This window comes from Berghia stephanieae, chromosome 7 (assembly GCF_034508935.2).
Source record: "Berghia stephanieae isolate SIO BIC M18660-M18661 chromosome 7, UCSD_Bste_1.3, whole genome shotgun sequence".
In the NCBI taxonomy this organism is placed as follows: Eukaryota; Metazoa; Mollusca; class Gastropoda; order Nudibranchia; family Aeolidiidae; genus Berghia; species Berghia stephanieae.
The window spans coordinates 7,207,652-7,279,740 of record NC_088366.1 but is presented as its reverse complement, the minus strand read 5'-3'; the positions used below and the strand labels follow the sequence as shown (position 1 = coordinate 7,279,740).

The 72,089-nt window shown below is 37.4% G+C and overlaps 3 protein-coding genes across 5 annotated transcripts in view; 2 read left to right on the top strand and 1 right to left on the bottom strand.

Moving 5' to 3' along the window:
* LOC144976455 (phosphatidylinositol-3-phosphatase SAC1-like) overlaps positions 1-9,583 on the bottom strand; it is a 41,500-nt gene extending 31,917 nt beyond the window's left edge. For 2 of the 3 annotated variants that reach the window (XM_078920746.1, XM_078920747.1), the window contains exons 1-4: positions 9,537-9,579; positions 5,013-5,110; positions 2,871-2,948; positions 1,018-1,145 (exon numbers count right to left, since the gene is read on the bottom strand). In XM_078920746.1, coding sequence (XP_078776872.1) covers positions 1,018-1,145; positions 2,871-2,948; positions 5,013-5,110; positions 9,537-9,562 — 330 coding nt within the window. In that variant the 5' untranslated portion in view covers positions 9,563-9,579. Of the gene's footprint in view, positions 1-1,017; positions 1,146-2,870; positions 2,949-5,012; positions 5,111-9,536 lie in introns of all 3 variants that reach the window. The other variant, XR_013646109.1, reaches the window with a different exon arrangement.
* A 4,105-nt stretch (positions 9,584-13,688) lies between these two features.
* On the top strand, positions 13,689-31,562 carry LOC144976435 (MTOR-associated protein MEAK7-like). Its single transcript, XM_078920725.1, has 8 exons — positions 13,689-14,032; positions 15,453-15,713; positions 16,752-16,890; positions 18,156-18,313; positions 19,346-19,649; positions 23,712-23,830; positions 24,536-24,751; positions 28,907-31,562. Exons 1-8 carry the CDS (start codon positions 13,892-13,894, stop codon positions 29,051-29,053), a joined length of 1,485 nt encoding a protein of 494 aa, XP_078776851.1. The 5' UTR covers positions 13,689-13,891; the 3' UTR covers positions 29,054-31,562.
* A 22,621-nt stretch (positions 31,563-54,183) lies between these two features.
* On the top strand, positions 54,184-63,489 carry LOC144976620 (uncharacterized). The gene is made up of 4 exons (XM_078920917.1): positions 54,184-54,275; positions 58,005-58,196; positions 61,260-61,427; positions 63,179-63,489. The coding sequence occupies exons 2-4, from the start codon at positions 58,034-58,036 to the stop codon at positions 63,427-63,429; spliced, it is 582 nt and encodes a 193-aa protein (XP_078777043.1). The 5' UTR covers positions 54,184-54,275; positions 58,005-58,033; the 3' UTR covers positions 63,430-63,489.
* The last annotated feature ends 8,600 nt before the right edge of the window (positions 63,490-72,089 follow it).

The window sequence follows — 72,089 nt, the reverse complement described above, 5'->3', positions numbered from 1 at the left end:
TCGCGGCACTCGATGTGCCAAAATGAAACAAATGCAAAATGAAACAAACAAACAACAACAAAATATAAGCCCAGCATTAGGCAAAACCTCGTAAATTTACAACATGGTGATCCTAATATTGTTTTGTGTTCTTTTTTTTGTTTTTTTTTCAAAAAGGTGCCCCTGGTACAATAATAATAATAATAATACATGACATTTATAACGCACATTTTCATCATTGGGTGATGCCAGACAATGCAGAATTAACTTAAAAATAAAAGCCCATCTCAAGTGTGGATTAAACCTCAGACCTTCTGGAGTTGGGATCCAATCCACAGCCGAGTAAAACTGATGAGTTGATTTATTTGCTTGTTTTCTTTTCAACTTTCTGCTCTGTTGGTTTGTTTTTTGTTTTTAAGGGCTTTACGACGCATACAACAGATTAAGGTCATATCAGTGCCAGTTAAAAGGAAGAAAATGGGATAGTAAAAAGTTGTAGAATTACAATTAAAGCACGCAAGGAAAGGTAAGACAAAGGGGAATTGGATCAAATAGAAAACAGATGTCCATTCCAAGAGCACACTATCAAAGTACTAAGTTTGAGATCATCTAAAAGTCTCATCCAGACACAAGCAACAGGTCCCCACTAAGAGGAATACATTCAAATATTTACAAATCGTATATAATACGTAAACAAAACATACTACAGTGTATAACAGAGAGATGATTTACAATGAAAAAAATATCATCTCCCAAAACTAACTCTACATTTGACTGTTTCCCTCTCAGCTAGGGTACCCGGCCAGGATCAGGTAAAAAACAAGAAATCTCATTTTCCAAGACAAAGACAGAAAGTATTTTGGAAAACAGATACAGGGGGATAGAAGACACATCAATTGCCTACCTGCCCATTATGGGAGGTCAGGAACCCCACCGAGAACTTTCTGTTTTGTCTAGCACTGTCTCACACAAACCAACTCACAACTTTCGTCTAGCACCGATGACATACCCACTCCCAAAAAATTTTTCTCCACAAACCTGTTTTTCCGTGAGGTGGTTTAGGGTTCTGGGATAGGGCAACACCTCGGTCTTGGTCACCTTCCATATATTGTGACCTAGAACACTGCCGACGATTTGTCGCTCTGTTATAACAACCAAATATGAGCCTATGAGAAAACAAAAATATGAATAACCATTAACTCTTTAGCAAAAAGATGGAATTTATCTTAAAGCACAGCTTATCCAATTATTTGCCTCTCTAAAAACTGCAAACTTGGCCTTTTTTTTCATCAGAGTAATAACGACACAATAATGAATTCATACCCTCTTCAAAAAAGACAAAATACTTAACTCAGAGCATTTTGGGTTCAAATCCCTCCTTCTGCCAACAACAAAACCAATTAAATGGCTAAACTCCATGTAAAATGTAGATATGCGGCTATGTGGTCTTGTGATATGACACTCGCTTTCGGATCAGAAGGTCCTGGGTTCAAGCCTCACTCCACGCATAGTTGAGTCCTTGGAAAAGGCTCTTTACTCACATTCTCTCACTGTACTCAGGTGAAAAATGAGTACATGGCCGTTAACAGCGTTGTCTCTGTTCGAAATTTTAAAATGTATATATCGCCTAACAGGGGCCATGTCCCGTCCTAAATGTTAAATGTTCTCCCACTTTCATTCTCTCTCTCTCTCTCTCTCTCTCTCTCTCTCTCTCTTTGTGTCTGTCTCTCTCTCTCTCTCCTTTTTTTTTTCTATCTATCTATCTCTCTCCCTCTCTCTTCCATTGCACACACACATGCACACACACACACACACACACACATTTACAAATTTTCGCCTATATTATTACGACAATCTAATATTAATACATATGCATTTTGTGTTTACTTGAAAAAGGCCAAAGGCTGAAACGTCGTTTGTTTTGTGTTGTTCAATCATGAGTCAGATTTACTCCCTTTATCTTTATCTCCGTTAAATGTTGCTGTTGGCCAGGGACCCCTTGTAAAGCGCTTTGAGCACGTTTAGTGGATATTGCACCATATAAAAGCTTAAGTTTTTTGGGTTTTTAAAAAAAAGTTTGAGTGCCAGAAAACAATAATAAAAACTTTGCAGCGATACGGCTCCATTCACTTTTCTGAATTAACATTCACACCCAACAACAGAGCTTACTCAATGTCTCAATCGTCTCTAAGTTATATTATGTTTATGTTGAAAATATTATGATTATGTCTATTAAGCTTAACTGCTGGCTAACAAACTATGCAGCATTTGTATGTTGAACCCATGACTTCAAGAAGTCGGGAGAGCGGTTCAAGAGAAACTTGATACCACTTTCTTTTTCTTTTATTTTTGGAATGGTGGATGGTGTCGATTGTAGAACTACCCTCTCGCAGCCAGGCAGAGTTGTTGCAACAGTAAGGTCGTGGGTTTGAGCCCCCAGTGCTGTGGCTTTTATTCTCTATTGTCTTCTGGCACTTATCTATTCACTTCATTTCTTGTTATCATCAACATAAGTGCCTGTTCCATTCATTTTTCTGAATGGGTGATTGGGCTTTTTTTCTTTCTCTCGGGAAAGGAGAGACATCATCATCATCATCATCATTGCCTTTTTCACCCTGGGTCAGGGTATAGGCCACAGACAAACAAGTTTCCATCCTTCTCTATCCCGAGCTAACTTTTTGATCTCATTCCAGGTCTTACCACTTCTCTGTATATCAGCTTCTTTAATTCTTAGTCCTTTCGGCTTTGTCTGTTGTCATTCATAAATTCTGTCATTCCAGAAACTCTTCGGTCGCCCAAGCTAAAAAAAGGATTTGGTTTGTCTGTCTGCGTTTCTATAACTCTTAGGTCAAATTCTTTTGTTTCTAAATGTTTTATTCAACTAAGCTTACCTGCAATCAACTTGATGATTCCCACAATCCCATAGGCCGTCTTAGTTATGGCCGATGCTGGAATCTGCCCTTTGTTTGCTACAATAAAAAGCAACGAAAAGAAATATATACATGTAAATATATATATATAATATATATATATATATATATATATATATATATATATATATATATATATATATATATAATATATATATATATATTATATATATAATATTTGAAGTATAATTATAATCAACTTCTACAATATTGTTTCAGGCATTCGCTCTCATCATATATTTCATGGTTTTTTAATTTTATAATTTTATATTTCATTGATTTTTGTTCTTATAATTTTATATTTCATGGTTATTGTTTTTATAATTTTAAACATACATATATAAGATAAAATATGTACCATTTAGTGTGTACTATAAAGAGCAAGGTTTTTAAGGGTTGGCAACATTAAGAAAATAAAGAACTTGTGACAATTGCCTCACTATAACACTAACGAAAGATTGAAAATGGAAAGGCTTTGTATAGGAACAGTACAGACAATGGACGTTTCGGGTACAAACCCTTCATCAGCCTGTGGTCATACTCTAACCACCACTGAGTACAGACAATACAAGTTACTTAGTATTTTAGTTTATTTATTTTCCATGTTAATTTGTGTATTGTTGGGCTGACGAAGGGCTTGTACCCGAAACATCCATTGCCTGTATTGTTCCCATATATAGCTTCTCCATTTTCACTCTTTCTTTAGTATTTTCATGATCACAGGCTTCAGGCAGCCCCTACTGTTTTCTGCCTCACTATAACAGCATTCTGAATATCATATGACAATATGGGTGCTGAAATGAGTGGCTTTACAAAATTACTTTAGGGTATTAAAAAAATAATAATAATAATAAAGGATGAAGATTGGATTTCTTTAAAAGAAATGCAATGCCTTGCAGCAAGTCACAACCACCGTCTACAACAACAAAAGGCATCAAATGTTCCATGTCTAGGCAGAAGTGAAACTTTTCCTCATTGTTTATCCTGCCTGGATGTGCGAAGACCTTTACTCCCCTGTATTGTGCGGCTATGTGGTCTTGTGGTATGACACTCGCTTTCGGATCGGAAGGACCAGGGTTCGAGCCTCGCACTCGGCGCATAGTTGAGTCCTTGGAGAAGGCTCTTTACTCACATTCTCTCACCGTACTCAGGTGTACAATGAGTACCTGGCCATTAACAGCGTTGTCTGTGTCCGAAAAATTGTAATATCGCCTAACAGGCATCATGTCCCATCCTACATGTTAAATGTTGCTGTTGACCAGGGACCTCTTGGAAAGCGCTTTGAGCAAATTTACTGGATATTGCGCTATATATATAGCTCAATTTTAATTTTTATTTGGATTTGAGATGAAGCAATGCTTCTGTTTTAATTCAGGAGGCAAAAATTTACTGAACGTTTATGCAAACACATTGAACGACCGAGTGCTGAACTCCCGTAAAGAGACAGGATGTACTTACGCATTTATGTTTAGCAGGTGATTTCAAAATATACTTTGTGTCTACAACATACACTGAATCCAGTAAATATACAGAAAATTGGCAACCTTGTTTAATCTTTACTCTTTTTTTTTTTTTTTTTTTTTTTGGGGGGGGGGGGGGGGGGGGGGGGGTATCCAGAGAACGTTTTTTGCCTGAAACGTTTCATTCAAATTTTTTGATCTTTTTAAAAAATGTTTTTACTATTCAAATAAATGTGAATGATGGAAGTACAGGCACTGGTTTTAGACGAAGATTTGAAAAGGTTTTTATGATACAATGTCAGACAATACAAAATCATTCTTCCACAACGGGTGATCACACCTCATCACATTCTGACACCCCCTCCCCTTCCTCTTTGCCATAGTCTATGAAAGAAAAGAAAAACCCTGCTCAATTTCAATGAATTAATCATGCAATTGTGGATATGAGGGTTTAATCTTTTATTTGAATTTAAATTTGTTTGTTTTTTTTTTTCCAACCACAACAACACGATTATACAGAGAAGATTCAAAAGAAAAACAAATCCACCTGTCACACATAATTCTGCCTCCTTATCAAATAATTTTAAACTAACATACTGTTATTATTTGTTGACCAAATAAATGAAGCTATGTCACCCCTTACCTTGTAGAAAAATATCTCTGGTAACTCGATCAATCACCAGCAGAGGCTTGTCTCGATCAGAGTTGGGCTCCAAAATGAATTTCTCTGAAGTCACATGACTGTAAAAAAAATTTTTAATGATAAAAATAGATAAAACATGGTGGATGTAATCATTATGAATGTCAGTCAAAATTGGCTCTTTACCTCTCGGCTATTGCACTGATTTAGGATAGGCAATTAAAGGATTTACTTCAACTTCAATTACCTAAGGCTAAGATAGGAGATATGATCTAAATGATATGATGAGAAGGCGGACAAAAGTCTTGATTGATTTACAATGTTTTACTTCTACTTCCTCTTCAAGCTGAAATTTGCTTTACTGGGAGCGATCCAAGTTGTTCCACAGTCTTACAGTCGAGGGCAGAAACGGGGCAAGATGGCACATCACTCTAGATTGTGGCAACATAAATTTGCCAGGTTTACTTTTTATCTCAATAATTCTGTACTGGCAATGGACAGTGTTTGTTCTCAAACCAGATGTTTGAAAAAACAAAAAAACAAAAGAAACTTGAGCATTTATATAGCAGCACAATATCCACTAAACATGCTCAAGGTGTTTTACAAGGGGTCCTTAGCTAGTAGCACTTAACATGGAAGGACAAAACGTGACGTGAGTTAGGAGACATTACATTTGGGGGGGAGGGGGGGGGGGGTAAACAGAGACAACGCTGCTGTTAATAGCCAGGTACCCATTTTACACCCGACTATGGTGAGAGACTGTGAATATAGATAGAGCCTTTTCTAAGGACTCAACTATGCACTGCTCAAAACAGGACTGGAACTGTGGATCTTCCGATCCTAAGGTGAGTGCATAATACAAGACCACATTATAGCACTCACATTCTTTAGAAAACTATTTTTGGTGACACAACATGGCAGACTTGGACAAGTACAGCAAAATGCGGCTATGTGGTCTAGTGGTATGACACTCGCTTTCGGATCGGAAGGTCCTGGGTTCGAGCCTCGTGCTCGGCGCATAGTTGAGTCCTTGGAAAAGGCTTTTTACTCACATTCTCTCACCGTACTCAGGTGTAAAATGAATACCTGGTCGTTAACAGCGTTGTCTTTGTCCGAAAAATTGTAATATCGCCTAACAGGCGTCATGTCCCGTACTACATGTTAAATGTTGCTGTTGACCAGGGACCCCTTGTAAAGCGCTTTGAGCACATTTAGTGGATATTGCGCTATATATAAAGCTCATTTTATTTTTTTTAAATAATATGAATTGTGTAGGAAAGGTGGTTTAACCGACTCGCCTTTCTATCCAAAGACTTCTGCATAACTTAAAAGTTCATACTGTACTAAATAGGGGGCAGCGTGAATCAGCCGTAAGGGTCTTTGCTTCGTACCCGAAAGGTATCGAGCTTGATCACCAGCCTCTGGCTGTGTGGCCTTGAGCTAGTCACCTCGCCCTAGCTCAATTTGTGGCGCTGCACTGCGGCTGACACATCGTTTATTCCAGTCTTCTCTTGGAATAGACCCTAGAGACAAATTTCCCCATTGGAATGAACAAAGGGAATTTAATTTTTTTTTAAATTCAAATTCAGATCATTTTCCCTCAATTCTAGAGAAGAATTTTCGCTTCATTGTTTTGATAACAGGCTTGCGAACCAATTTCAACCAATTGAACAGATTTATCATATATTTTCCCAAAATTTATGCTAATTTACTAACATTATTTTCAAGAAAAAATCGTATTTTCAACATGTGCAACCATCCAAAATTTCAAATATAACTTTTGCTGAATTTATGGAGACTTATCAAGCTAGTAGAGGGAAGAAAAAACCTGCTATTCCTATGACAATCATCTCGGTGAGAGACAATATTTAATGACCAACTATTCCACTTTTTATTTACCCTTTCCGTTACAAACTGTTGACTTTTTGCATTTAAAATAATTTAATGAACATTTAAAAATAGAGCATTTATATAGTGCAATATCCACTAAACATGCTCAAAGCGTTATACAAGGGGTCCCTAGCCAACAGCAACACTTAACATGTAGGACAGGACATGATGCCTGTGAGGCGATATTACAATTTTTTTTGGACAGAGACAACACTGTTAATGGCCAGGTACTCAGCTTACATCTGAGTACAGTGAAAGAAAGTGAGTAAAGGGCCTTTTCCAATGGCTCAACTATGCGCCAGGCAAGGCTCGAACCCAGGACCTTCCGGTCTGAAAGCGAGTGTTATACTACTAGACCACATTGCTTTATTTCAATATTGGACCCCAAAGCGTATTAAAATATGAGAAATCATTTTGGTTGGCAAGCTTGTGATAGCTATTTTATCTCTGATTAGGATATGATGTTGTTGGATATAGTTTTCTAGAAGAAAGAAATAAGATATAGTAGGTTAGCTTTCGGTCGAGAGACAGAAAACACCTAGAATTCATTCACGAAATAATCAAAACCCCGTCCATCATCAACTACCCCGAAATAGTGGTCAGAATGAACAAATTATAGAAACAAAAGAAGACAAATAAAGTTAACAGGTGGTAGTGACATTTTTAATGGTGGATGGACTATGGACCGATTTCCTGATTTAACTAAATTGCTTCTAACATATTTTCTCTATTTCTTACTAATTGAAAAAAAAAAGGTGGAAATGCAAGTTTGACGCATTGAAGTTTGAGTCCGAATAGCCATAGAAGGCTATTCAGACGAGTCCCAATAGCCACAGCCAGCCAGTTCAAAATGTCAAAAACTTGCAGTTTATTGATATTGATGCCACTTGGCTGGAAAAAAGAACAAGAGTTGGCATCTAAGCACTGTTTACTTTCTTTTTGTGTTAAATATTACTTGATATTTACTGTTTTGAGACAAACATTACCCCTGGCACTTTTACAGACTATTTGGCTTTTCCAGTTTAGCATTTTCATTTGGCTGCCTCTATTCTCACCCCCGGGATGAGAATAGAAAAGCGATCGAGCTCTCACCCCCGGGATGAGAATAGAGGTAGTTGCCCCTTCTCGCTATTCTCACCCCTGTAACCAACAGGTAGGGAGGGTAGCCTAGCCTAGCCGCCGTCCCTTCTCGCTATTCTCACCCCTGTGTAGGGTCAGCTTAACACCCCCCCCCCTCCTCACTACTACTCTCACCTGATCATCATCATCTCTCTCGTGACTACTTTTAGTGGTACTGGACGTAAGGAGGGTGAACATGCAGCCCCACCCCTTCTCACTATTCTCATCCCTGTGTAGGGTCAGCTTAGTACCCCCCCCCCCCATCCTCTCGCTATTCTCATCCCTGTTAACCAACAGGTAGGGAGGGTAGCCTCGCCTAGCCGCCGTCCCTTCTCGCTATTCTCATCCCTATGTAGGGTCAGCTTAGCACCACCCCCCCCCCCCCCCCCTTCCTCGCCACTCTCACCTGATCATCAAATCTCTCGTGGTACTGGACGTAAGGAGGGTGAACTTATATGTCGTGCATTTAAAATGTAGACTGGCTGGCTTGAGATATGGGAATCATTGTTGGAAATCTGTCTACGGGATTCTCTCTCTCTCTCTCTCTCTAAGCGAACTGGATTCGCCCAATTTCTAAGAATTGGACTTTTCCTTTTATGGGCATATTATTATTTTGTGTTGACTTAGCTGTCTCAATTTCTCCCTATGTTAGGTATTTTAACTTGTTTATATTTTCTCGCTCTCTCCCTCCCCCTACCCCAAACTTTATTTCTCTACATCTTTTATATTGTTTGTATTTCCTTTCTCTCATCCACTCAATATTTCATATCTCTCTCGCCCTCTCCCCTCTTTCTCTATTTTAATTTGTTGGTATTTTCTTCTTCTCTTTCTCCTCCACATTCTATTTTGTCTCTCCCCCCCCCCTCTCTCTCTCTCTCTCTCTTTCTTTCTCTCCCCTGCCTCAATTTATATCTGGCTGTTGGTTAGGTAATAGTAATACGGGATGAGAATAGCGAGAACGGGTGGCGGCTAGGCTAGGCTACCTACCCTCCCTACGTGGTGGTTAACAAGGGTGAGAATAGCGAGAAGTGGCGAGGACCTCTACTCTCATCCCGGGGGTGAGAGCTCGATCGATTTTTTATTCTCATCCCGGGGGTGAGAATCGTCACTCAGTTTTCAATTTGCATTTTAAAAATTATTATCTGCCACGCGGCTGTGAATAATCAGTGGTCGGGCCTTGATTATTCCCCCTCACCACCTGTCTGTGTATAATCACCGGCGATTAAAGATAGAAGCGCATGTGAATAGCAACAGCCTTCGTATTCATATTATTTTTACGTACAGTACTACAGTCAGTTTTGTCTTCCTACTTTTTACTCCTGAACTTTTTAACCGGGTCATTAATTATTGATCATTTGCATTTGCTATTTACGAGTTTGATCATATTTGTATCACCAATGTGAACAAACTAATTGAGTCTATTCATAGACATTTAAAGTTTGGCTATCAAAGTTCGCGCAGTTATTTATCTCATCATTCAACAAGAATGACAACGCCCACAGCCACAGCAGAACTTACAGTTTCATCGAATCGTGAACCTCCATGTTGGCAACATAAAAGAAGTGAACATCGAAATAGGAAGGACGAGAACTTGGGCTCCCGCAGTAAAGAGTTCCGAAAAAGGGGCTCTCGTATGGTACCTGGCACAGCCGCGATGAAGAGGTTAGAAAGTAGGGGGCGTACCTAGTAATTACCTACGCGTCCAATAGAGCGCAATAAGAATTTAAGTAATTAGTCCGTGTTTGGCTTTATTTATGGGTCATTCTCAGTGTAATTGCCAGAGCAGATGGATTCTCTATATAAAACCCAATGTGGAATCTTTACAATTTACAATTAATAAATTAAAATTACTATAATGATTAATGTAGATGTGCCCGTTTGGAATTGCTGAAAACTTTGCACTTTACACACACTACCCAATTCGAATGTTTTTCTTCTTTTGAATTTTCAGAATTTTAATCAACCAAATTCGACTCAGCTGTAAATGTGTACTTAGCAAAACATATTGACAATTATTCTAAGAGTGTTACATGATATGTTACAAGAAAGGTGTTGGACGAGAAACCTGTACTATTTATACGTCTGCATATCTGTCTTATCTATTCATCCATTTATCCACCCACCCATCTATCTATCTATCTATCTATCTATCTATCTATCTATCTATCTGTCTGTCTATCTATCTATCTATCTATCTATCTATCTATCTATCTATCTATCTATCTATCTATCTATCTATCTATCTATCTATCTATCTATCTATCTATCTATCTATCTATCTATCTATCTAACTATCTATCTATCTATCTATCTATCTATCTATCTATCTATCTATCTGTCTGTCTATCTATCTGTCTGTCTGTCCGTCTGTCTGTCTATCTATCTATATATTTTTTAATCTATCTATATTTCCATCCATCTATCTATATATCTATCTATTATCTATCTATCTATCTATCTATCTATCTATCTATCTATCTATCTATCTATCTATCTATCTATCTATCTATCTATCTATCTATCTATCTATCTATCTATCTATCTAATCTATTATCTAATATATTTATCTATCTAATCTATACAATCTAATATATTTAATCTATCTATATGACCCTCGCTCTATATATGTCTTATCTATCTCCCTCGCTCTGTATCTATCTATCAATATAATCTATCTGTCTGATCTATCTATCTATTTATATCTATATATTGACTGACTTACTTGACTTAGATGCCTTTCGCGTCTCGACCGAAAGATCGGGTCGCCTTGGCTGTTTCCAGTATTTCCTGTGTGAGGTGTCTCCAATATTGCCGGTCCTCTGCTAGGGTTCTCAGATTTTCAAGGTCCCCTGCCGTTATGAGACTAATGCTTTGTCCAAGTGTTGTGAGGTTTTTGTTTAGGATCACAGGGAGTGTTGTGATCGGTCTTCCTCTGAAAAGGTTCCCGTGTTTTTGGAAGTATCCCGACATGGCTTGGTTTGCTGGTATGTTTTTGTCCCTGCGTAGTATGTGACCGAAAAGTTGCCTTCGTTGTTGTAAAATGTCAAGGGAGATTGGTCTTTCTTTTGTGATCTTATAGAGTGATTCATTTGAGATCTTTTTGTGGTATTTGATGTCCAGTACCCTTCTTAGCTGTGTGCGATGGAAGGCATCCAGATGTTCTTCTTCGGATTTTGTCAACGCCCAAGTGCCGCAGTTATACAGAAGTACCGGTTTTACAAGAGCATGGTACAGTTTCAGTTTGGTTTTTCTCTTTATTTTGTCACCTCTAATCCATACATTGGTGAGTTTACTGAGTGCGGCGTTTGATAGCTGTTTTCTTCTTTGTACATCCTCGGTGTCTCCAATTAGTGAGCCGACTTTCTTTGTTCTTTTCCATTCCTCTTTGTTCCTCGATATTGTTGTAAATTCGGTTTTATTGGCATTGACTTGGAGGTTATATTTCATGAGGGTATTTTGTATGATGTCTATATTTGCTGGTGTTGATCCAATAAAATCGACATCATCTGCATAGGCGATTTCTCTAGGGATTGCATTCTCAATATGAGTCGTTGGTTTTGGAATGACTTTTCGAACTTCTTTCAGAGCGTGTTCTAAGTATATTGTGAACAGAATCGGGCTCAGACTATCTCCTTGGGGGGTCCCGATGTTACTTTCGAACTGCGTCTGTTTTGTGGCCCCGTATATCCTTGGTTGTATCTTTGTGTTGCTGAGGAGAAATCGGATTATTCTGAGCTCGTCTTCGTCTACTATTTCTGTTAATATCTCCAAAAGTTTTCCTCTGTCGATCGTATCAAAGGCTGCGGACATATCGATTCCGGTTATTGTTATGGATATGTTTTCTTTGAGTGCCTTTGCTGCCAACCATTTATGTGTCCATACAACGTCCGATGTGCTTCGGTCTTGGCGAAACCCGCTTTGGCTATGTGATAGGTATTTTTCTATTTTCGGTCTAATTCTGTTGAGGACAATAGTTGACAGTGTTTTTCTTATGGTATTCAGTAATGTTATTGGGCGCAGGTTGTTTACGGGTCCTTTCGTTTTTCCTGGTTTTTGTATTGTAATTAGGACACCGCTGTTTATGTCCCAGTCTTTGTGTGTTGAGAATGTTTTGTTCATTATGTTTGCAATGCTCAGATCCAGGGAGAGTGTACCGCATTTCAGCAATTCAGCGGGAATTTCATCTTCGCCTGGGGATCTGTTATTGTTTAGGCACTTTATGCTATTTCTAACTTCAGTTGTTGTGATGCGGTTGTTTAGGTCTCTAGGGTTTCCTGAGAAGGGCGATATTTGTGAGACTTGTTTGTGAAATTTCTGCTGGAAGTGGTCAGTTACAATGTCAAGGATATCGTTGGGATTTGTTGTCTGTTTATATATGTTGTCTATATATTTAATCTATCTAATCTATCTTCTCTCTCTCTCTCTCTCTCTCTCTCTCTCTCTCTCGCTCTCTCTCTCTCTCGCTCTCTCTCTCTCTCTCTATCTATCTATCTATCTTATCTATCTCTCATTCTCTCTATATCTATCTATCTATTTATATCAATATTTATCTATTTTGTTTTGTTTTTAAGGGTTTTACGGCGCTTGCAACACATTTAGGTTATATCAGCGCCAGTAAAAAGGAAGAAAATGGGATAGTAAAAAGTTCTAGAATTACAATTAAAGCAGCCAAGAGAAAGTAAGACAAAGGGGAATGGGAACAAATAGGGATCAGATGTAGATTCCAAGAGCATACCACCAATGTACTTAGTTTGAGATCACCTATGTCTCATCCGGACACAAGCATAAGAATCCAACAAACAGGAATACACTCAAATGCTTACATTATACATTAACAATAACAAATATAATAATACATAACAGAGAGGTGATTTACAAGGGAAAAAAATATCATCTCCCAAAACAAGAACTATGCATTTGACTGTTTCCCTCCCAGCCAGTACTCCGGCCAGGGCCAGGACAAAACCAAGTAATCTCATTCCAAGACAAATCAGAAAGCAATTGGAAAACATATACAGGGGGATAGAAGACACAGCAAGCACCTCCCCGCCCACTATGGGAGTTTTTATCTATCAAAAATTAAATCAATTTCAAACCCTTTCATATATATATATATATATATATATATATATATATATATATATATATATATATATATATATATATATATATATATACATGTGTGTGTGTGCGTGTGTGTGTGCGTGTGTGTTAAGCTACTCCGTTAAATGGATCTTTTCTCATATTTATGTCTACCTATAATCTCTTTATAAATGCTTAGTTATTGCATGAAAAAAAACGCATGCTGTGTACACCGTTAAAACAACTTATTGACGTTTTCTTTCCTTTCAAATATCAGATGTAAGCCTGTTTGTATATTTTCAAAATCATTTTGATATTAATTGTAACTTTTTAAAGGATTAATAATAGCTATTCCCTTAATTAACACATTTTTATACCCAAAAAACGAAGTATATTATATAGGCAGTAGAGAGCGCAGGTGCAGTTTGTGCCCTCTTGAGGAACGAGCACCTGTTGCTATATTGCAGCCATATAATTATGTCAGTCGGCCACCTTGTTTTGATGAAATATCGTTGGAAGTGTAGTGCACCTTCTTTTCTTTTCATTGGGTAAAAAACTGAAGAGCAGAATACCAAGGGGCATGACTGTGAATAACAAAAGAAATCAAGAAGCTAGAAAGGTCAAGGTCCTCTCGTAATTCACGTTGGACTGTCATTGTGTCAGTGTCAACAATGTCATTTATTTTCATCATGATGTCAGTTATTTACTCATGAAACTGTTTAAACTGATATTCAACTAGAGGGGTACAAAAGTGACAATCGGATAACCCGTTGTCAGTCATTATAAGAATTATGGGCGGCTCTGAAAGTAAGGGCAAGGGATCGTCGTCAGAACACGACTTCTGGCAGAGTGATGAAGACAGACTCCGAGCAAAGACGGTGTTCAACGAGATTGCTCATGGACAGAAGAGTTTTACCAAAGAACAATTCCAAGTAAGCAACGAGCTTATTGTTATTCTGCCAGTAGGGTATCCCTTATTGTCTCTCTCGTCAGTTCATCACAGTGCGTTAGAGTTGACGGTCTTCCTCCTGACTCCTGGGCCTCCTACTCCTGGAACAACTTACAACTCTTTGTTATTGTTGACAGTGTTGATCCTCTCAATGTTCACGCACTTCATCCAAATTATTTCTAACCATTAACATTTTCTTTATATCATGCATTCCTATTTTCCCTTAGTTTACATCACTTATTTATATAGAACACTTCCATTCACAGAGCCATTTCATTGAATTGAATTCTAGAGTTATAGACTTTCCGGATTGATATGGCCAGGTTCACAGTACAGCGCCGTGAAGCTTGTATTACTTGTATTGTAATCATCCAGGCTAGGTTCAGGGCATTCAAGCATGCTTGGTTAATGGCAGTTATCAATGTATATTTAGAATGTTTTATGTAGAGTTATTGCCATTTTTCAAGTTTCGGTCTGGGAAGACTGGAATAACCTAAAAAATGTCGACCGTAGTGCAGTACCACAAGGTGAGATAGGGTGAGATGACTTGCTGAAGCTTGGTGGGTGGTTGAACTCTGTTTCTTTCGGCTTTCTGGTACGAAGCAAAGACCTTGCTGCTGGGCTACACTGCCCACATTCAGGGTTCCTTGATTGTGACTGTGACCAGGCGAATCCAAAAATACAGATGTGCCCATTAAGCAACAGTTATGAACCAGCACTTTCAATCAACAAATTTTTTTTGAACCAAAAAGACGTTCTCTGATGGGAGCGTATACATTTTGCTTTTTGCTTATTTTTGATCTGATTGATATTTTGACTTCATTGACATTCATCATTGAATTAGAAAAGAAGAAAAAATACAAATATATCGGATCGTGATTCCATTTATTAACCTTTCATAAGCAGGGGCCAATTTTACTGTAACTCGCCATCATTGTACCATTTTCACCCATAGATTAGTAACAGCAATGGAATGAAGCCAGAGCTACTTCACTATTGCTGGTATCTTGATCAAACGGCCAGTTTTCCTGATATAATCTGGTGAAAATTGTGATTTGAAAGAAAATCTACAGGGTGGTCACACTGTCTTCTATCCCCTTATTTATTTATATCTGTTTTCCGAGTTGCTTTATTTTTGTCTTGGAATGGGATTACTTAGTTTTGTCCCAGCCCTGGCTGCAGTCCTTGACTGTCTTACCTTTTTCTTGTTTGCTTTAATTGTAATTCTAGAACTTTTTACTATCCCATTTTCTTCCTTTTTACAGATGCTGATATGATCTGAATGCGTTGCAAGCACCGTAAAACCCTTAAAAACAAAATCAAAACCAAAGAAAATCTGTTCATTGTAAGATTGTGAGCCTTGAATATAGAAATAATCCTGTCTATTTCAAATACTTCCTCAGCACTACACAAATCATGTTTTAGATTCTTACACAAGCAGTCGGATTTTCTACCTTTTCCTTGAATCGCAATCCCACCATGGCCACCACCGACAACACCACCATCACCATTCCAATCAGCATCGTCCTCCCGAGGTGCATCAACACAATTTCATATCTCATCTTGGAGTCATTCTAAATGGCCCCATACCGGACAAAGCCAAAATTGTTGTATTCCTAGCATCAAATTCTCCATCAAAAGTGTCATCTACAGACTTAGTTGCTGTAAGTATAATATAAGTTGTGGTGGTGGTAAATCAGTAATATTAGTTGCAGTAGTAATAGTAGTATAGTAGTAATAGTATTAGAAGTAATATCAGTAGTAGTAGCACAAGTGGTAGTAAAAGTAAGTTCATGTAGCATCAGTAGTCATTAGTAGTTTTAGCAGCAGTTGTAGTAGGAGTAATAGTAATAGGAATAACTGGTAATTATAGTGCAGATGGAAAAATTGCCAGTGTTTTTCATTTCTCTCCTGATTTTTTAAAATATAGATATTATCTCTCCTGTCTCAGCGTTCTTCTCAAGTTTCTATCAGTATCAGCGCCCTGAGCTCCTTTGAGTGAAACTGTGTGCTTTATAAATGCTTCATTATTATTATAATTATTATCAGTATTACTTACTGTGTAGTTCTAATTTCAGTTTCGGTTTTTGTTTTCATTTAATTGTTATGACAAGCAGCATCCTTTCAATGCTTTTCTGTCATGAAGCCAATTGAGTGTTAATAATGGTAGATAGCATATTTTGTTGGACATTCATTCAGCCTTTTATGAAATTCAAATTCATATTCAACTTGAAGACATAAGAATGTTTTGCCTTTATTTTTTAAAATTTTTTTGGTGCTTAATCAGAACATTTTTCGATAGAGAACAAAGAGAATTTTATCAAGGGAAGGGAGGATGTTCTGTTTGTTCTGACATTATAGTATAGGAATTTCACTAACTATTGATTCTAATATGTGGTCTAGTGGTATGACACTCACTTTGGGATTGGATGGTCCTGGTTCGAGTCTTGCTCGGCGCATAGTTGAGTCCTTGAAAAAAACTCTTTACTCACATTCTTTCACCGTACTCAGGTGTAAAAGGAATATCTGGCCGTTAACAGCATTGTATGTTGGAAAAAAATATGATATCGCCTAACAGACGTCATGTCTTGTTCTATATGTTACGTGCTGTAAAGCACTTTGTGCACGTTTAGTGGATATTGTGCTATGTAAAAAGCTCAAGTTAGTAAAGTGAATATAAATTATCTCAATATATTCTACAGTTTGTTAGCCGAACCATACAGCATTACAGACAGTTGCTTCAAGCACATTGTGTGGCTTATCAGAGTTGGATGTTCAGCGACGCCCCTGACTCTTACGACAGACTGGCAGTATCTCTACTCTCAGACTTGCTTTCATCAGGTTAGAATAATGCTGGAATTTTATAGAGTAGAACGTGACTAGGTAAACATCTCCATCCATCTCAATATTTTTAAAAATGATGCCCTTCCGCCACGACATCATAAGATATCGTCGCCTAGGAATATAGATAATTCATCAAACAAGATGTCTGATGTCAACAGGAATCACCCATGTTGTCCAAGTGAGCAAAGCGGGGATTTATAATCTTACCCAAGGAAAAAAACAAAAGTGCCTGAAGTGGGGCTTGAACATGAGACCTTCCGGGTCACAGTGCAATGCCTTAACCACTCGGCCACTTCCCCCCCCCCCCCCCCCCCCCCCCCCCCCCCCCCCCCCCCCCCCCCCCATCTCAATATTAATATTATTATAACTCAAATGCATCAAGGCTGTGTTTCATCCTACACGTTCAGTGCTCTTGGCTTGGGATGTCTCGGAAAGTGCTTTGTAGATATGTGAGGCTGGCTGAGAAAACCCAGGAAAATACGGCAAGCTTTGATTCGAGATATGAGTGTTTCCCATAGCAACAAATTTTATTCAGAAAAAAAAATTAATAACTTGAGTTCTAATAGACATAGAAAGAAAATTTAAAGTGGTAAATGATTAGAAAGATGTGGTCTACACCACTGCATATATAACTCAATTTATGAAATTTGCGCATCTTACAGGGTTTTCTCAGCCAGCCACACATATCAGTGCTGATGGTGGCAAAAGTGAAAAACTGAGGAAAATCTTTCTGATCATTTACCACTTTAAATTTTCTTTATGTGTCTATTATAACCCAAGTTATGAATTTATTTTTCTGAATAAAATTTGTTGCTATGGGAAAGACATTATCTTCAATGTTGGCTCATATCTCGAATCGAAGTTTACCGCATCTTCCTGGGTTTCCGAGCCAGCCTCACATATATCAACATCTGGTGACTCCGAAAAACCTCAGTGACTGTATCAGATAAGGAAGAGTGAGAAGTTTCTAGGAGCTATGGACTGTGAGAAATTATATACAACAAATTTTTTAACAAAATACTAAACACAGAACATTTCAAGCTCAAAACCCTTATTCAGTCACTAACAAAAACAATGAGTTTAGTAAATGTCTGGAAAAGGGTTTTGAACCTGAAAACGTTCAGTGTTAAGTTGTGGCTTTTTGGTTGGGGGGGGGGGGGTTATTCTTTTTTGAAGCTGTTATAATTAATTTTTGTATGTAGCTTTTTATCCGATAAGGGATTCATTTGACATTTCTTTTGATTTGACTCCCTGTTGTTCAGGTCAGGGTGTGACCAAACCAGTGGCCGTGAGTGGCAGCGCCATCGAGGTAGATCCGAACCTCATGTTCACAGAGCCCCATGTTGAAGACTGGCTGGCCAGATGTACATTTTTCCGAGAAATCCTCGATCAGACTTTCATTGGCATTTTTCAGTTTTATGTAAGTTTTGATTTTACATGTTCTTTAATGTTCAAAAGTACTTAACAGCTTTGCGGCTATGTGGTCTTGTAGTATGACACTTGCTTTCGGATCGGAAGGTCCTGGATTCGAGCCTCGCTCGGTGCATAGTTGAGTCCTTGGAAAAGGCTCTTCACTCACATTCTCTCACCATACTCAATGAGTAAAATGAGTACATGACCGTTAGCAGGGTTGTCTCTGTCTTGAAAAAAAGTAATTGTAATATCGCCTAACAGGGTCATTTCACGTCCTACATGTTAAGTGTTGCTGTTGGCCAGTGACCCTCTGTAAAGCACTTTGAGCATGTTTAGTGGATATTGCACAGCTCAATTTTTTTTAAAAACAGCTTTAGTCGCTAGAACACAATCTGCAAATGCAATATAGGTGCCATGGCATCAGTAGACACTGTCATTTAGGCATTCCGTGAAGGAACATAGATAATCTATCAAACAAGCTGTCTGATGTCAACAGGAATCTCCCAAGTTGTCTAAAGTGAGTGAATCGGGGGATTTATAGTCTTGCCCAAGGAAAAAAAATGAAAGTGCATGAAGCAACACTCGAACCCTGGACCTTCTGAGTCACGGTGCATTGACTTAGCCATCCTTAAAATCCATTTCGCACCCACCTTGGGGATAAATGAAGGGAATTTTTATTCATTTTAATTAATGTTAATTGCTTTTGTTGAAATGACCTAAAAATATTGCAAGCACCATAAAACCCTTAAAAGCAAGCAAACAAAACAAAGCTGTAACAATTCTGTAATGTAATGTTATAGGGCAGCGTCTCTCAGCGGCACAGTCTTTGCTTCGTACCCGAAAGGTACAGAGTTCGATCACGCGCCGCTGTGCTTTGTGGCCTTGAGCAAGTCACCTCGCCCTAGCTCAATTTGCGGTGCTGCACTGTGGCTGACACCTGGGTTATTCCAGTTTTACCTTGGGGTAGATCCTAGTTTAAAAATTCCCCTATGGGATGAATAAAGGGAATTTTATTTTTAAATATTCTTACCATTTCTAGGAGAGTCAGCCGGGCCAAATGATCTTTTCACCACGCTTGCCTCAAGTTCAAGACACCAACTGGTCTCGTCTCTCTACCATCCTGGACTTCCCCACAGTGCTCTTTGTCAATAACGCCCTTCCCCAGAACATGCAGACGCCGTGGAGGTTGTTGTTCAGCAATCATTCACATGGGGACAGCTTCTCCCAACTCCTAAAGAATATACGCAATCAGGGACCAACTGTACTTCTAGTCAGGGATGAGGGAGGTCGTGTCTTTGGTGGATATGCCTCAAAAAGTTGGGATATTAATTCAAAATTTCAAGGTAAGATTGTTCTAAAAGTATTTTTAGGCTTTCAAGTGTGTGTAGGATTTATTTTGTGCTTCTTTCTTTTCTTTTTATTCCTCCTCTTATTATTCAGGGCTGAGAATCTTCCGCCTAAATGGTAGTTTATCTCCGCCCATCCCCATCACAATTCCTCCTTTTTCAAAATTTTCTTGATAAATAAACAATGATTATCCGTGATTTTGGGAATTTCTCAGAAATTTTCCTCTGAATTTGCTGTGTCAAACATTGTCCTCAAAACCACAAAATCACCATTATGTTTTATGTCGTATTTTGACACCTGTGCTCAGTCTCGTGAAATTTGGTAACGGTCCCGTTTTTATGACGTCGAGCCAGACAGAATGGCACCAAATATCACAATTGACACAGAAGACCAGTGGTGTTCTTTGATTAGTTAGTTGATGGTTGAAGGGGAAGGGGAGGGACAATTGGGTCTAGATTTTCTCTCTGTTGTAGGTAACTATTGCATTTTTAATCTCTCTCTCTCTCTCTCTCTCTCTCTCTCTCTCTCTCTCTCCCCCGCTCTCTCTCTCTCTCTCTCACTCACACACACACATACACACACACGTGGGTGGGGTTCCTGACCTCCCATAGTGGGCAAGGGGGTACATACTGTCTTCTATCCCCTTATACTTATAGCTGTTTTCCAACATGTCTTTGTCTTGGAATGAGATGCCACTACTACTACAACCACCACCATCGCCATACCATCATTTCATGAAGCACCACCATTACTACAACCACTTCCACCACATCATCTTCTTCACCATTATTACCACCACCACTACGACATCATCACAATACTATCACCATTAAAACAGCAATCACTACCACATCCTTACCACCACTACTACAACCTCCTCCAACACAACAATATCACCACCACCACTTCTGCAACCACCACAACCACATACATTACTGCCATCAGTACAACAGCGACCAGCATATCATTATTACCACCACCCCTACCATTCATTTTATATTTTATACATCATAAATTGGTTTTGGAACTTTACTTGATTTGAAACAAGGGGTATTGGGATGATTATAGATCTCAATAGATTATATTTTGTTTGCAGAAATTCTTGTTTAAGCATTGAAATTATTCGGAATTGTTTCTGAAATTTACGTGAGCCAAATTTTAAGTTGGCGTCTCTGGTCAACTTGAAACAATGGGATGTGGGCATTAGTGAATCTGTGAATACGGGAGATATATGTGGCGACTACCACTACTACCACAACCATCACCACATCATCATCCTTACCACAACTACTACAACCACCACCTCATCATTATCCCTACCACTACCATTACTACAATCACCATGTTATAGTTACACTTTCAGTTTTTGAAATTCCTCCGAGTGATGTCAGAAATTGCTGGGGGACACATTTTGGATTGCATCACAATAAATTTGAATGAAATTAAAATTTATAGGCCATTTTTGCATGGATGGTTCTTGATCTTAGCGCTGAAAAATTTCCTCCTTTTTAGTGACCAGTCATTCTCACCCCTGATTATTATTATTATTATTCAACTCCTCCTTCTCCCCCTTCTTCTTCTCCCCCTTCTTCTTCTTCTTCTTCTTCTTCTTCTTCTTCTTCTTCTTCTTCTTCTTCTTCTTCTTCTTCTTCTTCTTCTTCTTCTTCTTCTTCTTCTTCTTCTTCTTCTTCTTCTTCTTCTTCTTCTTTTCCCTCTTCCTCCTCCTATTATTATTATTATTATTATCATGATCGTCATTTCATTATTATTACTATTATTATTATTATTATTAATATTATTATTATTATTATTATTATTATTATTATTATTATTATTATTATTATTATTGTTATTGTTATTTATTATTATTATTATTATTATTATTATTATTATTATTATTATTATTATTATTATTATTATTGTTATTATTATTATTATTGTTATTGTTATTATTTCCTGATAGATTGTATTTTTTAAGATTTATTATTTGTTTTAGTTTTTTTGTTTTGTTCTTTTTGAGGATGGGGGGGGGGGGGGGGGGGGGGGGGGGAATATGTTTCTTTACTTATAGTCTGATCTTACATTCCATTGATCCAATCTTTGTGAGGATTCGCTGAAAAGTTTTTCAATTTTCGTAATAACTCCCTCATTTCTAAGAAATAATTTATTAAACAAGTCATCGAAAGAAAGTTTGAAATCTCAGCTACAGATTGCTTACTATATTTTTCGACTTAGTCACCATCACAACCAACACCGAGCTGCCATCACTTCACCATTTGATGCATCTTGTCGGCAAAAACTGGCACCCTTTTCTCTATACTAAGATCGGACAGCAGACGTCATGCCTTTGTCACTTTCATATTAAGCTGTTTTCTTTGAGATACTCTTTCAATTTAGGGAATAAGAAGAAGTCTGATGGTGCTAGGTCGGGACTGTAGGCAGGGTTGCCAATTTTCCGTATAGATTTACGGAATTCAGTATGTTATAAACCCTCAGTATATTTTCCAATTACCTGCTAAACGGAAAAAAAATAGTAAGTACATAACAATAATAATAATAATAATAATAATAATAATAATAATAATAATAATAATACTAATAATAATAATAATAATAATAATAATAATAATAATAATAATAATAATAATAATAGTAATAATAATAATAGTAATAATAATAATAATAATACTTTATTGCATCCCAAAAGAGAAATTTTTTGTACAGACGTGTAATAATTTACACAATAAGATAAAAATACAATATAATGTCTTTTTACTGGAGTTCAACACTCAGAAAGGGGTCCGTCCATGTGTTTGTTTAAAATTAAAAGTTCAGTCAATTTTTGTCTCCTGATTTGGCATCTCTTTATAGGGTAAATGTGGCAAGGTGGATAAATCCATTTCCCTCATGTGGTTTGAGTCTGTCTGTTGACTCATGTGGGATCGAGCGATATCGTGTTTCAATCCCGCATACCAAAAATTGCTGTCGATCGTTCTTTTTAGTAATTTGTTTATGTCTTCATTGTTTTCTGGGGGGGGGGGGGGGGGGTGTTGTGTGTTGTTTGCTGAAAAGGGTTTTGAGTCTGAATTGCTCCGTGTTTGGTATTTTATTCTTTTTTTAAGCTGGTTTTCAATTTTGTTTCCTACTTTGGTGATTCTAAGGTGTCGGTTGGATTGTTTTAGAGCATAAACTCATTTGAATTCTGGGTGTCACTTTGTAGGTGTTGAAAGTCACCTCAAATATTCTCTGTACCGCCCTCTGGTAATTAAAACAAAAAAAAAAAAAATAGAAAGAATCTTGTAAAGCAACTAGTGTGAACTTGATGTTTCCTCTGGGTAAGTGCTTTATACATACAATCTGCTTTTTATCCAAAAGTTATTGTTGTCATCATGATTTTATCATTATTATCACCACCATCTTCATCAGCAGCATCGTAGTGATTTTCTATCTTTCTTTTTGAATACATCACTTTTTTTTTTGTTTTGTTTTAAAATTTCCTAGCCGAAAGCATACCCTCCTATATTATGCCTTTGGAAACGTAATTGAAAAGATAAAGGGAGTAAATGTGACTCATAAATAAGGGAACAACACAAATCAAACGATGTTTCGGCCTTTGGCCTTTTTCAAGTAACCACGAAATAATATATATATATATATATATATATTTCGTGGTTACTTGAAAAAGGCCAAAGGCCGAAACATCGTTTGATTTGTATATATATATAAGATTGTCTTAATAGTTGAAACATTATAGGTAAAGATATATGTGTGTGTGTTTCAACTATTATGACAATCTAATATATATTACTTGAAAAATGCCAAATGCCAAAACGTCGTTTGTTTTGTGCTGTTCCCTTATATATGAGTCACATACTCCCTTTATCTTTCTCTCCATTTTATTGACTAATTTAGGCACCTCTAGTTTTTGGAAAAATAATTGCAATTGGTTAATTAAAAAAAATTTGTTGTTGTTGTTTATTTATTTTCTTTAAATAACACAATCTATGAATGTTGGATTATGACTCTTTATCAGTTTATTAAAACAATTTCCTCCACAGGAGATGAATCGTGCTTCCTGTTCCAAGCCAATCCGCGTTACAGTGTTTATCCAGCCACGGGTTACAACCAGAATTTCATGTACATGAATCACCACATGCAGACCCTGCCCAATGGCGTGGTGAGAAGCAAAGTTTGAACAGTTTTTAAAATTTAATTGAGCTTTTCTTTTTTCTTTCTATAGATAGTTCGAAGATGACGTCACTCAGGTCTTTGTTATTGTTTTTTGCCATCCGCGTTTATGAGTAATGCTCACTGAACTGTATTAACCCGACTATAAACGTTCATGGATACACAGTTTTGTGTGTTGGTCCGTTATACTTCCGGATGGCAATGTTATGAGCTTCTTAGCCAAGCGCATACTATCTCCAGTGCAATATTTACTAAATGTGCTCAAAGCGATTTGCAAGGAGTCTCAAGCCAACAGCAATGCTTAATATAACGCATGTAAGGCAGTAACCAAGTGAACGCTTTTTTTTTGTTTGTATTCCAAGATCTTATTACTCACAGAAACGACATGAAGAATATTTCTCTGCTGTTTATCTGTATGTTTTAAAGTAATATTTAATGTTTTTATTGTTTGTGTTGTGGACTGAAGAAGGGTTTTGATCCTGAAATGTTCCGTGTTTGGTTTGGTATTTTGTTATTTTTTATTTTTAAGCTGTTATATTCATTTTAAAAATTTACTTTCTATTTCATTTTTTTTTTCACTCATTGTTATAAACAGTAAACAATTTTTTTTTTTTTTGTTTTTTTTTTTTTTTTTTTGTTTTGTAAACCTTATTTGATGGACTGTAATATTTCTAACCAAAATACAACTCCTCAGGGGATGGGAGGTCAGCTGGAGTATTTTGGTCTGTGGATTGACCACTCTTTTGATGTCGGCCACAGCAAGGCTGGGTCCAAGGGATGTTCTACCTACGGCAGTCCCCCTCTGTCGTCGGGGCAGGAGTTCAAGGTGGACACCATTGAGGTCTGGGCTGTCGGGAGAATCAAGCGCGAAGATGGTCTGGATGATATGGATGACTTGGACGGGGCACAGGTCTGTATATTGTTTAAATGGGGGAGTCAGTGTGTGCTCCCAACTTTACGTAAATATTAGATATCAAATGAAATAGTGATAATAAAATTCCCTTTATTCATCCCATAGGGGAAATTTTTCTTAGGGGTCTATTCCAAGGGAAGACTGGAGGAATAACCCAGGCGTCAGCCTCAGTGCCGCGTCGCAAATTGAGTTAGGGCGAGGTGACTTGCTCAAGTCCACACAACGCAGCGGCAGGTGATTGAACCCGGTATCTTTAGGGTACGAAGCAAAGACCGTTCCGCTGGGCCATGCTGGGCATCATTTCTCGTACCATACTCTCGGGTCACATAAATTTTGGCCCTCTCAAAGCGTTATTTTCAACATTCTTTGGGGGATTCACTCTGTTGAACCCCCATTTTGGACTCTGTCCTGAACCCTGTTGGGAGCTTGTAGAAGTTCTCAGATCCCAGGTTAGATTGGGGCTTTGAGAGCACTGTATTTGTAAGTATCTCGTTCCTTTTTAAAAATCTTAGTGTTCTCAGACAGTATTGATACTTTTCACTTTTTGTTACAAATATTGTATTAATTAAAAATTAAATTAAATCAACATCTTTGATTGGAAGGTTTTCAATCAGAAAATCAATTGCTTATATAGATTAAACATTAGAGTGATTATTTCCCTTTATTACTTTATGAAATATAAATTCAATCCCTTTAAAAAAAACATCTTGATATGATTCTATTTTTTTTTTTTTTTCAAGCAAGCTTTTATAATGGTTTAGGTTCAAGAGAAATAAGTATACTCTATTTTTAGGTCGTCCATCATCCCAGGCCAAATGGGCGTTCTTTATTTTATTTTTGAAAAGTTGGCAGCTATGAAATCATTTTTATTCATTTAGTTTGAGACTTATTAAGTTAATGGAGGGGGTCCCGACAGCTCAGTTGGTAGAACACTCGCTTCACAGTCGGGATTCTTTTCTGACACCTTACCCCCCCCCCCCTGTCAACCCAGAAGTGATTGGGAAACTGGATCTGTTAGATATGGTGCAGGGCTGAGAATCTTCCGCCTAAACGGTGTTTTATCTCCGCCCATCACCATCACAATTCCGCCTTTTAAAAAGACTCACCACAACCACTACATCAACATCCCTATCACTGTTACTACAACAACCACCACCACATCATCATCTCTACCACCACCACCATCACTACTACAACTACCACCACATTTTCATTCCTATCACCATTGATACTACAACCACCCGCATCATCATCCCTACCACCACCACCATCCCTACGACAACCTACCACCACATCATCATCCCTACCACCACTACCGCTACCTACAACCACCACCATATCATCATCCCTACCATCACCACCACTACAGCTACAACCACTACTACTACAACTACCACCACATCATCATCCCTCAGTGATGATAATCTTCCACGGAATTCCGGGATTTAGGATTTTTCTGAAATTTTCAGTTGTTTTTGCGGTGTCAAACATTTTCGGCTATGAGGTAGTTTAGCTGAAAAGTCACCAATATGTCTTGTGTCATTTTTTGACACCTCTGCTCAGCTGCATGATTTTTGATGACATTCCCATGCCCATGACATTAGTCTAGACACACTGGTGCCAAATGTGAATAGTGGTACAATACCCATGACGGCCTTGGATGAAAAGATGATCGACAGGGAAGGGGATGGAGCAAATGGGTGTCAATATTTTTGTACCATTTAGCTTTGTACTCCTTTTTTTTTGTGTGTTTGTTTGTTTGTTCTAAATTCAATTGAATTCATTACAACTTATCTCTAATTACCAATTAAACCAATAATCAGAGTGGTCCCCCTCTCTTCTCTCTCTTCTCTCTCTCCTCTCTCTCTCTCTCTCTCTCTCTCTCTCTCTCACTCTCTCTCTCTCTCACTCTCTCTCTCTCTATCCTCTCTCTTCTCTCTCTCTCTCTCTCTCTATCTCTCTCTCTATCTCTCTCTCTCTATCTCTCTCTCTCTTCTCTCTCTTCTCTCTCTCTCTCTCTTCTCTCTCTCTCTCCCTACTCTCTCTCTCTCTTTGTGTGTTGTTATATGCACATATGGACGTTCACATACAAATCAATGAAGTTCACTCAGTTCTTTAGCCTCATTAATTTTTACTTTCATCGTTCTGTACTCATCGCTAGATTTACTTTGAGAGCTCTCTCTCTCTCTCCTCTTCTTCTCTCTCTCTCTCTCTCTCTCTCTCTCTTCTCTCTCTCTTCTCTCTCTCTCTCTCTCACTCTCTCTCTCTCTCTCTCTCTCTCTCCCTCACACACACACACACATACGCACACACAATCACAAGAGCACCCAGTTCTAAGCCTCAATATGTTTTCATTTTCATCTTCCTGTACTTAACAGTGATACACACACACAAAACACACACACACACACACACACACACACACACACATATATATGAATCAATTAAAATGTTAATTTCCTGCAATTGCCAACATGAAACATACGTTAATTAATATTTACGATTAACAAATAAAACACAACACACATAACAATAAAGTTCACTCAATATTTAACCTAATTTTTCTGTACCTATCACTATATCAATTTGAGCAGTCTCTCTCTCTTTTTCTCTCTCTCTCCTCTCCTCTCTACTCTCTCTCTCTCTCTCTCTCTCTCTCTCTCTCTCTCTCTCTCTACTCCTCCTGTGTGTGTGTGTGTGTCTCTCTCTCTCTCTCTCTCTCTCTCTCTCTCTCTCTCTCTCTCTCTCTCTCTCTCTCTCCTCTCTCTCTCCACTCCACTACACACAACAACACACACTATCTGTCCTCTGTCAGACAAACCTAAATCTATTAAGTGGATCATATCCTTTTCACATCAGCCATCAATCTCTCTTTTCATCTCCAAGTACACACCTTATCACCACCACCACCTCATCATCATCATCATCATCATCATCATATCATCATCATCATCATCACTGCCACTACTACTACTACAACCACCACCATCGCCACACCATCATTTCATGAAGCACCACCTCCACTACTACTACTACCACCTCCACTGCATCATCATCATCATCATCATCACCATCATTACCACCACCACGTCGACAACATCAAAACACTATCACCATTAAAACAACAATCACTACCACATCCTTACCACCACTACTACAACCTCCTCCAACACAACAATATCACCACCACCACTTTTGCAACCACCACAACCACATCATCATTATCATTACTGCCACCAGCACAACAGCCACCATCAGATCATTATTACCACCACCCCTACCATTCATTTTTATATTTTATACGTCATAATGAAATTGGTTTTGGAACTTTACTTGATTTGAAACAAGGGGTATTAGGATGATAACAGATCTTAATAGATTATATTTAGTTTGCAGAAATTCTTGTTTAAGCATTGAAATTATTTGGAATTGTTTCTGAAATTTACGTGAGCCAAATTTTAAGTTGGCGTCCATGGTCAACTTGAAACAATGGGAAGTTGGCATTAGTGAATCTGTGAATAAGGGAGATGTGGTGACTACCACTACTACTGCAACCATCACCACATCATCATCCTTACCACAACTACTACAACCGCTGCCACATCATCATACCTACGACTTCCATTACTACAACCACCATGTTATAATAACACTTTCAGTTTTTGAAATTCCTCTGAGTGGTGTCAGAAATTGCTGCGAGACACATTTTGGATTGCATCACAAATAAATTTGAATGAAATTTAAATTTATAGGTTATTTTTTTGCATGGATGCTTCTTGATCTTAGCGCTGTAAAATTTCCTCCTTTTTAGTGACCAGTCATTCTCACCCCTGCTGGTGGAAAGTACTTTGCGATAAACTAGTGAGTTTCTTATCCGAAGGATAGCAAGCGATTGCTATTGTCCGTTACACGCTATAGAAACTAGAATAAGGTCCAGCCCCATGGGCCTGATGGTTCTGGACTACTTATACATTAATGGTATTTTAATGTGAATGACATAATGTTGTATTTTTAGAAGTGCATTTGATAAGGTGGTGATGAACCATATAAATGCACTTCTTAAGTCATCTCATCTAAATTGATACTGGTAATTCAGTAGTATTTTGTTTATAAATAGTATGAATTCTGATCTTGTCACACACACACACACAGGCCCCGAAGAGCATTCTGGACAAACTGGCAACGGAAGACAAGGCCATCTTGGACATGGTTGACAGAGGGACAATCAGCGACGCCATCAGAGCGGAGCCCATGGTCAAAGAGACAGCCGCCCACAACACCATCATTTCTCCATTCTAGTCGATTTCTTGCAAATCAATTGTTGCTGTTGTCCTTGCAATATGGACAGAGTCTTATTAAAAGGGTAACGTACATCCCCGCTGGGAATGCATGAGTCTTTTGACCTCCCATGGCATGTCAGGGAGGTCACTGTTACTGTGTCTTCTATCCCCCCCCCCCCCCCCCCCCCCATTCCACTTTGCCCTTTGTCCTTGTCCTTGAATGAGATTACTTTATTTTGCCCCAGCTCTTGCTGAGATTCACAGCAGAGAGGGAAATAGTCAACTATTTAGCTGTTTAGATACTTCCTTTTTGTATTTTGAGAGGCGATATATATATTTATTTTTTCTCTCTGTTATTTGCTATTATGCTATTTTAATTTTCGATATATTTCGTAAGAATTTGAGCGTATCCCTCTTAGCAGGAGTCTTGAGCTTGTTTATAGGTGGAGCTTTACGGTGGTCTCAAACTAGACTCACTGATATTCTCTTAAACTTTTCTTCTCTTCCATATTTAAACTAATTCCAGCGGGTGGTTGGATGGGAGCATCACCCTTGAATCATATACCTATGATGTTCGCATGGGTGTACGATCCGATAGTGATGTCGTTTCTTCTTCTCTTTACTAGCCTATCCTGCTTCTTTGGTTTGTGATTGCATTTTTGACGGGGGATTTTTTTTTTTTCTGTAAATCTTCTGCCTGTTTGTTCTTGGTTACTTATAATTTAGCTTATGATATCTTTAGGTTATGATTTTGATTTACATTTGTACTATTTTTGTTAGATTGCTTGTTTTTCTGTTTCAGCGGTCTCTCATATAACCTCAATTGTGTTGGAAGAGACCTAAAGCAACAAACAAACAGAAACTAATTCCATTTGTCTTACTTTTTTTCTTGGGTGCTTTTAACTGCAGATCTCTTTTCTTTTCTTTTTTTCTTTTTTTTTTTTTTTTATTATGTTTTTTTTTCTCCTCTATCTGGCACTGAAATGACCTAGAATTGTTGCACGTGCCGTAATTCCCTAGAAACTTAACAAAAGCAGACATGGACCACAACAACACTGGGATTATTCCCAGGCAACATGGGTGGTATGGATGGCTCTTAACTCACTCAATCCTAGAGATTTTTGCTATTTTTCAAAATTGGAAAAAAATGTATTAAAAATGAGCATGTACATAGACAGTTTTATTCAACTACCACTAACATGTAAAAACTAAAAACATTAGCTTTGATACTATGCCTATAATTTGTCTAAAAAAGAATGTAATAAATTAAATAGGCATGGGGTAAAAGCAACCCGGGTAAACCACGGATATAGTCGGTGTTAGGGTTGAGTGAGTTAATAACTACTCTTTATGTTTTCAGATTTTGTTTTTTACTGTCAATTATGATAGCGGTGGATACAAAATAGAAATTGATTTTTTTTTTCTTTCATTATTTTTTTTTTTTTTGGTGTAGATTGTAGACAATTAAAAATTTTCTGTTAATTCCTCAGAAAAGAATGTTGTTCTTCACAGCCACGTGGCTCAGAGTTCAGAGAGCGTGAAACAGACATTGACAATTGCTTGCTACCCTTCAGATAGAATTCCAGTCTATTGCAATGTGTGTGTATGTGTGTTTGTTTTCACATCTAACAACTCCAAGAATCCAATGGCTGCTGGGTGGGGATCCTGACCTCCCATAGTGGACAGGGAGGTACATTCTGTGTCATCTATCCCCCCATACCCGTTTTCCAATTGTTTCCTGTCATTGTCTTGGAATGAGATTACTTAGTTTTGTCCTGATCCTTGCCGAGTTCTTGGCTGGGAGGGAAACAGTCAAATGTATAGTTATAGTTTTGGGAGATGATATTTTTTTCCTTGTAAATCATCTCTCGGTTATGCATTGTATTATGTTTAGTTTACATATATATTATATGATTGGTAAACATTGAGTGTATTCCTCTTGGACCTGTGCTTGTGTCTGGATGAGACTTTAGGTGATCTCAAACTAAGTACTTTGACGGTGTACTCTTGGAATCTATATCTATTTCCTATTTGAACCAATTCCCCTTTGTCTTACTTTTTCTTGGATGCTTTAATTGTAATTCTAGAACTTTTTACTATCCCATTTTCTTCCTTTTTACTGGCGCTGATATAACCTAAATGTGTTGCAAGCGCCGTAAAACCCTTAAAAACAAACAAACAATCCAATGACTACTGGGTGGAATGCTGACCTTGGAAAAACCCAGAATGAAGCTAGGACTGATGCCAGTCTTTGGCTTTTTGTTAGGCTAGTGCTCTACCCTCTGAGCCATCGGGACCCCCTCTCTCCCTCTTAAACTCTCTCCGTACCGGCCATTTTCTGGATTTTCCCCAAAACTTCACACCCAACCTATCCAAAAATAAATTTATTTTACTCAAACACAAAAGCTGTTAGTTCTTGCTATACATATATTTTTTAAAAGCTAAACCAGCTCTTCAACACAGTGTTAATAGGCTATACTTTAACTATAGCAAACATTTTTGTTCAATATTATGATGTACAAAAGAAATTAGAATGAGAAAAATGTTGGCTGCGTCGTAACGAATGTGACGATTTTCCTTTGGGTGGTAAGGGGAGGGTTAAGGCATCCAAGTGAGGAGGATAATTTTTAGGCCCCTCTGTAAAGGAATATATATCAGAATTTTTTTTTTCAAACCAGACTATTGTTTTCACAATAAGTCGAGCAACGCTTAATGACAGATTGATTCTGCTTTCAGAGGAGTCAAAGTTTGTGATCTCTTCTGCGCCTTTCGTGTTCTATGTTAAACCATGTATGTAATTAAATGAGAATGGTGAAAAAGTCTATTGCACCTAGTTCCTTTCCTAATCAGATAGATTGCTATGCGCACATGACAAGAAATTTGGAAAAAATGATAATGATGGTGGTAATAATGATGATAATATTGATAATAATGACAATAACATTTATATAAAGCATTTATCCACCTACATCTGCTTCTGTTCTCCTGTTCAATGTCGTTCCCTTTGTCTTTTTTTTTTTGGGGGGGGGGGGGGGGAGCTCAAATAGATTGTAGAGCACATTAGCAACCTTTTCACATTTCATTATATTGGCCCTAAAATGACTTGAAAGTATCTCTTGTAAGGGCCACAATGCTCCAAAAAGCAAAGAATGCCAAACAAACACGCCCATGAGAATCTATTTTCTGAGTCAATTTCTAAGCATAAACCTTGACAATAATGTTTCAAATCAATGATCATGCCTGTTCTTTAACACACTTCAACACACTTTGTTCAACACACTTCAGCACACTTTGTTCAACACACTTCAGCACACTTTGTTCAACACACTTCAGCACACTTTGTTCAACACACTTCAGCACACTTTGTTCAACACACTTCAGCACACTTTGTTCAACATGCTTTCTTCAACACACTTTGCCAAAATCATTCCAATTGATATTATATACGAGATATGGTATTTTCATATCCCATGATGGTTTGTTAGGTTTCTTCTGTCTGCTGCTTGTTCTAGGCCCCAAAATATCTGGGTGGGGTTTTCTGACCTCCCATAGTGGGAAGGGTGGCACTTACAGTGTCTTCTATTCCCCTATATCTGTTTTCCAACATGCTGCTATCTGCCTTTGTCTTGGAATGGAATTACTTCGTTTTGCCTGGCCTGGCCAGATACCATGGCTGGGAGGGAAACAGTCAAATGTATGGTTAAGAGATTGGGAGACGATATTTTTTTGATTTGTAAATCATCTCTCTGTTATGCGTTGTATTATCTTTTGTTTTACATTCATAACGATTCGTAAACATTTGAGTGTGTTTCTCTTAGTTGGGACCTGTGCTTGTGGCAGGATGAGACTCTTAGGTGATCTCAAACTATGCACAATGATAATATGTTCTTGGAATCTACATCTGTTAGCTATTTGTACCATTCCCCTTTGTCTTACTTTTACTTTGTATGCTTTTAATTGTGAATCTAGATTTTTTTTTTTACTTTCCCATTTTCTTCCTTTTTACTGGTGCTAAAATGACCTAAATGTGTCTCAATCGTCGTAAAAAAAAAAACAAAACAAAACAAAGACAATTGATATAAACTCTTTGAGCGCTCAGGTTATATTCACATTTCCATCACAAAATGGCTGACGCCTGATTGAGGCAACATGAGACTGACAAGCTAAGACAAAAGCAACATTCGAATTCGGCGCAAAATCTCAATTAAATGCAAGAGTGTAAGAAATCTTTTATTCTACCACTCATTCCATTTCGATTTTGTCATCTTTGTACAAAAGACATGTTCAAAAACACTTGGAATGATACATTTTTTAAAATTGTCTAATTTTGAGTGAAATTTATTACTTGACAATCTGACGTCACAAATAATTATTGATTGTAAACGTGATATCATTACGAATTACTATTTATAGGGAGTGTAGAATGATGTGGGATAGTCCACTTACCCCTAAAACCTACCCTATATTGTATAAATATCACAAAAATAAATATAACAAGCTGCAAAATTGAACAAAATACCAAACACATGGCTCAAAACCCTTCTTCAGCCAAAAACAAAAAAAACAATAAAGACATAAATACACAATTTGATCCCGAAACGTTCCGTGTTTTGTATTTTGTTCATTTTAAGCTGTTATATTCATTTTTTGTTTATTACTTTTTACAGTCCACAGCTTCTGGCAGCCTGATATCGCTATAAATATCACCAGATGTCAAATGGTAGGAGTATTGTCTCATTATTATGGCAGCTATGTGTGATTTTTTTTTTTTTTTTTTGATATCAAATTATTTAGAAATTAAGGAACGGGCACTGGTGTAAGAAAAAGAATTGAACAAGTGTGTATGAAAGGTGCCAGACAAAGCAAGAAAGGAAAATAGAAGAAACAAAAAAAAAACCGTCCCAAAAATATGTCTACCTCGACTGGGGATAGAAGGTCTCAGGTTCGATCCGCATTCGATGTAGACTGATTTTTTTGGGATGGTTTTTCTCTTGTATATTTCTTTCTTGCTTTGTCTGGCACCTTTCATTCATACACACTTTGTTCAATTCTTTTTCTTTCTTTTTTTTTTTTTTTTTTATCTTTGCGGATGATTGGTAGCTGGGTGGGGTTCCTGATCTCCCATAGTGGGTGGGGTTCCTGATCTCCCATAGTGGGCAGAGAGGTAATTGCTGTGTCTTCTATCCCCCTTTTTCTGTTTTCCAACATTGACAGAGACGAATAGTGTGCATGTTTCGGGTTTCCCCTTTATCAAGAGATGGTTTAAAACACCAGGAATCGATGGGTATGTAAATCAAGCTTAAATTTTATCACATCAATTTTTTATTATTTTGTTTTTTGGTCTAAAAAACAGTGGAATCCTAGGAGTTATACAATTGAATGTGCGTATATTTATTTATTTATTTATTTATTTATTCATTTAGTTATTTATTTATTCATTTACACCTGATTGTACAGCTCTTTGAGACACGTGTAAAAACATTTGTTATAGATGGGGGGGGGGGGGGGAACTGCTAATATTTAACCTAAATATGAGTAGATTACTTTCAAAACATACAAAGACCCATTTTCGTCATTCAAAGAAAACCACAATTGTTTTGTCATTTATTTATTGACTTAAAGAGGAAAACGTGTGCCTCATAGAACAATACCCCGAGTGTTTTGAAAGTCAACATTTTCCCTGGTTCTATGGAGTCTAAAAAGACAGCTTGAGATTGTAAACTCATTTTCTATCTGGATGTGACTTGGGACGTTTTAAAAGTCATCATGTGTACCTTTGAGGGCATTGCGTTATTCATGAGTGTTCAATGTTTATGTTAATCAACCTTGTATATCATGCTCGATCTCCATTGTGAATTTTTTTATAGAATTGAGGAATTTGTTTTGTCTTATGTGATGCAATGTTTTAGTACAATGTCCCTGCCCTTTAGTCTGTCAAATGTCTGGGTGGGGGCTTCTGACTTCCCATGGTGGGCAGAGAGGTTTCTTTTGCTGTGTCTTCTATCCCCTTATGTTTCCATTTCCACTGGGTGGGGTTCCTGACCTCCCATAGTGGACAAGGAGGCATTTACTGCATCTTCTATCCCCTTGTGTTTCCATTCACGGTGGTTCCTGACCTCCCTAGTGGACAAGGAGGCACTTACTGTGTCTTCATCCCCTTGTGTTTCCATTCCACTGGTGGGTTCCTGACCTCCCATAGTGGACAAGGAGGCATTTACTGCATCTTCTATCCCCCTATATCTATTTTCCAGCATGCTTTCTGTCTTTGTTTTGGAATCAGATTACTTGGTTTTGTCCAGGCCCTGGCCGGTTACCCTAGCTTGGAGGGAAACAGTCAATTGTATAGTTCAAAACAACCATTCCCCTTTGTCTTACTTTTTTGCTCAAGTCCTTTTAATTGTACATCATTTTTACTGGGGCTGATATGACCAAAATGTGTTGCAAGCGCCGTAAAACCCTTAAAATTAAAAACAAACCAAACCCTTTGTCTCGCTTTTTCTCATGTGCTTCCAATTGCAAATCTATAATTTTTTTACTATCCAATTACTTTCCTTTTTACTGTCGCTGAAAAGTCCAACAGGTGTCGCAAGCGCAGTAAAACCCTTAAAAACAAAACACTATTCCATTGGGAAGCTGATATACAGTTTCTTTGACTTAATTGGTGATATTGATTTACTGTAAATTATATTGTCTACTTAGGCAATGTGTAATATGTTTAATTGATCAATCCTCTAAGCCTGGGTGGGGTTCCTGACCTCTCGTAGTGGGCAGGGAGGTACTTACTGTGTCTTCCATCTCCGTATATCTGTTTTCTAAATTGCGTTCTCAATTTCTTCCTATTTACTTGCACTAATATGACCTTAATGTGTTACAATCGCTGTAAAACCCTTAAAAACAAGCAAACAATCTTCTAAGCAATTCCAGATTTCTTTAGCGGGAAAACTCAGTATTGTCTATTTTTTAAAAATCCCTTGGTTAATAATGGCATGGGAATTGGTACAATTTAACCTAGTCCCCTTTGTCTTCACCACTTCTTGCATGCGTGCTATCAACTCATTGAAGATGCAGAGTTAAGACCCATGTGAAGGAAGATTTTGGACCTTTCTTCACACAGTGGGGGTTTTATATCATTTGTTTAGATAAATTAAAGCTGGTTTTTGTTTGTTTGTTTATTTATTTTTTTTTTTTTCATTTAAAAGATGCAAATCTCAGCTTTGCTCTAAATAATCATTGTTTGTATAAATCATGTGCAAAACTTTCAAGATATTATTTTGGTGGCCCTTTTTGCATTATTCTTATACGTCATTCATTGTCCACCTCAAGTCTAGCCAGAATACACGTCTTCTTCTTTATTGCCTTCTTATTCATCAGTCGCTGGGTGGGGTTCCTGACCTCCCATAGTGGGCAGGGAGGCGCTTACTGTGTCTTCTATCCCCCTATATCTGTTTTCCAACATGCTTTCTGTCTTAGGCTTGAAATGAGATTACTTGGTTTTGTCCTGGTCCTGGCCGAATACCCTAGCTGAGAGGGAAACAGTCAAATGTATAGTTAGTTTTGGGAGATGATATTTTTTTCCCTTGTAAATCATCTCTCTGACTGTTATGCACTGTATTTTGTTTTCTTTATATTATATATGATTTGTAAAACATTTGAGTGTATTCCTCTAAGGGACCTTGCTTGTGTCTGGATGAGACTTTAAGGTGATCTCAAACTAAGTACTTTGATAGTGTGTTCTTGGAATCTACTTCTGTTTCCTATTTGAATAAATTCCCCTTTGTCTTACCTTTTCTTGCGTGCTTTAGTTGTAATTCTACAACTTTTTTACTATCCCATTTTCTTCCTTTTTACTGACACTGATATGACCTCAATGTATTGCAAGCGCCGTAAAACCCTTAAAAACAAACAAACAATTCGTCAGACAAACATATAATTATACCACCTTTAATGTTCAACTCATCTTCCACGACAATACTGCAATGAGATTTTTAATTTTTCGACTACTACGCTGTCATTTACAGAAGTTAGTCGAATTTACGTGAAAGAAATTACCTCAAATAGTTCAATTTTATTCAGTCTAAAAAGATATCAGTTTTTAAAAAATAAAAAGGGAATAAGTATTTGATATTCATTTATTATCATTATCATTTTTCACTTTCATAGCAATTAGAAACGAATGCTCAGTGGCAAAATAAATGAAAACTTTGCCAGATAGATTTTGTCTGACATGTCTGCACAAACAGAGCTGCCAACATGTCATTTCAGAAATTTCTAGTTTCCATGGGCAAAAAAGGAAAAGGAAAGTCACTGTAAGGAGCTTTACAAATTAACATTTTTAATTCAGCATGATGAAGTCCAAAATATTATGGTTTCTTTTTAAGAAAAATTTCCTTTTCAGTAAGATTTAATTGGTCAAATATGCATATGCAATGCTATAGCCATAGTCAAAAATTCGTAATTTTACAAATTTTTCGTAGTACTAAGCAGGTCTTTGTAAGTATAACTTAGACTGTTGGACGTTTTTGTCCAGTGCGTTGTCAATGAGTTAATGAAGAGTTGAATCATTCTCAATTCTCAATTCAATTTTTACTCGTGCTTAAATGTGACCCACCCTCTCTAAACGGTATTATGTCAGGATGACTCGGGTGCAAAGAATTCGATTTGTTATGTTACAGAATGAAGACAATTTCTCACAATGCAAAAGCTCAAAAATTGGTATTTACTATCAGTTTAATTCTAAAGTCCCTTTTCAGGGTTCAATTCATCCCAACATAATACCGTTTCGCGACGAAGGGTCACAAATGACCTCAAAGTGTCCCAGCCCTAACTGAAAATAAACAGCTCTATTTTTGAGTAAAACTAAAACTGAACCTTGCCTTTAAAATATTATGGTCTCTATTTTATGAAATAATAAAATATATCCTTAATATTCGGACATTTCATTTCGATACGGAAATTTTAAGTGACGAAAGCAGGCAACTAAGCCGCCCCCCCCCCCCCCCCCCCCCCCCCCCCCCCCAAAAAAAAAAAATAAAAAAAAAACAAAAAAAAAATTAAAGTAAAAAGGTTCTCCAATCATAAGGAATATTTTACTTTTCGCTATTTCTTATCATAATTGCCCAAATTTACAAATTGAATAAATAATAAAGTGCAATGATCTCGTACAATGTACAAATATTTTAGCATATTTATTTATATATTTATTGTTTATGTTACGTCTAATTTAAAAAGTAAAAGCCATAATTTCATTATTCCATGCAGTGTACGTCATTGAATGTTCAATCAATTTGGTCTGATTTTTGTTGTTTTTTTGTCAGTTTTTTTTTTTTTTTTAAATTTCTGAATTATTTATTTTTTGTTTTAAAAATTTTATTGTGCAAAATGATACAGATGTGTTGATGACATTCTGTGAAATTGGTGACAGCTCACACTTGCTTAGCGGGTGGTTGGATGGGAGCATCACCCTTGAATCATATACCTATGATGTTCGCATAGGTGTACGATCCGATAGTGATGTCGTTTCTTCTTCTTTTTACTAGCCTATCCTGCTTCTTTGGTTTGTGATTGTATTTTTGACAGGGGATATTTTTTTTTTCTGTAAATCTTCTGCCTGTTTGTTCTTGGTTATTTATACTTTAGCTTATGATATCTTTAGGTTATGATTTTGATTTACATTTGTACTATTTTTGTTAGATTGCTTGTTTTTTTGTTTCAGCGGTCTCTCATATAACCTCAATTGTGTTGGAAGAGACCTAAAGCAACAAACAACAAACATCACACTTGCTTACGTGATATATTCTTGCATAATTTGTATATATATATTAGTAAGTAATTGTAATATATACACTATTTAATGAATTGCTCGATAATTTGTCAATTTCAATCTCCTAAAGGCTCATAATTATATGTGACCCATCGTCTCAAAACGCTATTATGTCGGGATGGACCAGACACTAAAATGTCAGATTAAAGCTAAATTGGCCAAACATTTGAATTATTGCTATTTAGCATTCTAAGATATATTTATTCTCCTCTATAAAGCATAGAAACTCAACGTCAGACAGATATTTCTGGCCACAAATTCAATTTTCAGCATCTTAACATCCCGACATAATACCGTTTTGAAGCGAGGGTTTACATATCTCAAGAGAATCGTCTTATAATAGTGTTGTTTTTTTTTTTTTTTTTGTTTTGTTGTTTTTTTGGGGGGGGGGGGGGGGGGGGGATTGTGAGCACTTTTGAAAAAAAAAACATTTAAAAAAGAGAAATAAGCTAAAACAAACAAAACAAACCAAAAATGAATATGTATTGTAAATATTATAATATTTGCTCAATAAATGGTGGTAGGTAGTTGGTACATGAATATCTTATGCAGATGTGAGGCCTATTACAACTGGATACCAGGCTGGATGTAGATGGGTTTGTGCTCAGGATAGAATTTTGTTTATTTTAATTTTTTTTTTTTTTTTTTTGGGGGGGGGGGGGGGGTATGTGTTCTGTTGTTTTTGTTTGTCTGTTTACTTTTGTTTGTTTTTTTTTTGCTAAGAAAAGACATTGAAATAGCTTACTTTTAATTTGGAAGGACACTTTTGGAGGAGAAAAAAATATAAATAAAAAAAACAAAAACAAACCAAAATGAAATTTTTTTAAAAGAAAAAGAAAAAGAAACAGAATGAAATGGTAAGCAAAGCCAAAAATAAAAAATGAAAATTTAAAAAACGGAACAAAAAACAAACAAACAAGAAGATAGTTGCTCAATTGTATTATCTGGTACCATATCATATTATATTATATTCAGGTTTTACATTATGAATTATTTGGGTACCATTATAGATTTTTTTTTCCTGAGTGGGATCTTTGGACCGCCATTGGTGGGCAGGAGGTCACTTGTTGTGTCTTCTTCTTATCCCTCTATATCTATTTTCCACGATTTGCTTTCTGTCTTTGCTTCGGAATTGGATTACTTGGTTTTGTCCTAGCCCTTGCAGGAGTCCTTGGCTGAGAGGGAAACAGTCAAATGTCTAACATGAGTTTTAGGAGGTGATATTTATTTATTTATTATTTTTTGTCTTTGTAAATCATCTCTCTGTTAAGTTACTGTTGAATTTTTTTGTTGTGTATATCATGATTTGTAAACATTTTCTTTTTACTTTATTTTTTTTTTTTTTTTGTTCGCTCACAGGACTTTGTCGCAAGTGCCGTAAAACCTTTAAAAACATAAAAAATAAACAAAGATTGGCTTCGTTTTGTGTTCCGGTTAGAATTTTTTCAATGTTTGTTTTTTTTTCATGATCAAAATAAGGAAGGTGCCTTTTGTTTTGTTTTTTGTTGTTGTTTGATGAAAATGGTGATGTTAAATGTTGCTGCTCGAAGCTGGAAGAAATAAATAACAATGTGAAATTGAATGTAAGCTTCAATTTAATTAGGAAAACATATAAAATGGACGTTTCTTCAGGTGAAAACATATAAAATGGACGTTTCGGGTTTCCCCTTTATCAACAAAACAGGATGAATGAAACACTACAGGCGAGTGAGATAATGTGGTAGTGGCGTTGTTAAGATGAATCCTAATTAACAACGCCACTACCACATTATCTCATTCATCTGTAGTGTTTCATTCATCCTGTTTTGGTGATAAAGGGGAAACCCAAAACGTCCATTTTATCTGTTTTCATACATTAAATTGAAGCTTACATTCAATTTCACATTGTTATTTGTTTTAAAATGGTAACATGTTAATGTACAGGATGTCCATTAAAGTCTTTCCCAGATTTCAAAAACTCTTTATTCGTATCTTGTAAGAGCTAATAGATACTAATAACCTTTAAATGTTCTGTGTAACTTGTATGCATAGATACAATTTATTAATTATATAATTAGTATTCAATGTCAATTAATTGATAATAGATGGTTGCTTGTCTGGGCGGGGTTCCTGATCTCCCATAGTGGGCAGGGAGGTACATACTGTGTCTTCTATCCCCTTATAATATGTGTTTTCCAACTTGCTTTCTGTCTTTGTCTTGGAATGAGATTACTTGGCTTTTTTTCCTGTCCCTGGTCGGGAGGGAAACAGTCAAATGCATAGTTATTGTTTTGGGAGATGATATTTTTTTCCTTGTAAATTATCTCTCGGTTATGTATTATTATATTTGTTATTTTTAATGTATAATGTAAGCATTTGAGTGTGTTCCTCTTTGTTGGATTTTGTTCTTGTGTCCGGATGAGACTTATAGGTGATCTTAAACTAAGTACATTGGTGGTATCTTAGAATCTACATCTGATCGCTATTTGTTCCCAGTTCCCCTTTGTCTTACTTTCTCTTGGGTGCTTCAATTGTAATTCTAGAACTTTTTACTATCCCATTTTCTTCCTTTTTACTATAACCTAAATGTGTTGCAAGCGCCGTAAAACCCTTTAAAACAAAAACAAAAAACATTAATTGATAATATAAAGAATTAAATATCAAATAAATAAATAAGTGTCATATTCAATATTCGTAGTATGATTTACTCTATTTACATTCACTTGGCATGTCCGACTTGTACGTTCGAGAGTTTAAAATAATTGTTATACAAAAGACAATAATATCCAATGTCATGTTACATTATTCGTCTTTATTCTAAAACCGTTATAGATATTGCATATGGTTTTCGCCATCTTCCAAGGAAAAGTCCTAAATTTATGCCCATTGGTTATCAATTTGGTGAGCCGGTGGTTGGATGAGAGCATCACCCTTGAATCATATACCTATGATGTTCGCATGGGTGTACGATCCGATAGTGATGTCGTTTCTTCTTCTCTTTTCTAGCCTATCCTGCTTGTTTGGTTTGTGATTGTATTTTTGACAGGGGATATTTTTTTTCTGTAAATCTTCTGCCTGTTTGTTCTTGGTTATTTATAATTTAGCTTATGATATCTTTAGGTTATGATTTTGATTTACATTTGTACTATTTTTGTTAGATTTCTTGTTTTTTTGTTTCAGCGGTCTCTCATATAACCTCAATTGTGTTGGAAGAGACCTAAAGCAACAAACAAACAAAATCAATTGGGTGATGCAACGTGGGTCTATGGCGAATGTTCATAAATGTATGGCTTTTTCCTAGAAGATGATGAAAACCAGGTGTAAATATCTATAACGGTTTAAGAATAATAAGTCTTTGAAATCACAGAAAGACTTTTAGGGACATCCTGTTTATTTATGATGTATGAATATTTATGAATTTGTATGATATTATAGTTATAACATTATTATAAATATCAATGATTATCATTCAAAACAGCTTCGCGTATATAAAGCATAATTATATACAACCATTATCTAAAGTGTTCCTTTGTTGATTTTGTCATTGTTATTTGTGAATTGGTGACTTTCAAAACGTACTAAGTTCCTGACCTGACCTCCCATAGTGGGCAGGGGGGTACATACTGTATCTTCTATCCCCTTATATCTGTTTTCCAACATGCTTTCTGTCTTTGTCTTGGAATGAGATTACTTGGTTTTGTCCTGGCCCTGGCCGGATACCCTGGCTGAGAGGGAAACAGTCAAATGTATGGTTAGTTGTGGGAGATCTCTCTGTTATGTACTGTATTTATTATGTTTTGTTTACATGTTATATATGATTTTTAAACATTTCCGTGTGTTCCTCTTAGTAGGGACCTGCGCTTAACGTCAGGATGAGACATTTAGGTGATCTCAAACTAAGTAGTGTGCTCTTGGAATCTACATCATTTTCCTATTTGAACCAATTCCCCTTTGTCTTCCCTTTTCTTGTGTGCTTTACTTGTAATTTTAGAACGTTTTACTATCCAATTTTCTTCCTTTTTACAGGCGCTGATATGACCTTAATGTATTGCAAGCGCCGTAAAACCCTTTAAAACAAACTTACTCACTCATGCCCATGGCCGTCGGAGTCGGAGAGACTTACAGAATGCAGCCTTCATCTCGGTCATTAGCCTTCTCCAACTTACAGGTCTGATAACCCAATTCCTTATGGGGCTCATTGTTGTTATGGAAATCTAAAAGATAATGACGCAAAATATTGTCCATCACAATAATGTTAAACTAGGCCCAAACATAAATTAACTGTCTGCTCGATGACACAGGAATGGACAACACCCAGGGGCTGCGTACACTTATAGAGGACAGGACAGAATGGCGAAGACTTGTGGTTCATGTTGGGCGGCCTAAGTAAGTAGGCCCATAAGTGGATTCGAATGACAGACCTACATAAATGTACACGTCGGCCTTCTCTATCAACTCGTGCAACACTAATTCTGTCCATTCCTTGGATGAGATCCAGACACATTTCCTTTGTCTTACTCACTCTTCGTTCGACAAATGGATGATGCCAAGTCTGCAAAGATAGATCATCATCAAGCCCTACTGCAACCTCCTCGTGGTGTCGAACGGTAACAGGTCAAGCTGGCCAACTGCAGAGGGCGACAAGAATAGGCAATGGCAAACCATTCTTGTAACTTTGCCGAGTTAACTGCATGAATAAGTCCAAAAAGTTAAACGGTGACAGCGTAAGGGGAGCATGTTTTCACGGAAGACTGCTGCCTCGCTCGGTTGGGAGCGTGATGTTCGTCAGGTCACACCGAACCGTCAGCCAGTTACTAGGCGAAATAAATTTAACAAATGTGACAAAACCAAAATTGGGACATGGAATGTCAGGACCTGTGCCCAAAAAGGAAAACTAAACAACATTCTAAAAGAAATGAAACGGCTCCAAATAAATATTCTTGGCCTGGCAGAGATGAGATGGAAAGAACAGGGAACCATGTCAAAACAAGAAAACAACACGACATATAAGATCATATGGAGTGGTGGAACCTCTTTCCAAAAAGGAGTAGGGATGATCTTAGACCAAAAATCAACCAAATTTTACAAAGGGCACGTAGCAATCTCAGACAGAGTTTTGCTGGTTAAGCTAAGAGGACCTGTAGTTGACACCAATATTATTCAAGTTTATGCACCAACAGAAGAGGCGACAGATGCAGATATGACAGAGTTTTACCATTCACTAGACAAAGCAAAACGAATGTGTAAATCACAAGAAGTCCTTATGGTAATGGGGGACCTAAATGCTAAGATTGGCAGAGGCAGAGATGGTGACATAATCGGACCACATGGACTCGGAGACAGAAATGAACGAGGAAACATCTGGGCAGATTGGTGTAGAACAAATAAATTAATGATTTCAAACACCTGGTTTCAACAACACCCAAGAAGAACCTGGACATGGCAATCACCAGGGGACAGAGCAAGGAACCAGATAGACTTTATAGCAGTATCATCAAGATTCAGAAATGGCATATTAAAATACAAAACCTACCCAGGCGCCGATGTAGACAGTGACCATGTCCCAGTTGTTTGTACAGTAAGGATAAAGTTTAAAGCTATTCAGAGAACAGCTGGTAGAATAAAGAGGGATTACAGGTTATGCAAAGACAATGGCATACAAACAAAAATGAGAGAAGAATTTGAAAATGCACTCATGATACAAAGCCAAAGTGAACCTGATAACGAAAAATGTGAAAAACAATTTGATATATTCCAAAAGTGTGTCAAAGCAACTACAGAAAAGCATTTACCAATAGCTCAAACAAACAGCAAAAAGGAATGGATGACAAATGAAATTCTAAACCTATTTGAAGAAAGACGAAAATGCAACAGAGGGTCTGCAGAATACCAAACATTGAACAACCAAATTAAATCCAAATGCATCGAGGCACACGAGAACTATCTAGACTGGAAATGCTGCGAAATCGAAAGAGAATACAAACCCAACCCCCAACAAGCTCACCAAAGAATAAAAGAACTATCAGGGAAAAGGAAAAGCAAAGCAGCAGGAAGTTGTATCCAAAACAAACAAGGGGAACTGCTATTTGAAGAACAACATATAGAAAGCCGATGGGTAGAATACATAGGCGAACTGTACAATGATCCAAATAGAAATGAACCACCACTGAAATTCAAAGAACCATTAAGCGGACCAAACATCACCAAAAGTGAAATTGAACATGCCATGGAACGAATGAAGGATGGTAAAGCAACAGGCCCTGATGAAATATCTGTAGAGGTATTAAAAAGCCTAGGAGATCTAGCAATTGATGAACTTCACATATTATTCAACAATATATACAATACTGGGAAAATTCCAGAAGATCTCTGTAACTCTATTTTCATAGCAATACCAAAGAAAGCAGGTGCAGTCAGATGCGAAAATTTTAGAACTATAAGTTTAATAAGTCACATCAACAAAATACTGTTGCGTATAATTATCAACAGGCTAAGGAATAAGATTAACCCCGAAATCGCAGAAGAACAATATGGATTCCAACCTGACAGAGGGACAAGGAACGCAATATACCTCCTCCGTGTTTTAAGTGAAAGAGCTATACAGGTTCAGACCCCACTATACCTCTGTTTTGTCGACTACAAAAAAGCTTTTGATAGAGTACGCCACGAAGAAATACTAAAACAACTGCACTCCATTGGCGCTGATGAGAAAGACCTCAGACTCATGCAAACATTATAATTATACTACACCCAGCAGGCATCTATCAAAATCGGAAACTCTACAGGAAATTCCATTCCTATTAAGAAAGGAGTCCGTCAAGGGTGTGTTGCCTCACCAGATCTGTTTAATCTATACCAAGAAACAATCATGAGGGGCATAAATAATATGGAGGGAATAAAAGTAGGAGGTCATAACATAAATAATATAAGATACGCAGACGATACGGTACTCATTGCAACATCAGAAATCCAACTTCAAAAGATTGTTGACAAAGTGGTAGTAGATAGTGAAGCCAAGGGAATGGAAGTGAATATCACCAAAACAAAATGCATGGTAATACAGAAAAACCCCGAAAACAACAACACCTGCAATATAACGATTCACGGCGAGCAGCTTACCAACGTAGAAAGTTTTAAATACCTAGGTTCAATAGTGACAACAGATGGAAGATGTAACCGAGACATACGAGCAAGAATAACTCAAGCCAAACAGGCCTTCATGGACCTGGGAAACATTTTGAAAAACAAACAGATGTCGTTCGGGATTAGATTCCGAGTCTTGAAGTGCTACGTGTGGCCAATCTTGTTATACGGATGCGAAAGCTGGACTACAAATGCAGAAACACAAAAGAACATTGAAGCTTTTGAAATGTGGTGCTTGAGAAGGATGCAGAGAATATCGTAGACCGCACACAAAACGAACGAAGAAGTGCTAAAACAAACATACCAACAAAGGAAACTAATGCCCTTAATTGTGGATCGACAACTATCCTTTTTCGGACACATAGTAAGGAAAGATAAGAATGAATACCTGGCAAGTTGTGGAAAAATACCTGGTAAACGCGCCCGGGGGAGACAAAGAAAAACACTCATAGACCAACTGAAGGGCTTCACCAACCTAACAATCCAAGAGCTGTTTGAAAAAGCAAGAGACAGGGAGGAATGGAGAGAGATAATGCATGCAGTATCCGAAGCCTGGACCAGGCATGGAACCTAGAAGAAGAACTCACTCTTCTCCCTTCACGTTCTGACGCTGAGATGGGTTAACCCATGGAATAAATCCTAAAGAAAAAGTTCCACTGAGATAAATAAAGGGAATTATGTTTATTGATTTTCTTTTCTTAAAATAACTGTACCCCCCCCCCCCCCCCCCCCCCCCGCGGGACGAATCACACCGAGAGACATAACTTTGGGTTGCCTAAGGGCTAACCCACACCGGAAACTGACTCCGACGATCCGGCACTGCCGTCTTCCGGATGTCGAGCACGAACAAAATACTAAGAATAAAGAAAGTTTCAAAGTTTATTCAATCTTAGGCTTTCGCCAATAAATCAACAATTTGATGCCAACATACATGAAGTGGAAAAAAAAAAAAAAAAAAAGGTAAATGGAACCAAAAAATAAACTGATACACCACACAAAAATACAACAATCGTAATAACATCAGTACGTCCAATAATAATAATAATAATAATAATAATAATAATAATAATAATAATAATAATAATAATAATAATAATAATGATAATAATAATAATAATAATAATAATAATAATAATAATAATAATAATAATAATAATAATAATAATGATAATAATAATAATAATAATAATAATAATAATAATAATAATAATAATAATAATAATAATAATAATAATAATAGTGATAATAATAATAATAATAATAATAATAATAATAATAGTAATAATATAATAATAATAATAATAATAATAATAATAATAATAATAATAATAATAATAATAATAATAATAATAATAATAATAAGAAGAAGAAGAAGAAGAAGAAGAAGAAGAAGAAGAAGAAGAAGAAGAAGAAGAAGAAGAAGAAGAGGAAGAACAAAAACAACGACAACAAGAATATCAATAATAATAACAATAATAATATTACCATCATCCTTACACCCCAATCATCACCGTTACCACCACCACCACCACCACCATTATCACTACCACTATTACCACCACTTTTACATTTCCAATCAGTTTTTCTCATTTAAAAAAAAATTTTTAAAAATAAAAAATTATTGATACCCATCACAACAGACCTCCTCACTACCACGAAAATTCCCGTAGTACTACGGCTAAATCCCGGGCTGGATATAATAAAGGTTTTTTAATTAAATGTCATTTCTTGAAAACGAAGTTCTGGTGCCAGAGCTATCACATAGAGTTAATATTTTCCCCACGCATTATAAGGACAAACTGGTGGTTTTTAAGGGTAGTTAAAATGTCTACGATGTTATTTACCCTGAAAACTACTTATTACATTTTCCTATTTCAAGTAGGCAGGTCTGCCATGATAAGTATCAGTTCCATAGTCAAAATAAGACAAACAAAAATAACTTTTATTTTAATCAATAATCCATACAATTTGATGACAACAGACATGAAAGTGAGAAAAAAGGGTACATGAAACCAAAGCATAAAATGATACCATAAATAACCATAAAAATACAACATTGTAATACCACCAATACTTACAATAATAGTAATAATAATAATAATAATAATAATAATTATTATTATTATTACTATTATTAATTATTATTATCTAGTATTGTATTTGTAAATGAGGACCACGCTTATATCCCATTCGTTGACAATTAAGAAGATAGGGATTATATCATGGTAATTCTGTTTTGGATAATAAATTTATTGACTTTTAGTAATACTAGGTGCTCCAAAATGCTTTGGTCTGGGTGATCTTTATCTTCGGGGAAATTCCAACATAATAAATAGCCCACCACTTATTTAACACATTTCTATCGTTGATTAAAGTTCTAGAAGAATGGGATTTTGCGAACATTGCCTAGAAGTTACAGACATATTAGTTTAACGTATTGTTTGGTAGAATTACAGAATTAATTCCCAAAGACAAATAATTGAATCTTTTAGAATATCACAAACATTTAAGTAATTTTCCGTACTGATATAGTCTAGAGCGAAACAAGCTTGCGTACTTCAATTATTCCATGTCAAGGGTTGGTTTCTGTGTTTTTAAGATATATATATATATATATATATATATATATATATATATTTTTTTTTTTATATATATATATATATATATATATATATATATATATATATATATATATATGGTTATATACACCGGTTATGATATCAATGCTGATAATAACAACAACAACAACAACAGCAACAATAATAATAATAGTAATATTAATAATAATAATAATAATAATAATAATAATAATAATAATAATAATAATAATAATAATAATAATAATAATAATAATAATAATAATAACAATAAACCAATTGTGCAATCGCAACTAATCTTTATCATGGTAAACTATAATACAATATTTTAATATCAATGCCCAATCCCCCCCCCCACCCCACTTTCTCACACAAATACACACTCACACACACACCCACACACACACACACACACACACATATATATATATATATATATATATATATATATATATATATATATATTATATATATAACATGTCATATTTTGTATAATATACCACATCTTAGTATCAGAACTGCAGTTACTCAACAGACAAAAACAAATGAAAACAAACAAACAATCGCATTATTCCCCCTGTCATCAATTTTAATAAGTTTTCCTTGCCGTGGAAACCACAATTATACTTGTAAATATTTCTTGTGTTCGATCTGTACCTTAAAACAAAGTCTACCTAAATCACCTTGCTGTCTACTGTCTCTGCATTTCAAAAATTTGATAAATTCAAACATACTTGGTCTATTTTTCAGTTTTTCCGGCAGGCAATTTCTTCTCTCATGCGTATACCTCGAACATTCAATTAGACAATGGTATTCGTCTTCTATTACGTCACAAGTAGGACATTTACGATCATTTCTATCTACTTTTCTTGTGCCCCATCTACCCCTTTCTATATAAAACAAATGAGAACTCAATCTGATTTTTGAGATGGCAACTCTGTAAGATTTATTACACAGTTTCATATATGGTTCTAACTCAAAGGTGTCTTTAATGTGTTTATACAGCCGTCCAGACGTCGTCATCGACATCTCAGCGTGCCACTCTTGTAGAAACATGTCCTCCAAGCGTTGTTTTAAAACCCCAGAAAGTAATTTTCATTTTTCACATTTTGTTTAACCCAATAATGGCCCATTCCACTCCTATCCAGCAACTGCTTCACCAGGCTTACCCAAGTTGTTAAGTTTGGTTCATTAATATTCAATTGCACAAGTTCTTTGTATACTGCACGAGTGAATGAGCAATCATTACTTCCTGGGCGAATAAGTTTCAACCAATACTTAATAACTTTCATTTTTCTTTCAACATGCAAAGGATACACCCCCAATTCCCCATAAACAAAACAGTTTGGTGTGCTGTGCTTAACACATAGAATGGATTTAAGAAAACCGAGGTGAAATCTTTCAATTGGATCAGCTCTTCTTAAACCCCATATTTCTGCCCCATAATTCAGTATTGGTAAGATAGTACTATTGAACAGTTTCATTTGCATCTGTGGTAAAATTTCTGTGTTAGTGTTAAAATACTTTCTAAGTGAAAATAGTGCTCTTCTGGCTGAGTTTGTTACTTCTTGTGTACATTTTGTAAGAGATCCCGATGCGCTAAAATGACAGCCTAGATACTTGAATGACGAGATTACTTCAATACTTTTACCCTGATATGACCATTTGTCTTGTTGCCCCGTTTTCCCTCCCTTTTTAAATACTACGATTTTTGTTTTACTGATATTTACCTTTATTCCCCATTGCATGCAATATTCTTGTAAAGAGTCTAAACCGTTCTGCAAACCCTCTTTTGTTTCACTGATTATTGCCATATCGTCTGCAAACATGAGCAATTTAATTGTAATATCCTGTATTTGTAATCCTATGGAATCGTCACTTAATTTACTTTCAAGATCATTAACAAACAGCGAAAACAAAAGTGGCGAAGTGCTTTCACCCTGTAATAATCCGCTATTTGATTAAAAAAAATTGTTGTTGACCTTTACCTCCTGTGGCCAGCTCAACCTTTGAATACATGTTTCTAAATAGCTTAACAAATTTTGAGCTCACATCGGATTTGATCAATTTTGTAAATAATGCGGATCTGTCAATAAAGTCATATGCTTTTTCATAGTCGATAAACGCACAATGTAGCTTCTTCCCTTTTGATAGCAATATCTCGATAATTCCATGTAGAATAAAATGGCAATCTGCTGTGCTCCTTCCCTTTCTAAATCCATATTGAACCTCGTTTAACACATTCTCTCCTCCACCCATACATTTAGTCTTTCATTCATCACTCTTGTAAACAGTTTTCCTATACAACTCATTATTGTTATCCCTCTATAATTGTTCACATCTCTTTCATCTCCCTTTTTAAAAATCGGCACAATTCTACCCTGACTCCATATCAAGGGGAAATATTCCAATTCTAGTATCTTATTGAAAATCGATAAAATCAGTAATTTGATTTCTGAAGTTGCATTAATAATAAATTCATTTAACATATTATCCACTCCAGTAGCTTTGCCGCGTTTAAGAGCCTTAATTGCTTTGTGTAGTTCCCCCATCTCGATTGGCTTATCTAAAATGTCTATATCTATAATATTCCTTCCCACATCCTTTTCTACCTCTGCAATCTCCGCCCTACCCATCTCCCCAACCCCTGATTCTTTATTAGCTAAAGTTTTAAAATGGTCGTAGAAGTTTATATCTGGCAGCTCTCTTCGTGATACTGAATTTCTTTTTATTTCCTTCCAAAAGTTCTGGGGTTCATGCTTACTTAAATCCAATAAATGCTGCGCTTTTTTGCGACTGTAATTTCTTTTGTTAATCCTACATACCTTCCTGTATTTATTCCTTTCCTTACACATCAATGTCCTGTTTTCCCCTGTCCCCGTCTCTATAAACTTATGTGCTCGCTCAGTGAATACTTTGCGTTGGATCTGACAAGCTTCGTTATACCATGGTGCTTTCTTTCTTCTCCCTTTCTTTTGTTTATCCCCTCCCCCTCTATCCTAACTACATGATCTATCCCTGCTTCTGTTATAATATCTGTTAACTCGACTATATTACCCTCTAATACCTCTGGATCTGTGTTAGTTTGTACCAAATATATTAGATTTCTCACCTTATTATGACACACTTCTGTATTTAATAATGTAACGTAATTCTCCTTCTTATCCTCTTTCCACTTTGTCAACATAATCCCATCTAAACCGTCACTTACCTCCCGTCTATGATCACTATTGTTTAATTTCAAAGTAAACGATATTATCTTATGATCTGACATTTCATTTGTTTCATGGACGTTAAAACCACACACATTTCCTATAACCCGCTTATTGCAAATAACATAGTCGATTGTACTCTCCCCTTTTTTTATTGCCAAACGTTGTGCACCCTTCATTTTATCCTCCCCTGTTCTCCCATTTAATATTGCAAGGTCACATGTGTAACATAATTGGAGTAATTTCAGTCCATAGTCATTTACTTTTTTGTCCTTATTAAAACGTCTAACTGTCATGTCATTACATAAGAAATCTCTTTCACATAAAACATTCTCCACCGAAAGCTCTTCTGTCTGATTCTCTCTAATGTCAACAGTCAAACAATCCTCTCTCTCCGCCGTCCTTGCATTCATGTCTCCTGCTACTATAATCCCTCCCTGATCGGTCACTTTTGTCAATTGATTTAACAGTTCATCAAAACAACTTACATTATCGTCAAAATCGCTACGCGTTGATCCATACGGCCTCATGTAGACAAATAATAAATATACACTTTCATTCCATCCAAAATGTTCCTTATCTAATTTAAAACACATACCATCTTCATACTCCCAATCTACAACGGACACACCCTTTTCCAAACGCTTCCTGAAATAACACACTAACCCACCCGAATCCCGTTTGGCCCTTGATTTTCTTTTGCGGTGTTTGCAGAACGGTTCACAGTAGCCATCTAACATTAAATTACTTCTCTCATTCGTCCACGTCTCACTTAACAAAATTACATCAAATTTATAAATACTTTCAACAAATTCAGGACATTCTTTCTTCATTTCCAAACTACCATTGATATTAAAAACACAAAAGGATACATTTGAAAGGTGGCTCCGCGGCGCATCTAAGAGAAGAGCCGCTTGACCTACTCCATTTTACTGAGACACATACCGTCTATAGTACAATATGTGTGATTCACTATGTTTACCATCAATTGATTATAAGATGCTTTGTTTTGCATATAAAAAATCATGAACGAAATTTCCCCTGCTTACATTCAACACCTAACTTCTCCCTAAAAACCAGTGCTAGCTTTGAGATCTACTGACTCTTTATTGATTAATGTAATAATATTTTCAAATTAATTTAACAGTAAAGCTTTCTGTATCAGTGCCCCTCGGTTATGGAATAGCATAAGTTTTAAAACTAGATCCAGCCCTTCATTTGACATTTTAAAAAGAATCTGAAAACAGAACTTTTTCCCCTTGCCTGTTCTTCTTCTTCTAGGTTCCATGCCTGGTCCAGGCTTCGGATACTGCATGAATTATCTCTCTCCATTCCTCCCTGTCTCTTGCTTTTTCAAACAGCTCTTGGATTGTTAGGTTGGTGAAGCCCTTCAGTTGGTCTATGAGTGTTTTTCTTTGTCTCCCCCGGGCGCGTTTACCAGGTATTTTTCCACAACTTGCCAGGTATTCATTCTTATCTTTCCTTACTATGTGTCCGAAAAAGGATAGTTGTCGATCCGCTATTAAGGGCATTAGTTTCCTTTGTTGGTATGTTTGTTTTAGCACTTCTTCGTTCGTTTTGTGTGCAGTATACGATATTCTCTGCATCCTTCTCAAGCACCACATTTCAAAAGCTTCAATGTTCTTTTGTGTTTCTGCATTTGTAGTCCAGCTTTCGCATCCGTATAACAAGATTGGCCACACGTAGCACTTCAAGACTCGGAATCTAATCCCGAACGACATCTGTTTGTTTTTCAAAATGTTTCCCTGGTCCATGAAGGCCTGTTTGGCTTGAGTTATTCTTGCTCGTATGTCTCGGTTACATCTTCCATCTGTTGTCACTATTGAACCTAGGTATTTAAAACTTTCTACCTTGCCTGTTAGTCCGTTGTTATTATAATGTGTGCATTGATTCACTATTGATTGTAACTTGACTGTTTTATTTATTTTGGTTGTTTTTGAAAAAAAATATTTTATATATTTTATTTTTTTTATTTTTTTTTCATAGCGCCCTGAGCACCTTTGAGTGGAAGTATGCCCTTTATAAATGCTTCATCTTATATATATTATTTATTATATTATTATTATTATTATTATTATTATTATTATTATTATTATTATTATTATTTATTATTATTATTATTATTATTATTATTATTATTATTATATACTTATTTAATTATATTACAAATCACTGCCATTGTTTACATTATGAAGAATGTCCGAGAGGCGTGGTTATCTAGGTGTCTATTATTTCCATTGGTCACGGTCCTGGGCCCGAGTTTTGAGGCTGTCAAGATCTTCTATCAAGTTGTGTTCTTCAAATGACGTCATTACAATTCGCCTTCCACACCTAAAAAAATTGATTCATCTTTTTAATTTGACACTTCCGAAAATGGCGTCGATCTCAAAGGATGAAGTTGTGATCCAGACGCTTTGATTGACTTAGATTTGGGTGGTGTTCTGTGATTCTGTGGTGGGTGAAGACATGGTCAGTCGTCCCGTTGATAATGTGAATGTTCGAGATATTGTTTAGAAACAAATCATCGTCATAATCGTTTTCATCATCTTCTTCCATCCTGACCTCCCATAGTAGGCAGGGGGTACATACTGTGTCTTCTATCCCCTTATATCTGTTTTCCAACATGCTTTCTGCCATTGTCTTGGAATGAGATTACTTGGGTTTGTCCCGGCTTTGGCCGGAGTACTAGCTGGGAAACAGTCAGTTGCATAGTTATTGTTTTGGGAGATGATATTTTTTTCCTTGTAAATCATCTCTCTGTTATGTCTTATTATAATATTTGTTATTTTGAATGTATAATGTAAGCATTTGAGTGTATTCCTCTTTGTTGGATTTTGTGCTTGTTTCCGGATGAGACTTAGAGGTGATTTCAAACTAAGTACATTGGTGGTATTCTCTTGAAATTTACATCTGATCCCTATTTGTTCCCAGTTCCCCTATGTCTTACTTTTTCTTGGGTGCTTGCTTTAATTGTAATTCTAGAACTTTTTGCTATTCCATTTTCTTCCTTTTTACTGGCGCTGATATAACCTAAATATGTTGCAAGCGCTGTAAAACCCTTAAAAACAAACAAAACAAACAATCTTTTTCCCCATTTGTATTCATTATCAATACAGTGCGGCTATGTGATCTTGTGGTATGACACTCGCTTTCGGATCGGAAGGTCCTGGGTTTGAACCTTACTTGGCGCATAGTTGAGTCCTTGGAAAAGGCTCTTTACTCACATTCTTTCACCGTACTCAGGTGTAAAATGAGAGCCTGGCCGTTAAAAGTGTTGTCTCTGTCGGAAAAATAAATGCAAAATCGCCTAACAGTCGTCATGTCTTGTTCTACATGTTGGTCAGGGACCCCTTGTAAAGCGCTTTGAGCACGATTAGTGGATATCGCGCTATACAAAAGCGAGTGTCATACCACAAGACTACATAGCCTCAACCATACATCAACTCGCCCAACTACTCATCCATCCATCCATCAACCCATCCATCAAACTATCTATATAACCACCCATCCATCACACCATCCATATACCCACCCAATCACCAGCCCATCCTTCCATTAATTACCCATCTATCCACCCAATCACCAGCCCATCCAACCATTAATCCACCCATCCAACCACCCACCCACCCATCAATCCACCCATCCAACCACCCGCCCACCCATCAACCCACCCATCCAACCAACCACCCACCCATCAATCCGTCCATTCATCAACTCTTCCAACCACCCACCCACCCATCAATCCACCCATCCAACCACCCACCCACCCATCCAACCAACCACCCACCCATCAATCCGTCCATTCATCAACTCTTCCAACCACCCACCCACCCATCAATCCACCCAACCACCCAGCCAACTACCCATCCACCCCCCCCCATCAATCCATCCATCGATCCGTCCATTCATCAACCCTTTCAACCACCCATCAATCCACCCAACCACCCATCCATTAATTACCCATCAATCCTCCCATCTATCCACCAAACCACCCATCCATTAATTACCCATCTATCCACCCAACCACCCACCCATCAATCCGCCCATCTATCCACCAAACCACCCATCCATTAAGTACCCATCAATCCACCCAACCACCATCTTAATTACCATCAATCTCCATTATCCACCCAACCACCATCCATTAATACCATCTATCCACCCAACCACCCACCATAATTACCCATCAATCCACCCATCTATCCACCTATCCATTAATTACCCATCATCCACCAACCACCACCATTAATTACCCATCTATCCACCCAACCCCCATCCATTAATTACCATCTATCCACCCAAACCACCCATCCATTAATTACCCATCATCCACAACCACCCATCTTAATTACCATCATCCACCACAACCACCCATCCATTAATTACCCATCTATCCACCAACCACCCATCCATTAATTACCCACTATCCACCAACACCACCCATCCATTAATTACCCATCTATCCACCACCACCCATCCATTAATTACCCATCATCCACCCAAATCCATCACCCAACCATTATTTTACCCATCTATCCACCCAACCCACCATCATTAATACCCACTATCCACCCAACCACCAATCACTTAATTACCATCATCCACCCAACCACCATCCATTAATTACCCATCTATCCACCCAACCACCATCCATTAATTACCCATCATCCACCCAACCACCCATCCATTAATTACCCATCTATCCACCCAACCACCCATCCATTAATTACCCATCTATCCACCCAACCACTCATCCATTAATTACCCATCTATCCACCCAACCACCCATCCATTAATTACCTATCAATCCACCCAACCACCCATCCATTAATTACCCATCTATCCACCCAACCACCCATCTATTAATTACCCATCTATCCACCCAACCACCCATCCATTAATTACCACAATCCACCCACCACCCACCATTAATACCCATCTACCACCCAACACCATCCATTAATTACCCATCTAGCCACCCAACCACCCATCCATTAATTACCCATCTAATCCACCCAACCACCCATCCATTAATTACCATCAATCCACCCAACCACCATCCATTAATTACCCATCTATCCACCCAACCACCATCCATTAATTACCCATCAATCCACCAACCACCACCATCCATTAATTACCCACTATCTATCCACCCAACCCCATCCATTAATTACCATCAATCACCACCCCATCATTAATTACCATCATCCACCACACCATCCATTAATTACCCATCAATCCACCCAACCACCCATCCATTAATTACCATCAATCCACCCAACCACCCATCCATTAATTACCCATCTATCCACCAACCACCATCATTAATTACCCATCAATCCACCACCACCATCCATTAATTACCATTATCCACCAACCACCCATCCATTAATTACCCATCAATCCACCCAACCACCTATCCATTAATTACCCATCTATCCACCCAACCACCCATCCATTAATTACCCATCAATCCACCCAACCACCCATCCATTAATTACCCATCTATCCACCCAACCACCCATCCATTAATTACCCATCAATCCACCCACCACCCATCCATTAATTACCCATCAATCCACCCACCACCATCCATTAATTACCATCAATCCACCCAACCACCTATCCATTAATTACCCATCTATCCACCCAACCACCTATCCATTAATTACCCATCTATCCACCCAACCACCGATCCATTAATTACCCATCAATCCACCCATCTATCCACCTATCCATTAATTACCCATCTATCCACCCAACCACCCATCCATTAATTACCCATCATCCACCCACCACCATCCATTAATTACCCATCAATCCACCCAACCACCCATCCATTAATTACCCATCTATCCCCCCAACCACCGATCCTTTAATTACCCATCAATCCACCCAACAACCCATCCATTAATTACCCATCTATCCACCCAACCACCCATCCATTAATTACCCATCTATCCACCCAACCACCCATCCATTAATTACCCATCAATCCACCCAACCACCCATCCAGCTACCCATCAATCCACCCAACCACCCATCCATTAATTACCCATCTATCCACCCAACCACCCATCCATTAATTACCCATCAATCCACCCAACCACCCATCCATTAATTACCCATCAATCCACCCAACCACCCATCCAACTACCCATCAATCCACCAACTTACGTGTCTCTATTCTTCCAGCCATCAAGTAGACCATCACAGACCACAGAATGCCTCCACCAATCTATCCAGACAGATTACTTATTGGTGCCATTACAGTGAACTTCGCCGTCATTTTATATACAATGCTTTTCTTCCTGGGAATTGTAAGCAAGGATTTTCGTTGTTATTTCGTCACGGATATGATTGAACGGAGCTTTCGCTCAGCATTTGGTACGTTGCCGTCTCGCACCGTCGTCATCGTTAACATGAAGCTTAACACAAGAACCCTCTATCTAGGACTTATAGTTTGACGTCATTTTTTAGGGGTTTTTTTGCACCGTCCAGTGAGTTGTCGCTAGTAGTGCTCAAGAGAACAAGTGATTCTGTTTGTTAAACTGTTGAATACAACTCACAATTTGTTTTCTTTTGTGGCCAAAGACTTGTCTTTTGACGTAATTTTTGTTCGGTGTCAGGCCATACGTTTACGATGACTATGCTAGTACTCCCTGTGGCACTCCAGCTTATACCGTAGCCATCATTAACTAATAGCCCGACACTAGAACCTACACAAAGACTTATCTGCGGCTATGTGGTCTTGTGGTATGACACTCGTTTTCGGATCCGAAGGTCCTGGGTTCGAGCCTCGCTCGGCGCATACATAGTTGATTCCTTGGAAAAGACTCTTTACTCACATTCTCTCACCGTACTCAGGTGTAAAATGAGTACCTGACCGTTAACAGCGTTGTCTCTGTCCGAAAAAAATGTAACATCGCCTAACAGGCGTCATGTCTCGTCTTACATGTTAAGTGTTGTTGTTGGCCAGGGACCCCTTGTAAAGCGCTTTGAGCACGTTTAGTGGATATTGCGCTATATAAAAGCTCAATTTAAAAAAATTTAAATATTTTAACGTCATTCTCTTTCTTCGTCTAATATATTAATACGATTCAATTCTTATCGTTATTTTTTTGAGGCTATATAAGCACGTTGGTGGGTTGGTTTGTATTGTTTTTTGTTTTGTTTTTTTTTTAGTACGTCCTTTCGTTACGTCATACATAGATACCGTCGCCTAGGCATTCCATGAAGGCATATAGATAATTGATGAAACAAGATGTCTGATGTCAACAGGAATCACCCATGTTGTCACAGTGAGCAAACTGGGAGTTGGAAAGATGGGGGGCAGCGTGGCTCAGCGGTAACGGTCTTTGCTTTATACCCGAAAGGTACCGAGTTCGATCACCCGCCGCTGCGGTGTGCGGCCTTGAGCAAGTCACCTCGCTCTAGCTCAATTTGCGGCGCTGCACTGCGGCTGACGCCTGGGTTATTCCAGTCTCCTCTTGGAATAGGCCCTAGAGAAAAAATTCCCCTATGTGATGAATAAAGGGAATTTTATTTATTTATATATTTTGACCAAAAAACTCGTCCTTCAATAAGAATAATTTGATGTTAATGATTTTGTCAAAAACTCTCAAACATGGGGTTTCTTTAAAGACGTCCTTTTGTTTGTCATGGCATGCTGGGGAGTCTCTGGTCTGTCTTCCCATCCTAACCTGTATTCCTTGTCAGCTGATATAACATCAGATACATGACATGTTCCTCATATAATTCATTTTTATAGGGTTTATTTAGCCAAGTAGCCTTCATTCTGTCTTTCCCACAGTCTCTTTCATGTTCGCCCATTCCCCGCCACCTTCTGTTTCCTGGCTTGCAGTTATCTATTTCAGTTATTCATTCTGCTTAACCCTCTCCTTACCAACTATAGGAAAATCGTCACATTCGTTACGATACAACCAACATTTTTCTTATTCAATTTTCTTTTGTACATCATAAAATTTAAAGAAAATGAACAGTGTGTTATAGATTACGTTTTGCAAAAGAAACTAGATCTATGTATCGCAAGAATTTCAATGCTATTATGTCTGAGTGATAAAAAATCTATTTTTGTGTTAGTTGGGTGTGAAGTTTTGGGGAAATCTTGAAAATGGCTGGTAAGGAGAGAGTTAAAGGGCCATAATATTTCATGAACAGAGGATCGTCACGTCCTGGGTCATTTGTGTCGATGAGAGATTCTGTGGGCCTTAAACAAAGGGATACCAGCCCTTTCCCCTAAAAATCTCAATTTTTAAAGAAGGATACATGATTACAATCAATCACAGATAGTCATGCAGAAGACATGGGCCACAGGCCGACCAAAGAGGGAATATAGAAGTGTTAAAGTTACAGCAATAGGAAACAAGTATGAGCTATAGGGGTAGATTAAGAAAAGTAAAGACATACAGAAGACACCACAATACAGAATGAGTGTGAGGTGGGTGGGTGAGGAGCAGAGCGTGTACCACTTACCGGTGGGTTCTGTCTCCTGCACCTTAAGAGGAAGGGGTCCCACCTACTCCCTATATACCACCGGGGACTCGGTCGCGCCCATCATAAACTCAGTAGAAAAAGGGAACACCACGGGAAGGTGCTGTTATGGACACAATAATGCATGAGTGGCCATATGCAATAATTTCTGTCAGACAGGATTACGCGGCGATCAATGCACCTGGAAATGAGAGGTGTTGGGTTCGAAATGCACATCGATTTCCTTTCAGCAAGCGGGACGTCCGACCCAGATCTTGCAGCTCCCCAAAGACGTCTAAGTTTCAGATTTGAAAGTATACGACAATATAATGATGACGATTATACTACTACTACTACTACTACTACTACTACTACTACTACTACTACTACTACTACTACTACTACCACTACTACTACTACTACTACTACTATACTAACTACTACTACTACTATACTACTACTAACTACTACTACTATACTATAACTACTATACTACTACTACTATACTATACTACTACTACTATACCTACTACTACTACTACTACTACTACTACTACTTACTACTATACTACTACTACTCTACTACTACTACTACTACTACTACTACTACTACTACTACTACTACTACTACTACTACTACTACTACTACTACTACTACACTACTACTACATACTACTACTACTACTATCTACCACTACTACTACTACTACTACTACTACTACTACTACTACTACTACCACTACTACTACTACTCATACTACTACTACTACTACTTACTATACTACTACTACTACTTACTATACTATATATAATAATAATATATATAATAATATAATAATATAATAATAATAATAATAATAATATAATAATAAAATAAAAAATAATAATAATAATAATAATAATAAAAATAATGACTTTATCCTGACACTAGCACGATGCTTCTTCCCTGTATTTCAGTGTTACACAAGTTTACCCTGGTCACCTCTCTTCTGGCTACTTTCCTGGGATGGTTGTGCGCCACCATCCTCACCATTTACACCTACAAAAGACTTCACAGTTCCAATGGATTTGTCTACGATCCGGGAGAAGTCGCTCACATGACCCCCATCCTTGCCTTTATGACAGGTAAGTGACGATAAATAATAGAGCAGGCACTGGAGTTCGGCTATATGGTCTCGTCATCGGATCGGGTGGTCGTGGGTTCGAGCCCTCCTTTACGTGGCGCATAGTTGAGTCGGAAAAGGCTCCTTACTCACAATATCTCATCGTGGTCAGGTGCAAAATGAGTACCTGGCCGTTAACAGTGTTGTGTCTGACCTCAAAATTATAACATCGCCTAACAGGTGTTTTGTTTGTCTCGTCTTACTACAAGATAAGTGTTGCTCTTGGCTATGGATCCCCTGTAAAGCGCTTTGAGCACGTTTAGTGCTATTGCGCTATATAAGCGCTAAAGGTGTTGGTGTAATGATATATGTAAAACGTGGATAGAGGTGAATGTAAATGTCCCGGACTAAGCAGAAAGGAAAATACAAGGGGGCAAAAATCTCCTAGGATAACAGGATCGTACGTTGTTGCTCACACCAAGAACCAAGCCCGTAAATTTTGGCGCTCGGTCATAATTCGTTAATTCACTCAATCCTAGAGAATTTAATAAGCATGTGCATAGATAAAATTAAGTATGCCTTTTCAGCCATGACATCATAAGACATCGTCGCCTATGCATTCCACGAAGGAATATAGATAACTCATCAAGCAATATAGTGCATAGATAGTTTTGTTCAAATACCATTGACATGCAAAAATTAAAAACATTAGCTTTGATATGATGATACGTCTTTATTTTGTCTCAATATAAGCACGACTGTTGGGGTGGTTTGTAGTTTGTTTTTTTTTTTTTTGTTTTTGTTTTTTTTTTTTGTTTTTTGTTTTATTATTATTATTATTATTATTATTATTATTATTATTATTATTATTATTATTATTATTATTATTATTATTATTATTATTATTATTATTATTATTATTATTATTATTATTATTATTATTATTATTATATTATTATTATTATTATTATTATTATTATTATTATTATATTATTATTATTATTATTATTATTATTATTATTATATATTATTATTATTATTATTATTATTATTATTATTATTATTATTATTATTATTATTATTATTATTATTATTATTATTATTACACCCTTCCGCTACAGAATGATTAGATACGGTCGCCTAGGCATTCCATGAAGGAATAAAGATAATTCATCATCAAACAAGATGTCTGATGTCAACAGGAATCACACATGTTGTCCAAAGTGAGCAAATTGGGGATTAAGAATCTTTCCCAATAAAATAAACCCGATAAAAAATAAATATAAAAATATAAAAATAAAAATAAATACAGTCCACTCCGGATAATCGCAACACCTTGGGATCAGCAAAAATGTTGCGATTATCCGAAGTTGAGTTTCTTTGTCCACTGTAGCAACATTTTCCCTCTGAGTTTACACAACCTTGGACAGCGCAGGGTCTCATTAAAATGTGTGTGTTTTTAAAATTTGTTTTTGCTTTTGTTTGATTGGTTTCTTGAATTTGCCACTTCTGAGATCGAAAATTTGTTGCGATTAATCAGTGGCTTTTATATAGAACTAATTTCGTTTCTTGGGAAATGTTGCAATTAACCGAAAGATATATAAATTATAACAACAAAACCATTAAATAATAGTGCTCAACTTTTTGTTAAAAGGAGCTATTTATAAAATATTTCAAGTATAATTATGATCAACCTCTACAATATTGTTTCGAGAAATTTTGAAAATGTTTATGGCGTCTAATATTATTTCATTATGTTTCATCCATTTCCAGCATTCCTACTGGCTGTCAGCGTCTACATGTTTGGGTATTTCAAAACATCTTCCTGCTTCGGTCTGATGGTCCTCAGCATGCTGTTCCTTGTCGTGGGAGGATATTTCCTGATTCGACATTTCGAGTTTGAGAGAATCGGTCAGGAGATTTTGGCGCAAAGGGGGCTCAGGAAGCAACAGATGCTAGAGCTTATACAGCAACGACGGCGGGAGATGAAACAGAAGTTGTCTGTGGGTCATACCGAGGTGTAACCCTGGATTGCTATCAGAGACAGAAGTTGTCTGTGGGTCATACCGAGGTGTAACCCTGGATTGCTATCAGAAACAGAAGTTGTCTGTGGGTCATACCGAGGTGTAGCCCGGATATGCCAACAGAGACAGAAGTTGTCTGTGGGTCATACCGAAGTGTAGCCCTGGATTACTATCAGAAACAGAAGTTGTCTGTGGGTCATACCGAGGTGTAACCCTGGATGGCTATCAGAAACAGAAGTTGTCTGTGGGTCATGCCGAGGTGTAACCCTGGATTGCTATCAGGGATAGAAGTTGTATGTGGGTCATACCGAGGTGTAACCCTGGATGGCTATCAGAGACAGAAGTTGTCTGTGGGTCATGCCGAGGCGTAGCTCTGGATTGCTATCAGAGACAGAAGTTGTCTGTGGGTCATGCCGAGGTGTAACCCTAGATTGCTATCAGAAACAGAAGTTGTCTGTGGGTCATGCCGAGGTGTAACCCTGGATTGCTATCAGAGATAGAAGTTGTCTGTGGGTCATATCGAGGTGTAACCCTGGATGGCTATCAGAGACAGAAGTTGTCTGTGGGTCATGCCGAGGTGTAGCCCTGGGTGGCTATCAGAGACAGAAGTTGTCTGTGGGTCATGCCGAGGTGTAGCTCTGGATGGCTATCAGAGACAGAAGTTGTCTGTGGGTCATGCCGAGGTGTAGCTCTGGATGGCTATCAGAGACAGAAGTTGTCTGTGGGTCATGCCGAGGCGTAGCTCTGGATGGCTATCAGAGACAGAAGTTGTCTGTGGGTCATGCCGAGGCGTAGCTCTGGATGGCTATCAGAGACAGAAGTTGTCTAGTAGTGGTGCATGGCCGATGCGTAGCTCTGGATGGCTATCAGAGACAGAAGTTGTCTGTGGGTCATGCCGAGGCGTAGCTCTGGATGGCTACATGAAGTTTTGATTATCTGTGATGAAGATAATTATGATTCTATGGTGATAAAATAATGATAACATAGTAAGGATGACGATGATGATGATAATAATGACTATCATGATCGATGGTGATGGTGATGGTGATATAGTAATAATAATTGTTATAATAATAATGATAATAATAATAATAGTCTATTAATAATATTGATGATGACGATGATAATAATAATAATAATAATAATAATAATAATAATAATAATAATAATAATAATAATAATAATAATAATAATAATAATAATAATAATAATAATAATAATAATAATAATTGACTTGACTTGACTTAGATGCCTTTCGCGTCTCGACCGAAAGATCGGGTCGCCTTGGCTGTTTCCAGTATTTCCTGTGTGAGGTGTCTCCAATATTGCCGGTCCTCTGCTAGGGTTCTCAGATTTTCAAGGTCCCCTGCCGTTATGAGACTAATGCTTTGTCCAAGTGTTGTGAGGTTTTTGTTTAGGATCACAGGGAGTGTTGTGATCGGTCTTCCTCTGAAAAGGTTCCCGTGTTTTTGGAAGTATCCCGACATGGCTTGGTTAGCTGGTATGTTTTTGTCCCTGCGTAGTATGTGACCGAAAAGTTGCCATTGTTGTTGTAAAATGTTAAGGGAGATTGGTCTTTCTTTTGTGATCTTATAGAGTGATTCATTTGAGATCTTTTTTGGGTATTTGATGATAATAATAATGATAATAATAACGACGACGACGACGACGATGATGATGGTGGTGATGATGATGGTGATGATGATGATGATGATGATGATGATGATGATGATGTTGATGATGATGATGATGATTATGGCCTACATAAGTTTCAAAACACGACATTACTGTTCTACCCATGGAGTTTTAAAAAAAGCCCAAACAATATAAATTATAAAACAAAAATAACAAACAAAAAACGTGAAAACCAAATGTTGATTTTGGTAGTACCTGGTACTTTCAAGGTTCTAGCGTTGCCATCTTTAACTTATAGCCTGACACAAAGACCCACTAGGACTTATCTTTTGACGTCATATTTTAAGTTTGTGCACAGCCAGGTGAGTTGTCGTTAGTAGTGCTCAATGAAGCAATTATTTATCCCATTGGTTGAACTATAGAATAGAACTCCGAATTTGTTTTCTTTTTTTTTTTTTTTTTTTTTTCGAACGACTTGTCTTTTGACGCCATTTTTTGGCCAGTGTCAGGCTGTAGCCACCGTTAACTTATTGCCTGACACTGACCAAAAAAATGACGTCAAAAGACAAGTATTTGGCCACAAAAGAAAACAAATCGTGAGTTGTATTCAATAGATCACCAATGGAAACACTTGTTTCCTTGAGCTCTTCTAACGACAACTCACAAGACGGTGCAAAAAAAAAAAAAAACACAAAAAAACAACTAAAAATGACGTCAAACTATAATTATAAGTCCTAGAGGGTTCTAGCGTAGCTATCGTTAAAATATAGCCTGACACTAGAACCATAGCCATCGTTAACTTATAGCCTGACACTGACCAAAAAATGACGTCAAAATGCCAGTCTCTGGCCACAAAAGAAAACAAATCGTGAGTTGTAATCAATAGTTCAGCCAATGAAATAACTTGTTTCCATGAGCACTACTAACGACAACTCACTTGGCGGTGCAAAAATCAAATAATGACGTCAAAATGCCAGTCTTTTTGGGTTTCATTGTCAGGCTATAACTTAACGATGGCAACGCTAGAACCCTCTGAGACTTATAGTTTGACGTAATTTTTTAGGTCAGGCTATAAGTTAACGATGGCTACGGTCAGGCTATAAATGTAAGTTAACGATGGCCACGGTCAGGCTATAACTATAAGTTAACGATGACTACGGTCAGGCTATAAGTTAACTATGGCTACGGTCAGGCTATAACTGTAAGTTAACGATGGCTACAGTCAGGCTATAACTGTAAGTTAACTATGGCTACGGTCAGGCTATAACTGTAAGTTAACGATGACTACGGTCAGGCTATAAGTTAACGATGGCTACGGTCAGGCTATAACTATAAGTTAACGATGACTACGTCAGGCTATAACTATAAGTTAACGATGACTACGGTCAGGCTATAAGTTAACGATGGCTACGGTCAGGCTATAACTATAAGTTAACGATGGCTACGTCAGGCTATAACTATAAGTTAACGATGACTACGGTCAGGCTATAAGTTAACGATGGCTACGTCAGGCTATAACTATAAGTTAACGATGGCTACGTCAGGCTATAAGTTAACGATGACTACGGTCAGGCTATAAGTTAAAGATGACTACGGTCAGGCTATAAGTTAACGATGACTACGGTCAAGCTATAAGTTAACGATGACTACGGTCAGGCTATAAGTTAACGATGACTACGTCAGGCTATAAGTTAACGATGACTACGGTCAGGCTATAAGTTAATGATGACTACGGTCAGGCTATAAGTTAACGATGACTACGGTCAGGCTATAAATTAACGATGACCACGGTCAGGCTATAAGTTAACGATGACTACGGTCAGGCTATAAGTTAACGATGACTACGGTCAGGCTATAAGTTAACGATGACTACGTCTGACGTCGCCACGCGACGCCCTGTGCGCGAGCTCGGGGAACGTAATCGTTAACTTGCTATCATTGGCTATTCGTCCAGAGTCCGTAGCCAAACAATGTTGTTGTTTTCGACTGTGTGACACTGCGGCTTGTTGACTCGGCGTGATTATTTGAATGAGTTACAAGCTTTGCATGACTGGCCTTTTGCATTGGGCCAAATACAATCATTTTTTGTTGTTATTTTATGAAAGACGAATTGATGCTGTGCAATTGATTAAAAAACGCCTAACATCCGCCAGTCGGATATAATGTACCAATACATGAAATAATGTATAGAGAGAATGAAGTTGACGTCAAAAGGGTCTTTGTTATTGTTTTTACCATACACGTTTATGAGTAATTCTCACTGCACTGTATTAACCAGATTATCAACGTTTATGGTGACACATAGTTTGGTGTGTGGTCCATTATACTTCCGGATGGCAATGTTATGAGCTTCTCAGTCAAGCGCATACTATGTATAACCTGAATCGTTAATAGTATGCGTTTGGCTAAGAGGCTCACAGCATTGCCACCCGGAAATATAACGGACCAACAAACTATGTGTAACCTTGAACGTCTATAGTCTGGTTAATACAGTTTATTGAAAATTACTCAAAAACGCGAATGGCAAAAAAAAAAACAAAAAAAAAAAACAATTACGAAGACTGAGTGACGTCAACTTCAGACTATTTATAACCTGAAACGTTAATAGATGGTATGCGCTTGGCTAAGAAGCTCACAACATTGCCGTCCGGAAGTATACGGACCCACACACAAAACTATGTGTAACCATGAACTTTTATAGTCTGGTTAATACAGTTTAGTGAGAATTGCACATAAAAGTTGATGGAAAAAAAGCAATAACAAAGAGTCGAGTGACGTCAGCTTCATTCTATCTATAACGTACCAAAACACAGAATAATGTGTAACCTGAAACGTTTATAGAAATAGGCTTCAACAATGGTGACGTCACTTCCCTCGTTATGACGCATAGTAACTTGGTAACTGGTACTAAACTATCGGAACAATGGCGTACGCCCTTTTGAAATACTTCTCCGTCGAGGATAAAAGGCATCCAGAGGAGAAAAACAGTATAAATCTGATCATGTTTTGACTTTTATATAGATAGAATGCGCTTTGCCAAGGAGTTCACAACATTGCCATCCGGAAGTATAACGGACCAACACACAAACTCTGTGTAACCATGAACTTTTATAGTCTGGTTAATACAGTTTAGTGAGAACAACTCACAAACGCGGATGGCAAAAACAATAACAAAGGCCTGAGTGACGTCATCAGCATACTATCTATATTCTGATCACATGACACGGGGGAAAGTTCTAGCCAGTATGAATAATAAAAATTACCGATTTTCATTGTTTAGAACCAAGCTGCTGGATGCTGGGCGGACGTGACATCAGACTATTGAATCCAATTGACGTCACTCACCCGATTGTTATTGTTTTTAGTTTTTACCCAGCAATTTTTATGAGTTTTCTCATGAAATTCTATCAATCGAACCATAAATAAACATTCAAGGTTAAACAGAGTTTTGTGTTTTGGTTTGTTATGTCGTAGCTACCATTAACTTATGGCCTGACACTGAACGTAACCATTATCATCTTTTAGATAGTATGCACTTGGATAAGAAGTTAACAACATTGCCATCCGGAAGTATAACTGGCCGACGCACAAAACTATTTGCAACCATGAACGATTATAGTCTGGTCTATAGATAGTATGCAGATGACGTCACTCAGGCCTTTGTTATTGTTTTTGCCATCCGCGTTTGTGAGTTGTTCTCACTAAACTGTATTAACCAGACTATAAAAGTTCATGGTTACACAAACTTTGTGTGTTGGTCCGTTATACTTCCGGATGGCAATGTTGTGAACTCCTTGGCCAAGCGCATTCTATCTATACAGTTTAGTGAGAATTACTCATAAACGCGGATGGCAAAAAAAAAACAATAACAAAGACCTGAGTGACGTCAACTTCGAACTATCTATAGATAGTATGCGCTTGGCTAAGAAGCTCATAACATTGCCATCCGGAAGTACAACGGACCAACACACAAAACTGTGTGTATCCATGAACGTTTATAGTCAGGTTAATACAGTTCAGTGAGCATTACTCATAAAACGCGGATGGCAAAAACAATAACAAAGACCTGATTGACGTCATCTTCGAACTATCTATAGATAATATGCAGATGACGTCACTCAGGCCTTTGTTATTGTTTTTACCATCCGCGTTTGTGAGTTGTTCTCACTAAACTGTATTAACCAGAATATAAAAGTTCATGGTTACACAGAGTTTGTATGTTGGTCCGTTCTACTTCCGGATGGCAATGTTGTGAACTCCTTGGCCAAGCGCATTCTATCTATAGCCTGACACTGACCGTAGCCATCATTAACTTATAGATAGTTCGAAGATGACGTCACTCAGGTCTTTGTTATTGTTTTTTACCATCCGCGTTTATAAGTAATGCTCACTGAACTGTATTAACCTGACTATAAACGTTCATGGATACAAACATGTTTTGTGTGTTGGTCCGTTATACTTCCGGATGGCAATGTTATGAGCTTCTTAGACAAGCGCATACTATCTATAGCCTGACATTAGCCATCGTAAAGTTATAGCCTTGGCACTGACCAAAAATGACGTCAAAAGTCAAGTCTTTGACCACAAAAGAAAACAAATCGTGAGTTGTATTCAATAGTTCAACCAATGGGATCACTTGTTTCCTTGAGCTCTGCAAACAACTCACTTGACGTTGCACAAACCTTAAAAACGACGTCAAACTATAGATAGAATGCGCTTGGCCAAGGAGTTCACAACATTGCCATCCGGAAGTATAACGGACCAACACACAAACTCTGTGTAACCATGAACTTTTATAGTCTGGTTAATACAGTTTAGTGAGAACAACTCACAAACGCGGATGGCAAAAACCATAACAAAGGCCTGAGTGACGTCATCTGCATACTATCTATAAGTCCGAGTGGATTCTGGTGTCAGGCTATAGATAGTATGCGCTTGGCTAAGAAGCTCATAACATTGCCATCCGGAAGTTTAACGGACCAACACACAAAACTATGTGAATCCATGAACGTTTATAGTCAGGTTAATACAGTTCAGTAAGCATTACTCATAAACGCGATGGCAATAAAAAAAAAAAAAACAATAACGAAGACCTGAGTATCTATAGATAGAATGAAGTTGACGTTACTCAGGTCTTTATTATTGTTTTTTGCCATCCATGTTTATGAGTAATTATCACTAAACGGTATTATCAAGACTCTAAGCACAGAGCTTTGTGTGTTGGTCCGTTATACATCCGGATGGCAATGTTGTGACTTTCTTAACCAAGGGCATACTATCCATATGATAACGATGGCTACGGCTATGTCCGGCTGGCGGATGTTGTGAGCTTTTTGGTTAATGCAAAGCACCGATATAGATAGAATGCGCTTGGCCAAGGAGTTCACAACATTGCCATCCGGAAGTATAACGGACCAACACACAAACTCTGTGTAACCATGAACTTTTATAGTCTGGTTAATACAGTGTAGTGAGAACAACTCACAAACGCGGATGGCAAAAACAATAACAAAGGCCTGAGTGACGTCATCTGCATACTATCTATATCATACATTCAAAGGGTGGAACAAAACTGACGTCACTCAACTCTTTGTTATTGTTTTTAGACTGCCATTATTATAATTAGTTCTCACTAAATTCTATCAATCAGACTATAGATAGTTAGAAGATGACGTCACTCAGGTCTTTGTTATTGTTTTTTGCCATCCGCGTTTATGAGTAATGCTCACTGAACTGTATTAACCCGACTATAGACGTTCATGTATACACACAGTTTTGTGTGTTGGTCCGTTATACTTCCGGATGGCAATGTTATGAGCTACTTAGCCAAGCGCATACTATCTATAAACGGTCGAGGTTACACAGTGTTATTATTTATTTATTTTTTTTTTTGGGGGGGGGGGGGGCTGTGTGTTGGTACATTCTATGCGGCTGGTGGGTGTTGTGAGTTCTTCAGATAAACGTAACGCATCAATAATTTTATGAGAAGAAATCCCAAAACGATTGCTCTAAACAATAACAAAGATCTGAGTGAAATGAATTTCGTTCCTTCTATTGATGCCATGCGTTTGGGGGAAAATAGTCACCATATCCACCAGACGGATAGAGCGTACCGCGAACAAAGCTATGTGCCACCTTTATCGTTTATAGATAGAATGCGCTCGGCCAAGGAGTTCACAACATTGCCATCCGGAAGTATAACGGACCAACACACAAACTCTGTGTAACCATGAACTTTTATAGTCTGGTTAATACAGTTTAGTGTGAACAACTCACAAACGCGGATGGCAAAAACAATAACAAAGGCCTGAGTGACGTCATCTGCATACTATCTATAGTCGGATTGATATAGATGATGTGCGTTTAGGTAAAATACTCATAACATCCGCAAGCCGAATATAGGGTGCCAGCACACAAGACTATGTGTAACCTTATAAGAATCTTGAGCTTTTATATAGAGCAATATCCCACGACACGTGCTCAAAGCGCTTTACAAAACTTTTGTGTTTATAGTCTGATCAATAGAATTTAATAAGAATTAATGATGAAATTGACTGTCTAAAAATAGCTGAGTGACGTCAGCTTTGTTCCTTTTTATATCATGAATACTCTTCAACGTCACTTCCTTCCTAATGACGCATGGTAACTTAGTAACACTGGCTCTTAACTATCGGAACAATGGCGGACGCCTACATGAACTATTTCTCCGGCGAGCATAACAGCGTACCCAGAGGGTAAAGAAACATAAATTTGATCATGTTTTGACTTTTACACATTCTGATCACAAGGCATATGAAAAGTTCTAGCCAGCATGAAGAATAAAAAGTATTGATTTTCCTTGTTTAGAACCAAGAAGGCCGCCATTGCCGGGCAGCGTGACATCAGACTACTGAATCCAATTCAACAGCACCTGAATCAACGATGCCCGATGTATCAATTATAACCAGTAGATTTTTGACCAATCAAAACATGGAATTTGTGACACGCCTTCACACGTGCTCGGACAAACACAGTTGGTTGTTTAT

Bases quoted from the DNA above. Each gene is read 5' to 3' on its own strand.
- LOC144976620 (XM_078920917.1), top strand. From the start codon at position 58,034: ATGCCTCCACCAATCTATCCAGACAGATTACTTATTGGTGCCATTACA. The intron at 58,197-61,259 runs GTACGTTGCCGT...CCTGTATTTCAG, and splicing joins GAGCTTTCGCTCAGCATTTG to TGTTACACAAGTTTACCCTG. The intron at 61,428-63,178 runs GTAAGTGACGAT...ATCCATTTCCAG, and splicing joins CATCCTTGCCTTTATGACAG to CATTCCTACTGGCTGTCAGC.
- LOC144976435 (XM_078920725.1), top strand. From the start codon at position 13,892: ATGGGCGGCTCTGAAAGTAAGGGCAAGGGATCGTCGTCAGAACACGAC. The intron at 14,033-15,452 runs GTAAGCAACGAG...ATACTTCCTCAG, and splicing joins TTACCAAAGAACAATTCCAA to CACTACACAAATCATGTTTT. The intron at 16,891-18,155 runs GTTAGAATAATG...CCTGTTGTTCAG, and splicing joins CTCAGACTTGCTTTCATCAG to GTCAGGGTGTGACCAAACCA.